Source organism: Cucurbita maxima, unplaced genomic scaffold, assembly GCF_002738345.1.
Source record: "Cucurbita maxima cultivar Rimu unplaced genomic scaffold, Cmax_1.0 Cma_Scf00010, whole genome shotgun sequence".
NCBI classification, from domain to species: Eukaryota; Viridiplantae; Streptophyta; class Magnoliopsida; order Cucurbitales; family Cucurbitaceae; genus Cucurbita; species Cucurbita maxima.
In genome coordinates, this window is record NW_019272026.1 from 2556132 (window position 1) to 2623192 (window position 67061).

Consider the following 67061-nt stretch of genomic DNA (forward strand, 5'->3'; position numbering starts at 1 on the left):
TTATATGTCCTATCACTGTCTTAACCTCATTTTATATCCCTGTCACGTGAATATCTTTAGACATTACATTTCAAAATTTTGACACGAGATAATATGTATTGAACTTTTGAATAATTAATGATTAATGTATCGTGGAGCATCTCTTTGATGTTTGAATGACACCAAGTTTGCCGAGCTTTCATATTTTATATGGACGGACTTGAAATAAGTATCGCATACCCAAATTCCCTTAGGAATCCCGACTTTCGAAGTTAAAGCTCGGGATCCTACCCGACCCTTCAACAAACCCATCTTTAACCCTCTTGTCTACTCATTGCCCGCATCTTGCTTATGTCTTTTCTTGGCTTTCACGCACACATTATCATGAATGTTGGATGATGCACTCAGGCGTATCATGACACTCATCTATCTTAACCTTCAAGTGGTCGAATGGGCACCACTTGAGGGTCACCGCTTTACTTGTAAGTCACAACCTATCCTCTCCATAGTATGATTTGATTTTTTTTTTTCGAAAATAAAACTACACGTATAAAATTAATTACCGTTCAAGATTTTCATTATTTTTTAAAATTAATAAAAATAATTTTGGGATTAATTGATCTAACGGCCCACAATCCATTACAGATTTAGAATTATTAAAGAAGTCAAATATTTAACAGAAATAATAAATTTTATAATATTTATTAAATTAAATACATTGTATTATTGGATAAACTAAAACTAATTCACATCCATATTTATTACCAACCAAATATTAATGAAAATAAAATAATTATCTTGCTGTCCTAACCCAACTTCATCCTTTGCTGGAAATTTAATTTTTTATTATTATTTAAAAAAAATAAAATATATTTCTTATATATTCTCATTTTCCTTTCAAGTTTCAAAAAATAGTTAGAGAAAAAAAAAAAAGCTTCAGAAACTGGTACGAATTTCTCTCTCTTCTTTATTTATTTTTTTTTTATTTTTTATTATTAATACATATTATTTTGAAGTAATTTAGTTAAATACTTAATCCATAAAAGTTATCCCTTAGGTTAAACATGATTAATTACTAATTACTATTTACTAATCATTCACTTTGCTCTATTTGTTTATTTATTTTTAATAATAATTTAGGTAATATTCGTTATATTTAATAGAAGAAAAGTTGGATATTGTTTATTTTGTTATTTCCTTTTATTTGAAATTTTGTGTTAGCCATGCAAAATATATTTTTAAAATAAAAATTTTAAATTATTATTATTATTATTATTAAAAGAAAATGATAGAAATTAAGACTTTTTGATTTGGAATCTGGATTTAGTACCTGATGGCTCTAGCGTTCTCTTGCGTCATGGTCACATTACGAAATTCAGATTTGGCCTCACAGACCAATATGAGTCTTTCCAGCATGTTTTGTTCTCACTCAGGTGTCACATTAACACTCCATAAGTGCGGAGTAATTAAAAAAAATGGAAAATTCAAAATATATCTATAAAGAAATATAGGCTAAATTTAATAAAAATACTAGGATATTTTGAAAGTTTAAAAAAAAAAAATACCCTTATAATTAAAAAAACTATTTTTTAACTTTTTAAAATGCTTTTAAATTTTTTTAAAAAAATTATAAATACTTTTATTTAAAAAAAATATGAATGAACTTTTAAAAGCATATTAACAAATTTAAAAATACTATATATGGTATTTAACAAATTTAAAATTTATTATTATTATTATTGGAAACTATTTCAGAAAATTTATTCCAAATTAAGAGCTGATATGGCAAATGAAGATGGTGATCCTATGGTGAGATTCACTAGGGAGACCATGCAACATGAAGTGGTAATTATCTCTACGCCCTTTATTTTTTTATATTCTAAACGATCCCGTCACGTTCAATATCACTTTCGACTCGTGCAAGTTAATTATTATCATTATTTCGATATTTTTATAACGGCTAATAGTTTAATGATATTGTTGTTTGAATTTGGAGGAGCATTTGGAGGAAGGAGAATCGTCTTCTACATCAGCTACAAATTTAGTTATCGATACGATAAAATCGAACGCATTTGAAACTGACCAAGTTGAAGCTCAATCGACAACTTTAGTACTTCCCTCGTAAGTGTATTTCTATCCCTACCTATCTCCAACTTAAAAACGCTATCAAATGAAATGATGAGTTACTTGTTCATGCATGCAACTAATACTTCATCTTTAACACACCATTGTCAAAACGCTATCAAATGAAATGGTGAGTATCATTTATGCATGTAATTAGTACTCAATCATTTAACACACTGTTATTAGAACGATATTTAATGAAATTGTGAGTATCATTTATGCATGTAACCAATACTCAATCATTAATGCACTGTTATCAAATGAAATGGTGAGTATCATTTATGCATGTAACTAATACTCAACCGTTAACACTGTTATCAAAACACTATCTAATGAAATGGTGAGTATCATTTATGCATGTAACTAATACTCAACCGTTAACACTGTTATCAAAACACTATCTAATGAAATGGTGAGTATCATTTGTGCACGTAACCAATACTCAATCGTTAACACACTGTTATCAAAACGCTATCAAATAAAATGGTGAGTATCGTTTATGCATGCAACTAATACTCATTGTTAACATACTATTATCAAAATGCTATCAAAACGCTACCACATGCATGACACGTGTATCTTGATAGTGTGCATGAAATGTAAGGTTAATTAGATTTATAGGTCTGAAGCAGGAAGGGGGAGTTTGATGAATGAGGATAATGCATACAATAATGGGGGCCAACAGGCAGGACTGGGTGCTGGGAGTTCATATTGGGGTATCAATGGGTATCAGTTTGCAGCAACCAATATGGGCTCTGAGCACTTCCCTTTGGCTGTGTCTGCTACTACTCCCACTGCCATCCACCTCTCCAACGCTCAGGTTAGTCCATGTTCCTTGTTCAACTCCTTTGTGTTCTTGATCTCTAGACTAAATGGATATATGAACTCGGCAGGAGGGTATGGCTGGTGGGAGCCATCAATACCCATCAGAGTTCTTACAAACGCCATCGAGTGAACAATGGTATCCACTCAACAAGATTGATATCCAACAACAACTCTCCTCAAATCCATTTAGGTATGTTTCAATTTGAAAATGTATTTAAAATAAAACAATATTGTGAGATCTCACAGATCAGAAACCAACCATTTTTTATAAGGGTGTGGAAATCTCTCCCTAATAGATGCGTGTTAAAAACCTTGAGAGAAAGCTCGAAAGGGAAAGTTCAAAGAGGACAATATCTTCTAGTGGTAGACTTGGGTTGTTACAAATAGTATCATCGCCCCTACTCGTGGGCTTGGGTTGTTACAAATACTGGTGGACTTGGGTTGTTACAAATAGTATCAGAGTCAGACACCGGGCGATGTGCCAACGTTTGTTGGCCCCCAAGAGGGTGGATTGGGAGATCTCAGATCAATTGGAAAGCGGAACGAAGCATTTCTTATAAAGGTGTGGAAACCTCTACTTAAAAGATACATTTTAAAAACTTTGAGAGAAGAACAATATCTGTTATAGGTGGGCTTGGATTGTTACAAATGGTATCAGAGCCAGAAACCAAGCGGTGTGCCAACAAAGACGCGGGCCCCCAAGGGAGTGGATTGTGTGATCTCACATCGGTTGAAAAGGGGGAACGACACATTCCTTATTAGGGTGTGAAGATCTCTCTCTAACATACACGTTTTAAAAAACCCTGGAAGGAAATCTTGAAATGAAAATTCAAAAAAGAACCATATCGTAGTTACAAGTACTCCAATTTTATCATCTTTTTATCTCATCCATTGTTTCAGGTCAGAAGAAATACAATTTCAAGGACTGCTAAACCAAGGACCATCAAATGGCACCTTTTACTCAAATGGTCTCTCAACCATCCAATTTCCTCAGGTTCGTCTCTCGATTAGCTTCATTGTTCAAGTCACGGACCAACACTTACTCATAGAATTCTACGAAACATTTTAGCTATGATTACTAGCTATGGTTCATGACCTTCAATTTTACTCGAAATCGAGTCATTCTCATAATATAAGCTTCTTCGACAACGTAAAACAACTAATCGAATAAATCGAGATCGCTCGAACCACAACTTTCAAAAGGGTTTCTTAATTTTCTCTAGAAGATAACATTTTCTTTGATATATATATATCTATCTTCATTGCAGACAAGATTGAATCTGCAAGATGGGCTGCCAACACCTTCCAATCTTCACCTCTCAAGGAATTGGATTTCTGAAGGCAATGGCTTGAGCAATGCTACCACCCCTCCAACTTCAAGGTACTTCCTATCTTAATTTTAGTTCAGATTTATTAAACCCAAGTTTAAACCTCTATTAGACACAATATCACTAAGGGCTCAAACCCTGTCTGTTTTAGCTTGTTACCTATAGCCGTTCAGCTTCATGGTTTTAAAATATTTCAATTACGATGAGGTTTCTAGACTCTTATATAAGGAATGATTTGTTTCCCTCTCGAACCAACGTGGAATCTCATACTTAGGGACTAAATTTGTAATTTAACTATTTTGATAGTCTTAGTTTGATAAAATTGAAGTTTCGAAACAGATCACCACAGAATAGAAACGCAGTTTATGACCCAACATATGAGTCGATGGGACTACCTGTAGATCCTCATTTACGCATGTTTCTGGCGAGACGTGATCCAACAGGTAATATCAACGTACCTGTTATTTTCTTACTACTTGGAATGTTTCGATTCGGTTTTATCTTTTATGTATCGAACGCCCTTTTATTAAAATTTAATGTGGATGCATTCTCGCTTCTTAAATTTGATTTTCAGGCGATGAGATATGAGAAGTGAGAAGCATCAACCCGCTACATTTTCCTTCAGAAGTTGAGTCCATCATTGGTATGAGTCAATAAGCTCGACTAATTTAGAGCGGAACATTAAGCATTAGAAATAATTACATGTGTATACTATAAGTGCATTGCATTGTTAACGCATGATTTAGTCTTTGAACAATTTATTAATCATGGAGCATTTGTAGTAGAAGTTATTAATCGTTAAGCATTTCTAAGAGAAATTATTGATCGTTAAGCATTTTTCGAAGAAGAATTGTTAGTATTTTTCTCTTCACACAGCTATCAGTTGTACGTTTCGTTTCGAAGTCAAGAACATTGTGATCAAAGTATTTTTTTAATACAGTGTTTTATTGTAAGTGAATATGTGAGATCTCATATTTATTGAAGAGGGGAATGAAGTATTTCTTATAAGGTTGTGGAAACATCTTCCTAATAGACGGGTTTTTAAAACCGTAAGGCTGACAATAATATGTAACGAGCTAAAACAGACAACATCTATTAGCAGTATGTTTGGGTTGTTACAGTTGATATCATAGCCTGACACCAAGTAGTGGGACAGTGAAGACGCTGGCCTTGAAGAGAAGTGAATTGTGAGGTCCCATATGGGTTAGAGAGAAGAACGAAACATTCCTTATAAGAGTGTGGAAACATCTCCCTAATAGATGCATCTTAAAACTGTGAGGATAACATTGATACGTCGAAGAATACATTTCACCTTTGATTTGATGGTCGAAGTGTGGCACCCACTTGTCGACAAAGAAAGTAGCTTGTTCTTGATTTGGACACCACAAAAACAAACACCAATATATCAAGATCGATCGCTCTCACACATCCACAAACAGAAATTACACAGACACAAATTTACGTAGTTCGGAGAGAAGAAATTTTTCTACATCCACGAGTGGTAGCCAATCATTATAACCAAAATGTTTACAAGTGTATTTCTCACTCTCATACTACAAAGTGTCCCAATTGCCTCTAGACAAATACAAAATAATAATGACTTCACATGACTCTACCTGACTTGACTTCATAGCTCAAAACAATGCTAGACAAGCCTTTATATAGGCATAACAATACTAATTCTCATAAATGAACTAAATAAATGAGAATGCTAATCCAAAAGGTTACAAACTAAAATAGAGTTAATAATCAAAATAAATAAGAATATTAATCATTTCGGTCTAATAACCAAAATGAATGAGAATTGTGACAATTCATCTTCATAACAATTACAACACTATTAAGTCACACATCTCTAACTAGCCTCAAGTCTAGCTCAACGGTAATGTATTGGAGTGGAAAGGAAAGTGGAAGCTCTATAGACATTGTACAAGCTGTTATAGACCTACGAGGCTACCTTTGTCATCCAAGGTTGTCGTGGTGGTCTTCTAGGTCTCAAGGATGGTTTGACAGTCTTGGAATAGATTCACGTCTCTAGGTTTCTCAGTTTCGACTTCCTGAGTCTGGATCGATTAGGAGCACTAGAGCCACACCCTTTGATTGTCACTCAAGATTCAATTGCGCTCAAACTACTAGAGACGTCCCATCCTAGGTCATAGTATAGCTAAACTGACGCTTTCACCCTAGTTTTAATTTGTTTCTACTACTTGTTCTCTACAGGGAGAAGTCACACATTCAATCATCTGTAACTAATATATAGTCACGCATGCTCAACGGGGTGAAAACATCCATCAAGCACCTAGAGCGCAGATACACAATTTTTCATCCACCATTTCAACATAATTATGTACAAGTAGTAGGAAAACAGTCCATCTGAACACGCATGAAAAAATTCAGTTATGCCAACAACTAGTTAGACTAATCTCATATTTATCCAATCGTCCTAGGTTTATATCATATCGAATCTATCAACCCAGGGTTTAGTCATACTAGCATGCATACATATCTAGATGATCCCTACAATACTTCCTAGAATCCATGTGGTTACTTACTTGGATGACACATGCCTTCCCGAGCTAGCTTTTTCGCGTGTTAGAAGCTACTAAAATTTATGAAATTTCTCTGGTAGGACCTAATTCAAGAAAAGAAAAATTAGGGTTAGTATTGAAATTGAAACAAAAAACTGACAAACGGAGGTCGAATGAAGCAAAAAGGAGTCACTCACGTACCGTTATGTGTCCACACACACAAGGAGGCTTCTCACAGGTGAATAAGCCACGCGCATAAGGTAGGTAAACTCGCGCTAGCCTTGAGACATGTGGTGGCCACTGGTTGGTGAAAATGACCTCGGCTATTCAAATTCGAAGGATATAAGAGTGTTTGATACATAAAAGATAAAATTGAAACTCTTAAAAGATCAAAGATGCGAAAGGGGCGTGGAGGCTCCTAGACACCTATCGTCTGCTAATGGCATACGTAATACCTTAATTTCTTTCGAAGTTGTTGTGGTGATCGTCTAGATCTCTAGGGTTGTTTGATGGTCTTCACAAAGGTTTACATCTTCAGTTAACGTGATTTTGACCTTCAAGTCTGGTTTGGTCAGGAGCAAGGGGTCTCACCCTTTATTCGTCACTCACGAATCCATATTGCTCTTCCTCTAAAGGTGTTCATCCTAAGTCATAGACTAGCCAAACAATTCCACACACCCTAGTCTAAGGTTGTTCTTACCCTTTTTTTTTTTTTTTTTTTGAAGTATTTTCTTCCTAGGTCCATGGAAGCATCCCAATCACTTTCTCCTTCTCTACAACAATTGGAGCTTCATCTTTAAGGCTTTAATAAATCCCGAAATCTCAAAATTAAAAACACACAATATATTCATACCTGTTGAACTCGAGTGTTACACAAAGTTGCGGTCCCACTAAATAATATTGAATTTTCACAAAGTATGCATCAAAGCTTTAACTTCATTGTGTGTAGCTTATTTTTTTGTGGAGTCTTGGTAGAATCTTCAAAAGGAGAACAGAGAAATGAAGGGTGATATGTCAAATTGATTGGAAGAACGTGAGTTGTTTCGATAGGATAGAGACCTAAGATGATAGAAAAAATAAATGCGTCCATGTCTTATCTTGTTTTGTACTTGGAAAGATTCTCTTTCTTTTGTCATGGCTCTATCTATTCATCTTTCTTTGATCATGACCTTTTCTTTGACCAAAATCCTTGGCAATGGATCCAATGCTCATATTTGATTGTAGCCTGTTCTTGTACTTCATCCAAATTTATGATCATTTATACCATAAACCTTAGTAAACAATGATTTACGATAGAAAATTTTGATTACATTCGACTAAATTGTATCAAATTTGGAAGTACAAAAACAAATATGAGCAAATAGTCAAGTCAATGGCGTACATAATTAGTTATATATAATAGAAGTTATACATAGGATGTGATTAGTTTGAAGGGGACTTCTCTCATAAATTGAACCATTCACTGACATTTCAACGTAGAAAGACCACACAAAAATAAAGATAATTTAGAGATCACAACACATATGAACATAAAATCCAAGAGGTTTCTATCCTTAGGACCCATAGAGCTGAATGAATATAGAAGTGAAACAAAATATAGAAGTGAAGAAGGAAGAATCAAAGAAGCATGGAAGCCTCGTTTGCATCCTATTGTTGTTTGTGTTTCATCCTCTTCCTTTCCCTCTTTCCCATCCAATCTGTCAGCCAATACCCATATTTAGGCACTGCAAACCAGACATCCGGGTGCTCAATCAACGATACCAATTCAACACCAAATGGATATTATTCATGTGATGTTCCTTATTCCTCATGTTCTTCCTATTTGATTGCAAAATCCAAGTCTCACAATCAAGACTTGGGTTTCTACGATAAATCAATCGGAAACACTAATTTGTTGATGAAGGCAGTTGGCTGTAGCTGTGGTGAGGATCATTTGTATAGGAATATCACGGAATATAATACCACGAGTGGTGATAGTTTTGAAACAATAGCCAATCATGTTTTTGATGGCTTCACAAGCTGTTCTATTGGTATTAATGCTTCCTCAACCGAAGGAATTAGTGTTGAAGTTTGGTTGCGATGCGCTTGTCCTACCCAGGATCAGAAGAATCTTGGGATTCAGTCATTGGCTGTGTATATGGTACAACCAAATGAGAGCATTTCATCAATAGCGAGGGATTTGTTGGTGGAGCAAGACAGCATTTTGGAAGCAAACATGCTTTCCAATACAACCCAACTCTACCCATTTACGCCTCTTTTGGTTCCGTTGAACACATCTGAGACTTTTAAAATCGACCCATCTAACTCAGACGCCTGTGTATCTCAGCATTTGGATCTTGTTGTTATTGTTGCTAGCATCATCTCCATTGCATTCGGTCCGTCTCTTTCTCTTGCCTTGTTTACAATTTTTGTATGATTATTACTATTTTATTTTTTATCATCTTTTATCATCCATCAAATATTCCTTGTCCAAATCGTCTTTGGAGTGCTAGCCCTCCACAATATTATAATATTGTCCATGTGGGACTACTCCCTGGCTCGAACGAAAGTTTGTTTGACACTTGAGAATTTTATTGACATGACTAAACTAAGAACATGACTCATGTTAGGAACAACGACCCTCCACAATGGTATGATATTGCTCTTATGCCTTTCCTTTTGGTTTCCCCAAAAGGCCTCGATGGAGATGGATTCCCTTACTTATAAAACTACGATCTTCTAGTTAAAGATGGTCATACTAACCATTTCTTTTAGGGTTGAAATGGCTAACTTTACAATATATTTAGGATGTCCATTTCTTTAGGAAGGTGAGGACCACTCAATTATTTAGTGGGTTGTTAAATGTGAGTTTGCTAACTTTATCTTTGCAAGGCTATAAAAGCCAACCAAGTTGTGCAATTGATTTCAGAGATTCATTTTGAGTTAGTTTGTGTGTGTTCACAACATTTGGTACTGCAATTTTGTTTTTTTGAAGAGTGAGCTCAAAGAGATTTAAAATATAGTAGTTGAAACCAATATCGTTCAATTGTCAATTCCTAAGTTTGATGGCCATTATGATCATTGGTCTATACTTACGGAAAAGGAGCCGATGGAATATTGGTCTTTGATGGAGATCGAAAGTCCTACCGCAGCAGAAGGAGTGGAGATTACCGAAGCACAATAAAGACAATTGCATACCAGAAGCTGAAAGACTTGAAGGTTAAAATTATTTGTTCAAAGTCATTGATCGAGCTATTTGAAAACGATCCTTAATAGAGATACTGTCAAACAAATTTGGGACTCTATGAAGCAAAAGTACCAGGGTTCACAAGAGTCAAAAGAGCACAACTCGAAGCTCTTAGAAAAGAGTTTGAAGTCTTACAAATGAAGGAGGGTGAGAGTGTTGGTGCATATTTTGCTTGAACTCTCACCATTACAAACAAGATGAAAATTTATGGCGAAAATATGAAACAAGCGGTGAATATTGAAAAAATCTTGAAATCAATGACCTCAAGATTTGACTATGATATATATTCAATTGAAGAGTCGAATAACTTAAACACTTTAACCATCAATGAATTACAAAGCAGCTTGTTGGTACATGAGCAAAGACTGAATGGACGTGTAGGTAATGAACAAGCATTAAAGGTGACATATGATACTAGATTCGGTGGAAGAGGAGGTGATCGAGCTCGTGAAGCTTTTCGAGGTAGAGGTAGAGAAAGAGGAAGAGGAAGAGGAAGAGGTAGACATTCATTCAACAAAACTACAGTTCAGTGTTATAAGTGTCATCAATTAGGACACTCAAGATATGAGTGAGGTGTTATAAGTGTCATCAATTAGGACACTCTAGATATGAGTGTCCTTAGTGGGAGAAGGGAGCAAATTATGCTGAGCTCAATCAATCAAGAAGGGAAGATGTTTGGTTCCTTGATTCGGGATGTACTAATCATATGTGTGCAAATAAGAAATGGTTCTCAGATCTTGATGAGGAATTTCGACAATATGTGAAGCTTGGAAATAATTTCAAGATGGCAGTGCTAGGGAAAGGTGACATTAGGTTGCAAGTTGCTAGAGTCACTCAGGTAATCACTAATGTTTTCTATATACCTGAGTTGAAAAACAACCTTTTAAGTCTTGGAAAATTGCAAGAAAGAAGTGTATCTATCTTGATACAACATGGAGAATGCAAAATTTATCATCCCAAGAAGGGCTTCCTTGCCAAAATCGGCTCCCTAGCCCACTGTGGTGACTCTTACGGCAGACGTGGCTTTCTCTCCGTCCATTGGAACTTCACCACCTGCTATAGCGCCGACTACTTCTCCACCGGCTCTGCCTACTGCTCCTTCGAAGTCACCAACGCAAACTCTAATTACAAAATATGCTCAAGATATTCTTACTCGTGCTCATTTCTCGATAGCAAATCAATCCACAAGGCTCATAACTCATTCCGTCTCCGCCCCTCTCTTCATTTCTTCGTCTAAAATACACCCAAAGTCCGCATTCTCAATTTCTGCCCTCTTCTTCCTCTCTTCTTTATAGCCACCATTGAACCTTCTCTCTTTGTCTCTTGCCATTTTCTCATAATAGGGTCACAATTCTGAGCCTCTACCTTGCCTCTCTATAGTCCACACCCTATGGTTGTTTCTCAACACCCGATTGCCGATAGTAATAAGAGGACACAAGATATTTACCTATAATAAAAGGGAAGTAACCTAAATATTTGTCTCTCATAAAAAGTCAAATATAATATCTATAATAAACCACCATAAAAGGATAAATATGATACAAGATATTTGACTATAGTAAACGGTCAAATATGAACCTAATAGGGTGTTGTCATCTTGGAAGATCTTCATCACTAAGAGCCATAGAGCAAAATGAATTGGATGTTGAACAACGTTGAGCTTGAGCCTTCCTCAATCCCTCTAGTTGTAAATACACTTGTTTCATTGTAGGCCTCTCTTTCCCATTTGCTCTTAAACATTTGGCCGTGAGGTTTGCCACCAAGTTAACACCCTCCATCGTTTCTTCATCTTTGGCTATTGCACTATCCACAATTCCAACAACCTCCTTACCATTTTCCAATGCAATGAAGTCCTCTAATAGATTTCGTTCCTCATTTCTTGCAAATATGGTAGGATGTTTCCCCGTTAAAAGCTCTACCATTACGACTCCAAAACTATATACATCACTCTTTTCAGTATACTGACTTGATCTAAAGTACTCAGGATCAATGTATCCAAGAGTTCCATGCACTCTCGTAGTCAAATGAGATTGATCACATGAAACAAATCTGGAAGTCCCAAAATCAGAAACCTTTGCACTATAATTATTATCCAAAAGAATGTTAAGAGACTTGATATCTCTATGAAAGATGGGAGTTGAAGCTGCAGAATGCATGTAAGAGATAGCTCCAGCGGTGGATCTCGAAAGCTGCAGAATGCATGTAAGAGTTGAAGCTGCAGAATGCATGCAAAACCTTCCCCTAGCCCATTTTAAAGCCGTAAGGGGAAGCTCGAAAGGTAGAATACAATATCGGTTAGCGGTGGATCTGAGTTATTACAGGATCAAATTCTTAACGAGTAATTTTTATCCATTTATTATTATTTTTAAATAGTTAATTTAAAATTTTTATTTTTCAATAATTTTTATTAAAAATTGTAAAGAAAATACTAATACATCAATACTAAAAATTAAATATTACCATTAAAATTTCAAAACTAACTATTTTTCATTTAGTTTTGTAATTTTTTTTAATATTATTGAAAATATATTTATATCAGATGAAACAGGACAGAAAATTGGGTTGGAATGAGGACGGGGAATATAATCTCGTTCCCAGCCTCATTTATCTAAATGAGATAAAATGTTCCTCACTTTCTCCCCTATTCCTCATCTAAGTGGGGAATCTCCTCGTTCGAGGTGGATAAAATAAAAATCTCTACTCACGATAGGAGGAAAAACTACATATCAAAGCCACAATTTATAATCAAGAATGGGTTATAATGGGTTCTCTGAAGTCACAAACTAAGGCATACAACAACTAATATCTCGAGATAATAAATTTTGGTAAGAAATGCGTAAAGACAAGGACATACAATACGAGTAGCTAGAGTTGTTTGTCGAACATGTCGTAAAATCAAGTCAATACAGTTTTCGCGTTCATGCTATTTTATGCTCTTAAACAATATGTAACCAATTAATTTAAAGATCTTTTGACATGTTGTTTGGAATCCAAATTTTTATACTCATGCATCTAAATTTATGGTGAACAATGAAAGTAAATTGTAAGCTGGTGGAGTCATAAATATGTTCTATATTATAAATAGCTGCAAGGGAAGATTTGTAATTTGTATATCAATTTCTTTACCTTTGATATCAACTGAGACAAGAATTATGGGATTTTTGGGTATCATCACCTTCTTCCCTCCACTTCTTGTTCTTATGATTATGATCCGTGTGAAGAATCGTGTTGTTGGCGAAGAACTTACGTTTGATGAGAACTACTTTATCACCTATAGCCAAGATCATTTTGTACGGTTACAGGGTGGATCAGAAGTTCAACTCTCTCTTGATCAGGCTTCAGGTCTCTATTGAAAGAAAATCTCTCGTTTTTCTTATAATTTATTTTAATCTCTCACGAAATATGTCAATAATGGATAATAGGGAACACGATTTTGTTGGATATTGACAAGAAAACATGTCAAGCAATTCAGTTTTAAAAGTTTCGATTAGGTTAACTTTGATTTTAAAAATTCAAAATGCATTAGAATGGTATGGTTAATTCTTTGAAAATCAATTTTACTACTTGTGCACGTATAATGATGCTCGAGTATATAAGTGATACATGAGTTAACCTAGATCTATCCTATAGATATGAAATTACAGTTAAAATATACTTTAAAATTTGATCGTTACTACGACCAGAAATAACTTTTTCTATAATATGCTATAAGAGAATAATGTGTGTAATTTTGATTGAACAAAATAAAGGAACTTGTTTCAAGTCGAAGCTCGAGTACGGTTCAGGATATTTTCCGATGAAATTAAAGCTTCCATCAAGAGCCTCTCCGGGAGTAGTCACAACTTTTTATGTAAGATCTTAGTTTTTTTTAGTCCATTCATTCTCTTTTTAATCTATGAACGTGTTTCGAAAGAGTTCATTTTGTGTCGTATTTTTCGAGATAATGTTATTAGTAGGGACCCAAAGGGACCTGCCTCAAACGGGGTGGAAAATAAGGGAGTTGATAGAGATTTCTTCCCGTAAGCAAAACGGGGTCAGGGATGGAGATTATATTCCTCGTCCTCATCTCGGCCTGTCTCACTTTCTATATATAAATATATCTATATCTATATGCATCAAAACTAAGGCACACAACTATATTATAAATTCAAAAGCTTCCCTTGTCTTCGTCCCGACTTTGAACATCTCGAGTTATCATGCATATTGAAATAATTATGATACGATGAAATACAGCTACATTCAAATCTAGACAACGATACAGGAGCTCACGATGAGCTTGATTTCGAGTTCTTGGGCACGGAAGGACCCGAACATATCCTACAAACTAACATTTTTGCCAACGACACTGGAGGAAGAGAGCAAAGACTTCGTTTATGGTTCGATCCAACCTTAACTTTTCATAGCTATTCAATCCTTTGGAACTCCCATCAAATTGTGTAAGTTCCCTCAAAACCCATCAACTATGAACACAAATTTAACAAAACCAATCATTTATTATACAAAAACCCTCCAACTATCGAGTATTTATGATGAAAATTTCAGGTTCTTTGTAGATGAAATCCCCATAAGAGTGTTTAAAAACCACACATCCATTGGGGGCAGATACCCATCGCAAGCAATGGTTGTGATGGGAAGCATTTGGAATGGCGAAGCGTGGGCATCAGGAGGCAAGAAAGTGGATTGGTCTCAGGCACCTTTTCAAGCAAATTATAAAGGCTTTGTCATTCTTGGCTGCCCATTTGGAAACCGCTGTGATTCGGAGGCCTTGGAATGGAACAGTGGTCGACAATGGCAGCTAAATCCTAGACAACAAGAACTGTACGAGGATGTGAAGAGAACATATGTGTACTATGATTATTGTTCTAATCCGACAGGACGTGAGCTGTATAAAGAGTGCCAGTTTGAATGATATAAGCTGGAAGAATGAAACTACTATGTAGTTTATAAGATAAAAATCATGGAAGAACGTTGTTTGATTTGTGTTTTGATGTTTGCGGGGTTATGATCACTAATATATGTTTGAATTCGGTCGGTTTGTGAGTTTTTCTAGTTCAAGATGAACGTTCTGGTGAGTTACGTATGTTTTCATCTTTGGACGGATCGACGTATTCTTTTCAAATGTTTCTACAAAAAAACACGAACCCTTTTATCGGCTTTGGTCGTACAATGAGGATAACAACTTACAAGCGGATAATAGGCTGAATTTGGCACGTTTTCTCGCTCGTTTCAACTTGTGGATAAGGATTGGATGATTTTATATAGGAGAAAATTTTAAGGATTATCTAAGATATTGAAGGTATGGCAGACGATACAGTGGAGGATTTGAACGACTGAACTTGGATTAAGAAAAACCAACTTGGATTACCAAACCCGACTCCTGAGACTCTGCGCTCAACGAACTTCAAAGAGGGGTCGAGTAACATCAAGCTTCTAAGGCTGAAAAGTGGCATCAATGCCTGCAACGGATCCTAAAAGCAAGAGAGTAAAGATCGAGACAGACAACCATCCTCGAGCGAGAATCAGGAGAAGAGTGGACAACTCTTTCCCAATGGCAGCAATCCAAAGTCGAGTTCTAAGAGTCCAAAGAGGAGAAGAGAGGGATGGAGCTATTCGAAAAAGTTGTAGTACAGAGAAGGGAGGCTTTGAAGAGGAGCGGTATCCGCTAATAGCAAGCCTATTCACTCAACCCTCTTTAAAGAGCTTTCCTTTTTTCATTTCCTTGAACGGTAGCCGTCCTAGAGACCGTCTTAGTGAATAGTGTGGATGTTCCTTATGCAGGGACAGCAGAAGTTCAATCCCTAAACTCCGCTAAATGTATCTATTTGGTCCTCAAACTTTTAAATACGTCTAATAGAGTCTAATAGATATCTAAACGTTCGAAAAAAGCAAGAGACAGAACAATAAACAGAAATAAACAGAGCCCAAATTGCAATAAATTCACAGGAGTGATAATTACACGGCCCAACCAAAAAAGATAGCAGCAGAAGCAGCAGTAGCATGATACAAAGCAAGCCCCTCTCATATCTCACACATTTACTCTTCTTCTACATGCAATGAGCTTCAGAAACAGAATCCCAACAAATGTACAACACTGCATATACCCTCTTCTATACCTTCACCAATTTATTTACTATGCCGAATAAACAAGAAAAAAAAAGCAAGAAAAACAACACGGCCAATGAACGAGCCAAACGACCAACCTAAACTCTTATCCAAAACGACGATTAGGGAAGATATGAATATGTCTTCACCCATGATAAGTTTGTTTCCAGATAGACCTGGCCTAAATTCTTTACTAAAAGAAAGTACTGAAGGAAAATAATTGCTATGCTTTCTTACCAAGATGAAACGATGACTAGAAGCGCTCGAGTAAACGGTTAGTTGCATTTTCCAAATACTGCAAGGACTTTCTTTCCGTATGGACTCGTCCTGAGTACGGGAATATGTGGCCTTATCGCTTCGACCAATTTAGTATGAAGATTACCCTGCATGGCAGACAAACAAACATTCATCTAATTACATTAGAGATCAGTTTTCCAAAAGCCTTCCTTTGCATTAGAAAAGTGCGAAAACAGTTGGACGATATAATATAAGAGAAATTTTGACATTTTACATTCGAGTTTCCGTAGCACCCAAGCATTAGGATCTTTGACTAGAAAGGTTGTTCAGGGTCAATGAGTCAGTCAGTCAAACAAAGCGTATCTTCTAAGAAAATTTTGCTAGTGTGATTCGAAAATGGGGCGAAGCAAAGAGTAATCCTTCCATGGTCCCCAACCATTTTAAGTTAAACGACACATGGGGTTAGGAGAATTGAATCTCTAACCTCTTCCCTGAAGGTATATGCTTGAACCAGTTGAACTATGCTAACCTACTCAGCAAAATTCCCTAAATTATAGTTGTCATGACGTTGAAACGTGGAATACATAGTTTTTATTTCATTAAGATGACTTTTATAGTAACGTTTCCAAATTTGAAAAGTTACGAGCACCGTTTGACAATAGAAGGCATCACACATTCTTCATATATGAACACAATTAACAAAAAGAAAAGGGAAATCTTGGCCCTAACCTCTGTATTACCCAATGCCGTTTGAATTACATAATTGCCATATGGGTCCTGCATGATTTTACCAAATTGTGGATCATTGATCAACTCATGCATAATCTTAGGAAGTTGTCCTCCATATGCAAATAGAAGGCATTTTTCGACGACGTTGCTACTATATTTCTGCATGGACAAGTCACCATAATTACCCTCTAGCTGTTTGTGTATAGCTTCCATAGCCCATCGCTGATTAAGCTTGAGGATGAATTGCACAACATAGTTCCTGCATATAATTTAATTTAGTCAGTTCATGTTCATAGTTCCAAATCAACTCCAACATTCATACTGAAGTTGAATATGAGTCAGAAAACAAAGCTAACATGATACTATGGCTACAAAGAGAATAATTCTTAATATTCATACTTATTTTAGATCAATCCAAAACTTTTTCTTGATCTGTTTCCAAATAAAATAAAAGACACACTACTTTGATCCTCCTAGTTTCAGTTTCGGTTCACTTAGCCTCTATACTTGCAAAATGTTCATTCTTATCTCATCCATGTACGTTTGATTTTGGTTAATTGTGGTCCTTGTACTTTCACGTGTTCATTTTAGTCCCTATAATTATAAAAAATGGTCATTTTCATCCTTATTTAGAAACTTTGAACATAAATTGTGTATACAATAGAGACCTTTTAATACAAATTTACGGCTACGTTTTACAAAATATAGTGAACGAAGTGTCATGCTAAAATTTCAGTCGAAAAAACTGAAATAAATATGATGGCACCAAAATGATCACTATTTAAGCGTTCTGAAAGTATAGAGACCATAATGAACCAAAATTGAAAGTACGGGACCAAAGTAGTACTTAAACCAAAAGAACACAAGATAGAGAGAGAAAAAGGAAAGGGAGAGAGCATAGAATTACCCATATTGATCTTGGGAAATAATCAGCGCATTTTGAGTGATCTCGCTTATTAAATTATCTCGTTCTAAGCTATTGGAACAACTGAGGCATTTTTGAAGTACACAACAACCGTGGCGATCAGTTGCAAGATCAACACAACTATTTCTTGCAGCATCAAATAGTAACTGCAGCGAAAGCAGTAACGGATGAGAACACGAGCAACAACATTAACATTGAAATCAACAAAAAGAAAAGAAAGAAAGAAAGAAATTCCCGTCCCGCATGCGATCGTTCTTATTACTACAAATTTTCTAGAACAGATTGTAGTTCAGATCATAAATTAGGTTCTAACCCACCACAGTTCAAAGAGCTATCAAAGACCACTTACTTGAAGACTATGCTTTTTCTTGAGTGGGAAAAAACCGAAGGGACAATTTGAATGAAAATAGCAAAAATCTCAAGAAAGATGCAAATAAAAACGATTACTTCGATGCATCACGCATGGAATTTATTTTATAGTTTCCTATGATCAAACAGATACTGATGGCCTCCGTGTTGTTCTAAACGACAAAACTACAGATGAAAAGGTGAGTATCTTCACACTTGAAACAGATAAATTTAAAGAAACAGATCCGGGAAATATAATCCTCACCTCGCGGCAACTAGGCATTAAATAATCAAGGCAATGTTGTGCCACATGGTTGCCGTTTATGTTCTTCATCAGAGTAACTATACCAGGCTTTAAAGCCGAGATAATCATGTCGACTTGCTCTTGTGTTTTAAGAGTCTCAATAACCTTCTGAATAGCACGAGTCCTGTGGTAAAGATAGAAGAATTTAGGATATACAATAACATCCAGATTTGACTCGTGAGGTATCGAAAAGGACAGGAAAAGAGCGTACCCATGCATGTCACATGAAATTAAAACAAGTTCGCCGTGGTTCTGTGTAATTCTATGTAGAATCTGCATCCGTTGATTTTCGTTACAAACTTCAAGCAGCTTCTGTACTAGATAATTTCCAAATGCATCTACCATGAGGTCAACAACATGATCGATGATTTCGTTGAAAATCTTCTCGATATCTTCATCTGTACCCTCCACAAATTTTCGTTGCAAGAAACGACAACCATGTTGGTCTTTAGCCATGAGAAATATTCTACCCCTGACTTCATCAACAGAGTTAAATCTTTCAGGAAACAACTTAAGATTTGCTGATTTCGAGTACATGGCAGATGAGTGATCACGATAAATGCATTCAGTCAAATTGTTGCGTCGAACACAGCTATTTGAACGAATAATTCTACTTTGGTTGACAAGATTGGCTGATTTATCAGCACCAATAGACATAAACCTCATAGAATCAACTGTGTTCAATCTAGGACTCCTTGCAAGGATCTTTCTAGGAAAGGAAAATTTCTCCATACCTTGAATTGTGTCCATATAGTGTGATGGAAATACAGGACTAAACTGATTTGAACCCCTCTGAAACGCATACGTCTTCCAAGATGGTTCATAATTAGATTGTTCGAGATGGTGAGCTATTGGAACCTCGTAATATGGCTGCTTACGATTCTGACATGAAATCCTACTTGCAATGTTCTCATGTGATTGAATTTGATGCTTATGAAGATGCTGCAGGTATGGGTACTGTTCATGCATCCTATACAACTTATCCTCCTCGGTGTAATTCCAACCAATTTGACAATGATTTATCTGTTGCGGATGTATGTAACGAACCGGAGGCCGCCCATCATGGAAAATTTGCTGCATTTGAGGCGTGATAGGGAACTGCAAATTTGGAGAAGACACATTAGCCATCTCGTGGGTTAACGGCATCGCAGGGGAGGACATCTCGAAATACTGTAGCTGACCAACCTGCCACTTATTGTACTGTTCAGGTATATGTCTGGAAGGAGAGTTTTGATGGCTAAATTTTGTCATATGAGGGTTATGAACACCATTACTCAAGTGATTAGAAGAACCCCAAGAAGCTAACACTGATGGATCCATAATGTGTAATTGTTTATTCAAATTCTCTGAGTAATGATCCTCCAACAGAACGGCATGACCCTGCTGCAACGACTTCCAAGCACGCCCCTTCACCTCATCGCCAAAGTTCAACTTTTCAAACGCAAGCGTCAAGGACGAGTCCCCTGGCATGGAATTTTGCCTAGATAATTGCTGGAATTTACTCATAGAGATATTTCCATCCATCAAATTCCCATTGCCATCGAAATTTCGAACCGAAGGCCCTTCATAGGAGCTCACCGGTACCGAAAACAAGCCTTGTTCTTCATTATGTGCATTACCAGATGCAACATTTGGAAACTCATCACCAATAAGCCTCGCTAGATCAGCAAATTCCAGTTCATTACCCATCTCCTCCATTGTTATATCTCACAAGCAAACCCCTCACCTAAAGAACAAATGATACAGTACCACAAACGTTCCTACTTCAGCTTATAAAGCAGCAAAAGGTACACAGTTCTTCAGTTTCAACGATCAGTTCATAATTCAAACAAATTCCCAATCTACATTGCAAAGAAAAGCAATCAAATCACTGTAATCCCACAACCCAGATAAGAACAACAAATTTAGAACAAAACCCAATAATCAGAATCCAATCAAAAATCACCAAACCCATAAAAATTATCACGATCGCTCACTAATAGAGTGTACCCTTCTTCATTACAATGAAAAAACAACATTCAGATAGATCAAAAACCCAAAAGTCATCTAGGAACACACACACAAATAGACAAAGAAAACTCCCAAAAACATGCTCGATCGTCAAAATCAAAAACAGGGTCATAAACTCACAGAACTCGATCAAACAAAATCAGAATCGCAAGAGCTCCAAGAACACAAAAAATGCAAAAGGATCAATCAAGACTAACCCAGTAAACGATGAGCAAAAGCAAAGGAGGAGACGAAAAGGGCGAAAGGGAGGAATGTGGAGGAAAAAGGAAAAGTTTTTTATGAAAGAAGTTGGAAATGAAAATGTGGGTTTTCCATGAATGATCGAATGGAATAGAAGAGGGATCGAAAGGGAAGGCAAAGCGGTGTAGGCGAAGAAGAAGAGAGAGAGGCGGCGTGAAGAAGAAGAGAAGGATTAAAGGAGGAGAAATTATAGGAAAAATAAAGAGAGATTTGGAAAATATCAATCAAAAGGAGATAGTAATCAAGTAACCTGCATGGATTTGGAGTGTTACGTTTTCCATTGTTTCTTCCCCCCCTTTTCTTTTTTCACTCTGTGTGTGAGGCTACACTGATGGGTTTTGTTTGTTTTGGGGGAATTGTTGGAGATATCAAAATCAAAACAAATTCTTTATTATTATTTCTTTTTTTTTTTTTTGTTTAACTTCTCTCTCTCTCTCTCTCTCTCCCTTTCCTTAAAATAATGTCTTTTTCAAATATTTTATATGAACAAAGATTTCATATTATTCTAATGTTTGACCAAACTTTATAACAATATATATTTATACTTTTTTGTTTTATAATATAGTTTGTTTGAATGTCCATTTTGCAATTTTTTTTTTTTTTTTTTGTAATGTCTACGAGATTGCTACAATTTTTTTGTTTTCAAATTGAGAATTTGCGATATTACTTGATAATAATTTGATTTATGATCTTTTTGAATGCTCGTATGGAAGTTTGTTGATGAAATTGGAGTTATTTTGTTGTCTTGATGCTTTAAATGGTGAGTAAATTTCTAGTTAAGTCAGTATATCTGTTATTTTATGGCAAAATATTTAAAGATGTACACAACCAATGATAAGGAGAGATTGTATTCCGTCTTATTCCACTTTTTATATATATATTTTTACTTTAAATTATTATTATTATATTTGCTATGTTTTCATTGATGGGAGAATCAAATGAAATTTGGTGTGGTGAAGGAAGAATCGTCCTATTTTTCAAGTGTTGACAGATCCAGTGGGTACGAATGACGGTGTCAGGGGTTCAAATCCCTCCTTGCCCACAACAGACCAAAACGGGACTTTTCCCTCTAGGGGTAGGAAAATCTTGATCGGGATAGCAGACCCAAAGCTATAGAACTTGGTTGTCGATCTTTCTCCACCCCGCCCATTCATTCTTTTTAAAAATAATAGATGACGTTTAAAATGTCAAATTCTCAATTTATTAAGAAGACTCAAATGCCCAAAATATTTTATTTATTAACTTTTTAAAATGAGCAAACGAAATAATCTTTTAAATTCTTTTTTATATAAATAAATAACACATTTTTCGCATCTTTCAAAAATGATCTTTGTTTCACATTCTTCGTTTTATTATTTTTTATTCTGATTTATTTTTTGGTGAGTTATTTGTTATTTTTTTAATTCCCTTTTCCGACATGTCGTATTCCAACACTGACAAAGCTATAAAACGACGTCGCTTAGACCTCCAACTTCACCTTTCTTATTCATTATTAAAGCAAACAACAAATTAAGCCATTTATTTCTCAGACAAAGAGTGTTCATGGTTTCTAATGGCTGCAAACACACTCCATTAAAGTTACCATTTTGACCTCCAACACCATCATTACTACCTTTCATCTCCTCCTTTTTCTCTGCCCTTTATAGGAAACATAGAATTTATTTTCGTTTTCATGCATATTCGAGGAGAAGAACAAATCACGAGCTTTCTAAACAACTCTATCCAGCTAGTTAAGTAGATAATGATTGATGGTTCAATTCTCCAACTACACATTTTTATTGAACTAAAAGAAAAAAAAGCTCTCGAACAAAGACAAGTAGTAGCAGATGACTCCTCCACAGACCCGATGATTTCGATCATATTTTGCGGTCTATACATTACCCCCGAAAAGAGCCGAAGCTTACCATCGTCATCTCGGTCGCCAATACAACAGCGAATCTACAAAGGAAAATACAGACATGTTACCATTTGTTGGAACGGATTGTGATGGATGATCGTCTTCAACTCCGATTGGTTTTCTTTCGAGATATGGAGACGAACCATGTTGCACAGTTGCAGCCATGGTTAATGGCCTAAGCTCCCTTAACAAACAAAAGAAAAAAGAGAGACAAAACTAGTCATGTCCTTTTAACAAACAACAAGAAATGCAGGTTAGAAGGCAGGCAATCTTCGTCGATGATAGCGGCCACTTAGCTCGCTTTTGTTAGCACGGCGAGGACTTTCTTCCCATACATGTTCGTCCTGAGCAACGGGACGTGCGGTCTGATAGCAGCCACAAGTTTAGCATGAACAGGACTCTGTTCATAATTCAATTCAGTAGAGATTGTATAAATCAAACAGTTCAACAACCAGTGAGTACTAACTTCATAGGAGTCAAAGGGGGAGTAATACTCACTTTGAAATTCCAAGAACGAGCAAGAACAGCTTGAACTGCATAGTTTCCATATGGGTTCAGCATAATTTGACTGAATCGTTCGTCGTTTATCAACTCGTCGATAATCTTAAAGAGATAATCTTCTCCAGTGTAAGCACATTTTTCAACAACATTACTGCTATATTTCTGGATAGACAAGTCTGCAAAATGGCCCTCTAGTCGTTTGAAGATACCAGGCGTCACCCAAGGAATGCTCGTAGGACAGCGCCCAAGCTCAAGGGAGAATTGCACGACATAGTTCCTGCATCATTGCAACGTAAAGTCGAGCACTTATCGACAATGTAGAGTGCAGAGAACAAAAATAAATTACCCGTACTGATCTTGGGAAAGGACCAAAGCATTACGTACGACCTCGCTTAACAAACGGTCTCGGTATCGAGCATCAGAAACAGAAAGGCACTTTTGAAGCACGCAACAACCGTGGCGATCAGTTGCAACCTCGACACAAGATTTTATTGCAGCATCAAAAAGAAACTGCAGAAGAATCCATTTTATTGCAAGATGACAAGCTAAATTGAGAGCAAAGTTTCAAGAAACAAATCTTACACCAATATAATCAGGCATCAAATACTGCAGGCAATGCTGTGCTACATGGTTACCATTAACATTCTTCATGAGTATCACTATACCAGTCTTCAATAAAGAGACAACCATGGAAAACTGCTCTTGCGTTTTGAGAGTCTCGATGAGCTTCTGAACGGCACGAGTCCTGTAGTTTGGAAACATGAATATTAAAGAAGAGAACTCGATCAAAGACAGACAGAGATAGAGCATACCCATGCATATTACACGAGATTCGAATCAGTTCACCGGGTCGGTTAATCTTATAAAGAATTTGAAGGCGTTGATCCTCGTCACAAACTCCAAGGAGTTTCTGTATCAAATAGTTTCCAAAAGGGTCTATCATGAGCTCAGAAACATGATGAATGATCTCACCGAAAATCATCTCGATATCTTCTTTAGTACCGTCAGTGAACATCCGTTGTAAGAAGCGACAACCATGTTGATCTTTAGCCATGAGATATATTTTACCTGTGGCTTCGTCAAGAGAGTTACATTTTGAAGGCAGTATCTCTATCGGATGATTTTCGTAACTCGATAACGTAGAAGATGCCCTTAAGTTGTCATGACAGATGCAATCTTTGGTTGTTGAAGGTAAACCATTCTGCCTAACAATACAACTTGGACAACCAAATCCATTTTGGCTGATATAATACTTAAGTTTCTCAGCATCAACTCCGATCGGAGCCTTCATACAATCAACTCCAATCGGTCCATGTGTCCTCATGGGGACCTTCCTAGGAGAGCTTTGATTGAAACTTTTTTCCTGGGAATCTAACGTATCTATGTTCGGTTTTGTAAATACAAGATTTGGTACGCCCGAACCTGCATAATGTGCAGACCTATTGCAGAATCCTTCATGTTTAAACTGCCCAAGATAGGGAGAAAAGGGAACCTCAATAAAACATTCCTGATTCGGACTCCGAAACCGCAACGACCCAAACGGTTTACCACAAGATTCAAATAGATTCGAATATTCCCGTTGCTGATTATGAAGATCATACAGGTATTGGTGCTGCCCTTGCATCCTGCAGCTTAGGAGCTGCTGTTCTTTGGTACAATTTGAACCTATTTCACCATGATTCATTTGTTGTGGGCGCATAAAATGAATTGGGGATAACCCACTGTGCAACATTTGTTCATGACGAGTGAATGGCATAGCAGCAGGAGTCTTCAATGGCGGAACCTGACCCGCCTCCCCATTCTTGTGGACATCAGAAACAGGTCTTGCTTCGACCGAGATCTGAGGGGGAAGACCCGGCATACGAATCTCATAATAGCCATTGTTCACACAATGTGAAGGTCTCAAAGGGGGATCACTCACCATTGATGGTTCAGTTTTGAGTGATTGTTTATTCAAATAGCTTTCAAATTGATCATCCATCAAATTGGGGTGATTCATCCAAGTCTTCCCTGTCCCCTCCCCCCCTAAACTTAGTTTCTCGACTGCAGATGTCAACGATCGGTCTCCAAATCGACCGATCAAGACCTTTCCATTCTCCAAACTCCCATTATTGTGGAGTTCATCCAAGGACAACCCATTACAAGAATCTGAAACCATTGAAGACATTCCTTTATGAACAGATTCTTCAGCATGTTCATTGTCACAAGCAACTATCAGATCCTCACTGAAAAGCTTCTCAAGTTCAAGCTTCAGTTTACTGCCCATTTTTCTATTTTGCAAGCCTTAAATGACCTATATCAGAACACTAACAAGCATTAGATGAAGAACACAAATAGAAACAAGCCATTCTAAACCTTAAATTCTACAAAAAAGTTTGGCAACACCGTTTAATCAACAATGACAGACCCATCAATCTCATCATTGAGACGATTTCCAAGTCAACAAGCCATTCTATAAACAAAACATTCAAACCCAAGAACACGATTATACAAAAAAAAAAAACAAAAACAGAATATCGATCAACAACATCATTAGATTTCCAGCTCGAGAATAAATCATCAAAAGAAAGCCTAAATCCAAGAACCCAACACAAGAAATCCCCCAAAAACATGGGTCATAAAAGATTACACAAACATAAGCAAACAAAATCCAAGAATCACACGGATTTCCAACGCCCGATGATGAAAAAGAAAATGAAAAACAGAGGATCGAGACTAACCCAGTTGATGAAATGAAAAGAAAACGACACCCACGTGAGAAAACGACGAATCAAAGGAAGAAACGACAATATACACGAAAATGAATGAAGAACAGTACGTTTGAGTGGGAAGAAGAGAATGTGGGGAATTGGGTTTATGATACAACAAAGAACAATGCAAAAGAAGAGTGGCAGAGCGCTGTAGGTAAGGTGAGAAAGAGAGGCGGCGTGAAGAAGAAGAAGAAGAAGAAGAAGAAGAAGAAGATGGAGATATAGAAATAGAAACAGAAATAGAGAGAGAGAGAGAGAGATTACAGGAAAGATCAAGAACCGAAAAATAATCAAAATCAAAATCAAAATCAAAATCAAAATCAAAAATGAAAAGGAAAAAAAAAAAAGAAAAAAGAAGAAAAAATTAGCGATTTAGTAACATGCATGGATTTGGAGTGTTACGTTTTTCATTCATTCTTCCTCTTTTTCTCACTCTTTCTGTATGCTTACTTTTTCCATTTTTTTTCTTTAATATATATTTTTGGGTTTGATTTGTTCTTTAGGCATTCAATTCACCTACTTCCAAATGCTTCTTCCAATCCTATAATATATCAATTTAATCAAATCGTATAATAATATAAATCCGTTCAACGTTTTAGAGCCTAAAAGGATCATCACGAGCTCAAATTCTTTAAACACAGCCTATATATTTTTTTATTAAGAAGTTTAAGGTTCCATTAAACTATATAATTTTAAACAAATTAATAAGAAAAATATATATTTTCTTGGAGAAATTAAAAATAAATCTATAATATTTTTATTTTAAAAAAAAAAAAAGAGAGAAAAAGTTGGGAAACGGTTAAAGAAAATGGAAAATAAAAATAAAAATAGAGAAAAGAGGGACGCGCTTTTCGCAACTATCGAAACTGATGGTTGTTTGGTTATTCCGTGTACCTTTTCTTCTGCTGTTGCTACTCACTTTTTTTTTTTTTTTTTTTTTTTTTTTTTTTTTTTTGTTTATAAATAAATAAATCATTTTTTTATTTACTTAATTATTTTTATTTCTCATATGTAATTTTTAGTCTTACAATTTTCTTTATTAAATAAATGAGATTATTTAACATTACCATCCTTTTTCATAAATTAAAAATATTTTTATGGACCCATTTTAAAATTTTATGGATATTTTTTAAATAAATTTTAAAGGGTAGAAACTTTTATAATTTAAACAAATATTTATAGTAGACAAGATGTAAAAAAATATCAGTTATTAGGGGTTTAAATCTAAATTTTGAATTTTGAGCATATATATGCACGCAACGTTGGTAGATCTATTACACTTTTACTTCCCACCTATAACTTTATATATAACGTCTGATGTCTAGCTTTGATACCGAATATAACAACTCTATATATAAGGTTTGGCTCTGATACCAACGATGACAATACCACTTTATATATATAAAATCCAGCATCTAACTCTGATACCAACTATTATAATGGCCCCAACACAAATCCACTAATAGATATTATCTCTTTGGACTTTGAATTTAAACCGGAGTTTTAGGTTTTTAAAATGCATATGGGTTTCCGAACCCTTGTAAAAAGAATGTTTCGTGACAATTCACCCGTCCCGAAACCAAATGATAGTTTTGAACATGGGAGAAAAGAGAGAGAAAGAAGTTAAAAGAGAAGAATATGCGCTGAATCATTAAAATTCCACAAAAGAAGATCCTGTCTCCATCATTCTAATGTTCTTTGAATGCTTCATGTTTTGTTCTAAGAAGGACTCTCTTTAGGACAAAGAAATGGCTGAATCTACAAAAATAAACAAGAAAAATGGCCTCTTTTCTTCCACCATTCATCGCTGCCTCCCTTCATTATTACTCTCTTCCTCTTTTGACTGCTACTCTCATCAGTACCCATACCCTGAATTGTCCATGGGATTGCCGGCAGCAACTGGTTCAGGCTCCTTGATCTCCACCACCACACAGTCCGACATCAAGAATGTCTTCGCCACTGAAGCTGCGTGTTCTAAGCAGCATCTAACCACCTGAACAAACATAAACACACATACACCATACTACTCTATTAATAAGATTTTTAAGGAGGTTGATGAGGTTTGGGAGGTGACGCTAGCAAATGTTGTCCGCTCTGGCCCGTTTCCCTCTCCAACCCCATGTGGGATCTCACAATCTACACCGCCTAGTGTCTGGCCATTTGTAACAGCTCAAGCCTAAGCCCAATGTTGTCCGCTCTGGCCCGTTTCCCTCTCCAACCCCATGTGGGATCTCACAATCCACACCGCCTAGTGTCTGGCCATTTGTAACCGCTCAAGCCTAAGCCCACTACTAACATATCCACACCGCCTAGTGTCTGGCCATTTGTAACAGCTCAAGCCTAAGCCCACTACTAACAGATATTATCTGCTTTGGCCCATCGCCATCAACCTCACGATTTTAAAACACTTCTACTAGGGAGAGGTTTTCACACCCCTTATATAAGGATGTTTCATTCTCCTCTCCAATCGTTGTGAGATCTTGCAATTCACCTCCTTTCGAGGCCGAGCATCTTTGTTGGCAAACCGTCCGGTGTTCGGCTTTGATACCAATTGTAACAGTCCAAGCTCACCACTAGCAAATATTGTCCACTTTAACTCGTTACGTATTAACGATTTTAAAACACGTATACTAGGGAGAGGTTTTCACACCCTTGTAAGGAATGTTCGTGGGATCTCACAACAAGGCATTGTTGCAACTAAGGTCCCTTTCTCGTTTTTTTACCCAAGAAAAACAAACAAACAAACATTATCGTATTTTAACGTGTCCAATGAAAAGGATCGGTCGATGCTCACCTTGGTTGGATCGATGATTCCAGCAGCCATCAAGTCTTCGTAATTCCCAGTTGCAGCATTGTATCCATATCTAAAGTTGTCACTGGACAACACCTGATAAAGAAACAAAAACCTCAACACTTTTGTACAACCACGACAACGAACGCCAGAGAGATAGAACGAACAGTTGCATTGTAATCATATATACCTTCTCGCTAACAACGCTACCGTTGACACCAGCGTTCTTTGCTATCAGCTTGAGGGGATAAGCTAATGCTCTCTTGACAATGTCTGCTCCAACCTGCCACCGAACCAGACATTTAAACAGAACCAACAGTACATGGTAAAGAACAGACATGACAAACTTATCAAGTACCACCCATTGTATACTGTGGCCTAGCTAATGGAACACAATTTCACTAGACAGGTTACCTTCTCTTCATCATTTTCAAAGGATTCCTTGATAGCGTCGACCTTCGATGCGAGTCTAAGGAGGGTGCAACCACCACCAACAACAATACCTTCCTCAACAGCTGCCTGCAAATCGTTTCAAATTTTCGACATTAACCCAAATCCATTCAACCATAAAAAGTAATGATCATTCCATGGTCGAAGCCGTTACTTTGTCGATTCTTAGCTAATACAGCCATTTTAGAAAGACGCAGCATATTAAACAGTACCTTCGTAGCGTTAAGAGCGTCTTCAACTCTCAGTTTCTTTTCCTTGAGTTCGGTCTCGGTTTGTGCTCCAACCTTCATGAATTGGCAAAACGTCACAAACATGTATATACACATGGTTCGTAGAACAAGCCGATACACTACGGAAACTAAATTTACCTGTATAACTGCTACACCACCAGAAAGTTTGGCAATTCTTTCGTTAAGTTTCTCTTTCTCGTAGTCCTGGTCTGCAGCCTACATAATTACGACCAAACCAGTATCCAGTTCAGTCGGCTCAAGCATGACGTGAAAAACTTCGAGCAAAAGCAATAAAATAAACTAAAAATATCACTACGTCTACCTCAATCAGAGTTTTAATCTGTGCAACACGCTTAGAAACTGCGTCTTGGGTGCTACCGTCGCCAACAATTGTTGTGGTATCTTTGGTAAGCACGACCTTGGATGCAGTTCCAAGTACCTCCTTTCCAGCTTTGTCTAAGGAAAGCCCGACCTCCTCTCTGATAACCGTGGCTGTATCACCCGAAAAAGAAAATCAATAACAACCCAGAAAAACATCGATAACTTACGCTTCCTTCATTAAAGGAATGAAGGAAGAAGAGAGAAGACCTCCAGTAAGAATAGCAATGTCGTCAAGGTACTGGCTCTTGCGCTCGCCAAACCCTGGAGCTTTAAGTGCAGCAATCTTCAAAGATCCTCTCAGTTTGTTTACTACAAGAGTTGCCAGAGCTTCTTGCTCGATATCCTCGGCCATTATCAAAACGGGATAGCCACCTCTGATAGCCTCTTCCAGTATGTTAATAAGATCCCTTGCATTAGTGATCTTTTTGTCAACAAGAAGCAGCTGTTCACATAGTACAGAAGGTTAGAAGACACAAAAACACGAAGACTTATGGCCAATCATGAAATGATTGGATGGAATACCACATATACCTTGCAATTATCGAATTCCACGGCCATTTTCTCACTATCGGTGACAAAATAAGGAGAGATATAACCCCTGTCAAACTGCATTCCTTCGACGACATAGAGACTGTTATCGGCACTCCTTCCCTCTTCAAGAGTCACCACACCCTTCCGTCCTACCTTGCTCATGGCTTCGGCTATCATGTTACCCACTTCGTAGTTATTTCCAGCACTAACTGCAGCCACATCAGCCAATTCACTGTCTTCAACCTGCAAAAGTATCACATTTTAATCTAACCATTCACGAATAAAATTGCTTGTTAAGAAACATTTCATCCAACCGTCAAATGACGGGAGTCGTTAAACCATGCACTTTTACCTCTTTCGACATTTGTTTGAGTTCAGAGACCAGAGCTTTGGCCGTTTTTTCAATGCCTCTTGTGATAAGAACAGGGTTTGCTCCAGCTGCCACAACCTAAAATATGTTCAGATGAGTTAATAAAAATCCATGAGGGAATGCTTAAACATAGCACTACTCTGAATCTGAATACCTTGACACCTTCAGCGATAAGACCCTGAGCCAAAACAACTGAAGTTGTCGTTCCATCTCCGGCTAAGTCGTTGGTCTTTGCAGCAGCTTGTCTGACTAGCTTAGCACCAATGTTCTCAACTGGATCCTCCAACTCAACCTAGCCGGCACAAGTAAATACCGTGGGTCAAGTTTTCTATCGGTAGCAACAAAAATGTTTAAAAATCGCAATGAAACAAACATAAATTTGAAGGTATTTCAGTGTAGAGAAATAAAGTGGAAGAGTTTGGAGTATAACGGCCCAAGCCCACCGCTAGTAGACATTGTCCTCTTTGGGGCTTTCCCTCAAGGTTTTTAAAACGCGTCTAGGGAGAGGTTTCCACACCCTAATAAAAAGTGCTTCGTCCTCCTCCCCAACCGATGTGAGATCTCATATGGAGTCTAAATGCATAGTTGGATACCTCTTTTGCAACGGTTACACCATCATTGACAATTTTCGGGGAGCCATACTTGCTCTCAAGAACCACATTTCTTCCTTTAGGACCAAGAGTAACTCCGACCAAGTCTGCAAGTTTGTTCACACCATTCTGAAACAACGAGGCGTCACGTTACAAGAACAATAATATAAACTAAAATAGCTTCATTGCAAGTGTATTCAAAGACAAAAAAAATACTGAACAAACGAGCAATAACTAGAGCTCACCTGTAATTTCTTAATAGCCGAACCATCATGGTTGAAGTGCAACTCTTTAGCCATGGCAGAGATCTTGGAAGAACGGTTTCTCCTAAGAACTACGCTCTGTCTTTTCGGGAGCGCAAATGAAGAAATGGACGTGCGAGAAGTCAACTTATCAGAAGACAATAGAAGCTTTTTATCCACGACACGGCTTCCAGGTGCAGCAAGGGTACCAACTGAAGACATGGCTGTGAAAGTAGAAGCCATCTACCCTATGTAAAACTGAAAACAGAAAGTAATCGGTATCGTTAACTAGTTCAAATCGAAACAACTTCATAACATCAATTGCAAACAAATAGAGCAAAGGTTGAAAACCCGAGTAGACAAATTACAAAACAAAATCATCAACACAGGAATTGACACACAATTCTCAAGCAGCATTTAAAAACGTACGAAAATCACAGAGACAAGGCAGAATTAAATCAGCAAGCATGAACAAAGAACAGCCTTGATTACACACAGGAGAGTGAAGAAAACCCAAAACCCATGTAGGGAAGATTGGATAGATTAACACCCAGAAACAAAATAACATGAACAACAAAAGAAATTAGAAGATTAAACAAAATAGAAATGAATCAGCAAGCATACACAAAAACAAGCTCTAAAGATGCATGCAACAAAGGGGAAGAAATCCAAAACCCAGAAATGAATTGAACAATTGGCACACAAATCTGTAAGAACAATTGAAACCCAGAAAGCTCAAGACACATCAAAAACAAAATCCAGCTAGAAATGCAGGCAAGAACTAACGTGTAAAGGGTATGAAAATCCAAGAGAATAAGGAAGCTTACAAGAAAACGGCGGAGGCGAAAAGGGGTTTTAGGGTTTAGAGGGAGAAGGGATTGGTTTGGATAAGAGGGTGAGAGGCGAGCGCTGTGAGTGAGGCGAAACTGCGTTAATACACACAGTAGGTGGATTTGGAGGCAACAAGAAAAGTAGGTTTCTTTATAGAAAATTCCAAAAGGATGGATAGGAAAATGAGAGCTAAACGAACCCAACAATCTTGTAGCCTCCTGAACTTTCCACCAATTGTTAGCCGTTGGATTTGGCTTCTCCCTCCATTAAGAGCCCCTCCTTCATTGTCCTATTTTGGAACACTCTAGAACCTTTCCTCTTTCCCCATTTTCTTTTTCTTTTTTTTTTTAATCATCAACGTTTGAGATGCCCACGGATGTTTTTATCTACTAAATTATGTGATATAATCGGAATCTCGAATGGGGCATCTAAAACTCTCAAGATGCCCACCCTCTCTCGTAGGGATATACTATGATCTCCCGACTTGCACGTTTTTGTAGCGAAATCGATCAAGAAATGTTCATTGATAAAGCCGACGCTTTATCTTGGTGGTTGTGTCCATTAATGTTCTTAGCGAAGCAAGGTTTCGAAGAAAGCAGCAAAGATGTAAGACAAGTGAAGCTTAGACATGCGAGCAAAACCCAACCTTTAAAACTTGGACTTAGACTCGAACTCAAGAGGTTCAAACTCGAGCTCGAGGTGTGTTAAACGAGGGAAGAGCTGTTTGAACTCGGGGCGGTCGAAGTTTGGGCCTGATCTGAGCGACATAACATTTACAAATACATTTTGTATTACAAGCAGTGAGAATGTATTAGCAAGGTTAAAAGTTAAAACATAATTTGATCATAAAACAAAACTTCCACATCTAAAGGTAGCTGAAGCTCCCATGTCCTGTCTTAGTCAAGTAGTCTCATTGGCAACAGGTAAGGAGGTTGTTTCAGATGATATTACTGCCTCATCACTTACTTCCTGTAACGGCTCCAACGAGTCGACGATGTCTCGCATCAACGGCCTTGCTTTCGGGTTCTTGTTCAGGCAATGGTAAGCCAGCATTGCTGCCCTCTGAAATCCTTTGACGGGATATTCTCCTCCGAGTCTTGGGTCGACAATGGTCATCAGCTTTTTCTTCTCTTTTAGGAGAGGAAGAGCCCAATCTGTAAGGTTTTGCTCTCGAGCTGGTCGTAGTTTGTCCAGTGACTTTCTTCCTGTGAGTAGTTCGAGAAGAACAACTCCATAGCTATAAACATCACTTCGAGGGGTCAAGTGTCCTGAGCAGAAAAGAGAAATGCATAATACGTTGCCACCAGAGTAACTCGATCATTCGACCAGAAAACAAAATAAAGGCCAAGAACTCGTACCTGTCAATATGTATTCCGGTGCAGCATATCCATACGTTCCCATTATACGAGTAGAGACGTGAGATTTGTCGCCCACTGGTCCATCTTTTGCGAGACCAAAGTCCGAAAGCTTCGGATTATAGTCCTGTCGTTGAACTAAACCAATCAGAACCAAACCATTGATGTACACGTGAACTATAGACTACTCAAAAAATCTATATGTTTCGACTTCGGTAAACAGAGAAACAAGAACAAAACGAACCGAATCAAGCAGAATATTCGATGTCTTAAAATCACGATAGATAACAGGCTTTTCTGCGTCGTGAAGAAACGCTAGTCCTTTTGCAGCACCAAAGGCAATTTTCATTCTAATGGACCAAGGCAAAGGAAGCAACACTCCTGCAGTCATGGAATGTCAATATAGCATACCACAACGATTCTTCGAAAGATAGATCGAGTTCAGACAGTACAAAATTCTATAATAGTAAAACCGAGTTCATTGTTAGAATCAACGTTCTTATGACGCATCGAAAGGGTTTGAAACCGATACATGAAGTGTTCGTTCGATAATATGCAATGTTCAAAACTAAAAACCACAATCCTGACAAAGAAGTTAAAGGTCGACAAAGAAAAACTCGGAGTTTACTTGGCTGCTTACTTGAAAACAAATTGTTTTCGACGCTCCCCCGAGCCATGTACTCGTAAATAAGTACTCGATGCTCGTCTTCGCAGCAGTATCCAATCAACTTAACCAAATTTGGATGAGAAAGCTGCCCCAGAAATATGACTTCTGCCTAGAAAACAATAGCTATCTTGATTAGAGATAGCACATGGAATCAAATATGAGCAACAAAATAGGAAGAACAGATAGCTACCAGCCATTCCCTGTGGCCTTGATAGCTATTAAACCCATCATGAACCTTAACGGCCACTGGAAGTGGAACAATTCCTTCTCTCAAATCCTCAGTAATGAACCCTTTATAAACACTTCCGAACCCGCCTCCGCCCAGCACACGGTCCTGTCGAAAATTTTCGGTGATTAACTTCAGCTCGTCGAATGTAAATGCAATGAGCGGATTAGTGGCCGAGTCACGACGTAAATCTTCTACTTCTTTCGGGTTAGAGGGCAAATTGTGTTCATTGTTCCTTTGATAAGGTGATGTGCTATCAACTTTTGGAGACTCTGAAGAACATGATATCATTTCTCAGAAACCAAACACCAAAAAGTATGATTTGGATGAACAAAAGGTGATATTACAAAGCAAAAGCCAATAGAAACTAAGATTAAGTGACAATAGGTTAAGAAATTCTAACATAAAAGTGAAATTTGACTATGAACCATTAAGCAGTGATAAGAACCAACCCACTATGTCCACTCCCACTGTTGCACAACATTATCTCCACTTTCTGAGTGGATAAACAGATTTTTCCTCTCATTACATCTTTTTTTCAGATCAAAGCAAATAAACGAGCAGATTTCTTCACAAATCTCTTGAGATTTTGCTAAGAACAAATGGTTTTCATGGTAAATGAAGAACAGAGAGAACAAAAACCAGAAGAACCATGGATAATCAACAGAACAAAACAGAAGAAAACAGAGTTTCATCATCATAATCAAAGAGAGAGCATAACCAAAAGAGTATCAAAATCCATAAGTTCATATCAGAGTGTTACCTGATTTTGCATTAGACGAGACCCTATTAACCGTGGGTACCCATCGATACCAGCAGTTCCCCATTGAAGCAACTCAAAAAGAGGAAAAAAAGGGCAAACGCGCTCACACCCTCAGCGACCCACCATCGCCAAAACAAGAACCAACCCAAATCATCAAACAAAGAGAGGAAATCATAAACCAAAAAACCAAAAGAGTAAAGAAGAAAATGACAGAAATGGCTTGAAAAGGAAGAAAAGGGAGAAATGGCGGATTATTGTTGTTGTTGTTCTTGATGTGGGGTTGTTGGGTTTTTGGCTATGGCGGAAAATGGAAAGAACCCATCAAAATTTCAAAGGAATTCTTCCTTTCTGTACTGTTTTTGATTCAGAAAAGCTTTATTGTTAGTGCGCATGAACACAGTGTTCCCACCATTCTTCCTCTCCCCATCGCTGTCTTTCGCTTATGCTTCCTCCATTTGATTATTAAATATATTTCTGGATTCAAGTACTACCTTACCAACTATCGAAGTGTTGAATTGGTTAAAAATTGATATCAATTACAAGAACATTAAAAATTTAATCCAAACAAAGGGAGAAAAACACTAAAAACGTTGGAATTATTGGGAAGATGTAGAATCAAATCATTGGAGAATGAAGAAATAAAATGTTGAGTTCTTGAAAATATGAATAGAAATGGAGAGAACACTAGAGATGAATGGAGAGAAGATGAACGTGCAAGGTTAGAGCTAAAGAATACGGGTTTTCATTGTTCTTTTGTTGGATTTTTGTGCATAAATGAAAGGAGGCTAAGCGGTGTAATTTTAATATATATTTTTTTAATTATTAAACAAAAGGTTCGGGTCTCGTCGATCCCGACTTTAGTCGTTACTAGTTTTTAGCTTCATAATTATTATCGAGTTTGTTTATTTTGTTATCGTTGGTAAATAAAAAAGGTTCAAGTTTTGTCTTGGTCTCGATCTCGATTAGGGGTCCATTCAACCCAACGACCCGGACCAACTCAACACGAACTATGAGGGTTGGGTTGGATTAGCTTTTTGGGTTGGTTTGGATTCATTTTTCTGAACTCGAACCAACTCCGGTTTCGAATTCATGGGACAAAAATCTCCGGTTGACCCGAGCCAAATAATAATATATAAAATATACTAAGAAATTTACATTAATGATAGGTTTGCGAGAGTGGTATTTTCTCCTAGTTTTAGTTGAAATTAGGGGTGTATATGGTCCACGTTAGATTGGGTTGAGGGATTTTTTTTTATCCAACCCAAAAGTTCGGGTCGGTTAGTTTCGTAATCCAACCCAACTCGAAAATTATACGAAATACCTGCAAATCCATCAATAATGTAAACTTCTGAGTATATTTTATCTATTTTTTATTTGGCTCGAGTCAACTCGAGGGTTTTGTCCCATGCACTCGAAACCGAACTAAGTTAGTTCAAGTTAGATTCAAAAAAATGAATCTAAACCAACTCGAAAAGCTAATCCAACCCAATCTAGGCCTTATAATTCGGGTTGGGTTGGTCCAAGTTGTCTGGTTGAATGTACACCCTACTCTCATTCAAATGGACATTTAGTTTTTTAATTTTTAAAATATTTAATAAGTGTTCCAATTTTAAATTTTGTCTCTGAATATTATAATATATATATATATTAAAGTTAAAATAACTAAAATTATATTTAAAAAAAAAATAGGAATACATCTTTAATTCCTGAAATTAAAGAAATTTAATATTCAAACAATATATTTTAGACATTAAAAAATGTGACATATTAAATTAAACTCAATTTTAAATTTTTTATTAACTAAATCTTTAAAATATTATTTAAATTTGTTCTTAATTTTAGTAAATCTTAAACTTTTTAACGTATCTATAAAATATTATTTCATTAATACATTTAACATGTTATTATAATTATAATAAATTTTATCCCATTCATTAACAAAATTCATTTATTCCTATATCTAGAAAAAACAATAACTTAATTATACATTAAATCGAGCTAAAAATCAATAAATTTATTATAATTTTGTTTAAATAATTAATATATATATATATATATATATATATATATATTTATTCAGCCCTACATAATAAAAATTATTATTCACATACCAAATTTTTAAATTTAAATAATAAAACTTTATTATTATTATTATTTGTGCTTAGTATTTGGTCATTGACCAATTAAATAAATTTAAAAATTAATTAATTATATATTTTTAATTTTGTGTGTGAATTTAAAAAATTGAAAATAAAAGTACAGGTGGGTCTATGAGTAGTTGTATTCATTTTGCACCCTTGTTTGTTTCTTGAGAAAATACAAGAAAGTGAGAGTGGAAATGACTACATCTTTGACTTTGACCTTCAACAATCATTTTATTAATTTTATTTTTATTTAAGCGTCGGGATAAATAAAAATAAACGCCAACAAAAACAATGGAACAAAAAATTATGTTTGTTGGATGATGAAAGTCCCACATCGGCTAATTTAGGGAATGATCATGGGTTTATAAGTGAGGAATACTAACTCCATTGGTATGAGGCATTTTGGGAAGCCCAAAGCAAAGCCATGAGAGCTTACACTCAAAGTGGACAATATCATACCATTGTGGAGAGTCGTGTTCGTCTAACATGGTATCAGAGTCATGCCCTAAAACTTAGCCGTGTCAATAGATTGGCAAATCCTCGAATGTCGAACAAAGGACTCCAAAAAGAAAAAAGGAGTCAAGCCTCCTCGAAGGTACGAAGGCAGTAAAAAATGACTAAGACTCCAAAGGAGGCGTGCTTTGTTCGAGGGGAGGTGTTGGATGATGAAAGTCCCACATCGGCTAATTTAGGGAATGATCATGGGTTTATCCTATGATCATGGGTTTATAAGTGAGGAATACTAACTCCATTGGTCATGAGAGGCCAGTCCCACATCGGCTAATTTAGGGAATGATCATGGGTTTATCCTATGATCATGGGTTTATAGTCCCACATCGGCTAATTTAGGGAATGATCATGGGTTTATCCTATGATCATGGGTTTATAAGTGAGGAATACTAACTCCATTGGTCATGAGAGGCCTTTTGGGAAGCCCAAAGCAAAGTCATGAGAGCTTACACTCAAAGTGGACAATATCATACCATTGTGGAGAGTCGTGTTCGTCTAACAATGTTGACGGTATAATATGTCGATTATAAGTTATACCAACATTAGTAGCGTGCATATGACTCGAGAATTTGACTTAAATAATCGAGTAAGTTTTAATTTTTTTTTAAAACTCGAAAATAGAATTACAATTAATTCTGCTCTAATCTTAACATTATGAAAATTAATAATGGTTTTGTATTTGTTTTCTATTGGTGAAGCGTTACTTGTGAATGTGACTCTTCTACCTAATGTCAATATAATTAGAAGTTATGACATCACTATGAGTGTTTATATGTCTCGGGAATTTGACTGATCTGGACAACCTAGTCCAACCATTAAATTTGATTTTTTTTTTCTTCGATTGGGGTTAAGTTGATGTTTTAATTAATTTTTTTTTTCTTTTGAGAATTCGAAAATTGAGATTAACGTAATTACTGACTCTCTATTTATATGAATATTTCACCCTAAAAATCTTAATTTAATGTATAAATTTGTGTTTTTTTTATTTTAATAAATTAATGTTTTTTAGTTGAATTCTAATAATTGGAAAATTGAAAATATAGGAATTAAAACAAATAAAATTTAGAGATAAAAATATAATATTTATAAAAAATAGATTAAATGATATAACATATGAAAAGGAAAATCTAACTAAGTCAAACACTTGCGAAAAAAAGTCAAATTTAAAGACATATTTTATTTTGTCAATTTGTTTAAAAAAAACAGTTGTAAAATTAGAGTTTGCTTCTAAAAATATCTGTGTTTTTTAATAAATAAATAATTGGTCCACACAGTTGTCCACGTACCAGTAGAAGATTCAAGAGCTATAGCGGAGTTCTTCCATTCATTCTATCCTATTCACTGGTATTTATAATTGATACGAAATTTTTTTTGTACTTTCTTTTGTCCCGTGGTTCAAGTCTCGCCTCTCATAATGAAAGAGCTGGTTGGTCATATCTTAAATAAACCGTTTGCATGGGCTCGCTGCGCACTTGTATGGTCTGGAGAAGCTTACTTGTCTTATAGTTTAGGTGCTTTACTCAAGCAAGCAAGAAGGATGAATATGACTAACCTCTTGTTCCGTTAGTGTTCGTTATTATCAGTGATTGTTTACCTCTGCCTGATTTCTTTCTTGCTTTTTTTCTTTCTTCTTCTGCAGCACCCTGTTCAAATCATCAATTCTATAAGTTCTTGGTTGACCGGCGATTACTAGTGATTCCGGCTTCATACAGGCGAGTTGCAGCCTACAGTCCGAACTAAGGACGGGTTTTTGGAGTTAGCTCACTCTCGCGGGATCACGACCCTTTGTCCCGGACATTGTAGCACGTGTGTCGCCCACGGCATAAGGGGCATGATGACTTGATGTCATCCTCACCTTCCTCCGGCTTATCACCGAAAATCTGCTCAGGGTTCCAACCTCAACGGTTGGCAACTAAACACAAGGGTTGCGCTCGTTGCAGGGCCAAGCAAGACGGACAATGGGTGGGAGAAATGGAGGTTTGGGCTCTAGAAGGATTTGGTGTTGCTCATATTTTACAAGAGATGCTTACTTATTCTTAAATAGAAATTTCGGAAGCTTTTTCCATATGAAATATTAAAAAGTTAGATTATACATTTCGATGGAGATGATCTTTCAATGTTATTTGTTTAGAAATTTCTGTCCTGCTCGGGGTTTTAGGCTCGGATGCAGACTTCTCTAAGAAAGTGATAAGTTTTCAATATAAGAAAACGTGAACCGTGCAAAACTCTACTAACGAAAAACTATTTTACAAGTGAATTGCTCCAAACTCAACACGAAAGTGTACTGTTTTGCATGATTTTGGAAATTCAAATCACTATCTCCCTTCTCGAGTATGAACGCGTTTTACATTAAATTGAAATAAGTGTTGTATGAATTCTTCGAGATCAAATAGAGTATATTTCTTTTAGGTCCTTACAGGCCTCTTTCAATGTTATTTGTCTAGAAACATCTGTCGTACCCGGGTTTTTAGGTATGGACGCAGACTTTTTTTAAGAGAACGATAAGGTTTCAACATGAGAAAACACGAACCGTGCAAAACCCTATTGATGAAAAACTATTTTACAAGTGAATTGCTCTAAACACAACACGAGTACGGTTTTGAAAATTCAAATCTCTATCTCCGTCTATGGAGTCGGACAATGACTTTGTTGAGGTGAGGTGAGGTCTGAATTGGAGAGGCTTAATGGCCAAGTCTCGAAATCCAGGACAGGGAAAACCCTATCCGGGATAAGGACAGCCTGTCCTTTATTGGAACACGTTTTTGGCTTCCAGAATTGGGATTAGTGGGAAATCCTATCCCAGATAGGGACATCCCTGTCCTTTCCCAATTAGGTTTTCCTCCGCTAAGTGGCAACAACTCCACCACGTTCTTCTTTTCCATCCCGACCCTTATTCTCACCCGTTCTCACATCACCCACCAATCAAACCCTCGCTTGACTTCCTCTAGTCTTCCACTTTGTATCCCTATACCACTAAGAACCCGCCACGTGGGGAATCCATCCAATGGAAAGCTAAGAGAAATCACCCGCGGGTGAGGGTTTAGGTTCGAAAGAACTGAAGCCATGGTGTGTGCTATTTGAATCACCGTTTTGGACATTCAAAACCCTCTTTTTTTGTTCCCGAAACCCAGAAGAAACCCTCTGGCGGCTGCGAGACCCGTTGGTTCCTCTTCGCCCCCATCTCTATCCTTTTTACTCATCTCTCTCTCTTTATTTAGGGTTTTTTTTCCCTTTGATTTTCATCTCTTTAAACCCTTAAATCCCCTCCTACCCAGTTCTTCGTTCTGGGATTTTAGGGTTGTTTTCTGTTCATTTTTATATCAGTCCGTCAGCCACTTTTGTTTGCTCTATATCCCCTTCGTTTGCTTTTGTCTCAGCTCACCGAGATCTACTTCCATGGCTACCGTTGCTTCACCTCCTTCTACGGATCGTATCCTTACTCTCGTATTTCATATGGGTTTTCTGTTTTGTAAATTTTTGTGACTACCCTTTTTCTTCTTTACTCGAATTGGATCTCTGTTTTTGGTTCTTGTTGGTTTTGATTTGTAGATCTGTGGTGAGATTTTGTTCTTCTGTTGATTATGGATGTGCTTGTGTGGGTTTGCAGTTGTGGTGGTTTTCTTTTACTGGGTTTGGGTTTTTTGTCTGTTGGGATTAGAGATTATTGGGGAGTTAATTTTTGTTAGGAAGGTTTTGTATTTGGGTCTGTTTGATCTATTGTGTATTTGCTGAAAGTATGTCATGGGTTTGCTTTTTTGTTGATTCAATCTTCGTTTACGTTTAAATGATGGAGGTTTCTGTGCTGTTTTATGATTGGATCTGATAGATTTTCGCATATTTCTCGATGATTTCCTTCTCGCGTGTGTTAGTATCGAATTTAATATCGGATTTGAACGTTAAAATTATGTTTTTCTTCTTGTTTTGAACGTCTTTTGGAGATTCTGGACTGTATTGATTTTGTGGCCACAAAGTTTGTGTATCCTTTACTTCTGATTTTTACAAAAGCTGCAGATTTGCTGCAGAAGTTATCATTGGATGCTCAGGCCAAACCTGTTGAGATTCCAGAGCCAACGAAAAAGGTACTTCCTAGATTTGGAGCTGAAGTTCTGTGTTCTTGTAGATGTCTTGCAAGAAAATTGAAGTGTTCATAGAAATTTCCTGTTTCAAATTCTGTCTTTCGTGTCAAATCTATCAACTTAGGTGGAGTTGGTGAGATTTAATGAGCTGATTCTTGAAAATTTTGTTTGTGCAGCAATCCGCTAATCAATATGGCTCCATTGATTCTGGCAATTCTGCTATTAGTCAGATTCCAAATGAACGGTCTGTGACTCCATTTTTACAGGACTTCATGGATCCAAGCATGTGCTATCTTCCTAATGGATATCCATCTTATTACTATGGAGGTATGTTGATATGGATGCTAGAATTTGAGTACTCAAGGGAGTTTCGAATGATATCCATCTGTTTTTTGCTTTGTGATATTTAACTTTTTGAAGGTTGTATTGTAGGTTTTGATGGGACTGTTAATGACTGGGATGATTATTCAAGATATACGAATTCAGATGGGGTTGAAATGACTTCTGTAAGTTTTTGCAGCTACTACGACAATGAATTTCTTCGACAACGTCTTTTGTTATCAAATTGTGACTTCTGCTATGTTCTTCAGGGAGTTTATGGGGATAATGGATCTCTTATGTATCACCATGGGTATGGATATGGACCCTATGGTCCTTATTCACCTGCGGCGTCTCCGGTTCCCTCTATGGGGAATGACGGTCAGCTGTATGGACCTCAGCACTATCAATATCCTCCATATTTTCAGCCTCTTACTCCAACCAGTGGGCCTTATAATCCTAGTCCCACAGTTCCTCCAACCCAGGGAGACATTTCTACCTCTGCAGCCACTGAGCAGAAGCCGGTTCCAGTTGAAACGGCTAATCCAAATGGTAATGGCTTGACAAATGGTGGGGGAACAAAGGGAAACAATGTTGCAGCTCCCTTAAAATCTACTTATCAAAATTCAACATTTGGTTCGAATGCGTATGCAAGGAGTGCTATGCCAGGACATATTCCTACGTCGGGTTATCAGGATCCCAGATATGGTTTTGACGGGTTGAGGTCTCCTTTCCCATGGTCGGACGGTCCACTGTACTCAGATGGACAGTCCAGGCTTGTCAACAACTCTAATATCACCTCTTCTATCTCAAATGCGAACAACATACAGTCTTCAAGGAATCCAAGTTTCCGTCCTGGCTCTCACTATGTTGTAAGCATTATGGGCATTATATTTCTACTTTTATCTCTTTTACAGTATTAAATGCTCATCATCTAATATATTTCGTTCTTCAGGGTTATCCTGATCCTAGACCCATGTCAGGAATGAATACCACCCAGGGTTACTTGAATAGGATGTACCCCAATAAGTTGTACGGTCAATTTGGAAACACGGTCAGATCTGGTGTTGGGTTTGCCTCACATGGTTATGATTCACGATCAAATGGACGTGTGTGGCTTGCAGTGGATAACAAATACAAGCCCAGAGGACGAAATGGTGGTTATTATGGATACGGAAATGAGAACATGGATGGTTTGAACGAGCTGAATAGGGGACCCAGAGCCAAGGGTAGCAAGAACCAGAAGGGATTCGTGCCTGTTCTAGCGGTGAAGGGACAGCTTCTACCGCCTATGAATGCAACCGAAGAGGAAGAAAAAGATAAGGTGTCTACTCCAGACCGAGACCAATACAACAAAACAGATTTTCCCGAGGAATATGTTGAGGCCAAATTCTTTGTTATTAAGTCGTACAGCGAAGATGACGTGCATAAAAGCATCAAGTATAATGTTTGGGCTAGCACACCTAATGGAAACAAGAAACTTGATGCTGCATACCAGGAAGCTCAAGAGAAGGCTGGCGGTTGCCCTGTTTTTCTTTTCTTTTCGGTGTGTATTTGTCCGAGATAGTTAATCGTTACTTCCTTTTCGGGTCTTTTTCTTGCGTTTGATATTGTGTTCGTTTTTTTTATAGGTCAATACCAGTGGGCAATTTGTTGGCCTTGCTGAGATGGTAGGACCGGTGGACTTTCAGAAGAACTTGGAGTACTGGCAACAAGACAAATGGAACGGCTGTTTCCCTGTTAAGTGGCATATTGTGAAGGATGTTCCCAACAGTCTATTAAAACACATTATTCTTGAGAACAATGAGAACAAGCCTGTTACCAATAGCAGGGACACACAGGAGGTAGCTATTCTCGTATACTTAATTCGATTCGTTGTTAATCTTATTCGTTACGGTACTGAAGAACACGTTCGTTTGTAGATCAAGCTGGAGCCTGGACTTAAGATGGTAAAGATCTTCAAGGAGCACGCGAGCAAAACATGTATTTTGGACGATTTTGGTTTCTACGAAACCCGACAAAAGACTATCCAAGAGAAGAAAGCCAAGCAACAGCAGTTCAAGAAACAGGTAAGAACATGTCTCAACTCGGTATCGAGAAACTCTTTTGCCTCTGTTCATGGCGTTTAACAGTTCTAGCAATGCAGGTTTGGGAAGGAAAGCCTATTGATGAGAAGAAGGAAGTTTCGGATGTAGTAGTGGACGTGAAAATACCAAAGCCAGTTGAAGCCTCAGACGATTTAGTAAAGGAGGAGACAAAGATCTCTGAGAATGGATCAGTGACGACAACAACAGCAGCATCAGAGAAGAGAAGTGGCGTAGCAAATGGATACTAAGTGCACGGGGTCAGTCGAGCCGAGCCTTCTTCTTCTTCCTTCCTCCTCCCTGCAGTTTATAATGGAGCTTCTTGTCGTCGGAACAAGGAGCTTTGTCAGAAGTTTTGCTGCTTTGGATATATAAAAAAAAAAAAAAAAAAAAAAACAAGCTACTGGCTAGTTCTTCTCTCCATACTTATTTTGGCTACAATTAAGGAATATGTGTTCTTGCTTTGCTAGTCTCCAGAATGAATCCACAATACTACTACTGATGATAATGATTTTTAGATTTTTAGAAAAATCAGTGGTGGTGAGAGCTGAGTTATTATGATGACGACGATGACGATGAACGATGCTGCCTCGTTTCGTTACACATCTGGTCTTCTTTTTCGAGTCTGTTGTGGCGTTTTAACCGGGTTTTGGTTTCTAGAGGATCTTAGCTTTTTTCTTCCCTTCTTTAGTTTTTTTTTTCCCCATATCTATTAAGATCTATCAAGTTCTTCTTCCCTTCCCTTCCTCCTTTGTTCTAAGCTGGTTTTTGTTCTTCACTGTTCTTAGTTTTTTACTTCTGGGTTTGTCAATTTCCTGTCTTGTACATCTCTAGATCTGGCAACAAAGTTGTTTGGTTTGCTGCTGCTGCTGTTGCTGCTGCCGCCATCTGTATCAGTAAAAGAGCTAGATGGAAAGCAAGTTTGGAAATAGTTTCATATAATCCTTCCTTTCTTCAATCAAATCAGATCAAATCCTTTTCTCTTAGATTTTTATTTTCTTGTTCTCTCCTTTTCTGTCTGGTTTGGCTTTAAACTATGAACATGGCAGCCGCCGCAGCAGCGACTTCAACAATGTAGCAGCTAACAAGTACTCGTATTTTATGTAGTTTATGTAGTTGAATTACGAATTTTAAAAAACTCAAAATGACTATACTTTGTGAAGTTTCATTTAGATCAATTTGAACTGCAAACTTAACTGTCGCTTTTAAAACTCAAATTGATCTACAAACTGATCCTCCTATTGGTGTCGTGTTCTTGTTTGTTCCATCTTCGTAACTGGATCCTCGATTAGCCAAAACTGTAAAGATCGAATCAATAATCACCCTTACTCTAAAAAATTGTAAATTAGATACATTTTAAAATAATATAAGGGATGAATAAACCTAAAGCCATATTTAATTCTTTTTATAATTAAATATTTTCTTAGTTAAAATACATGTTTTAAGGAGTTAGAATTATATTTATATTGATTATTGAATATTAATTTATAAATATTTATGTCTGTTATTATTACTCAATAAAGATTATTTAAAGTAGTTTGAATGTATGAAATCATTTTAATTGAATATATCTAATATCAGCTTAAATACTTCAAAATATAGGTTAGTTATAATAAATTTTAATTATTTAATTGTATTAAATAATTTATGATTTTTTTAATATTTTGTATAGTTTAAAGAAAATGACATAGATGAGGGCAGGGATGTACATTTAACCCGACAACTTGGACCAATTTAACCCGAACTAAATAAAAATATATAAAATATATTAAAAAAATTAACCATAATGGTAGGTTTGCCAAAGTGGTACTTCGTCCTAACCTAAATTACTCACAAGCAAGTTGAACTATGTGAAAAATTTTCGGTTGGATTACCCAACCAACCCGAACCCAAACAACTCCGACCATGTACACCAAAAGAGAAAGAGGGGTATTTTGGGCATTTACAAGCACATTTTACCACTAATGGTTTTAAATATTTTTTATTTTGGGTTAGTTTCAACAAATTTCCAATTTATTCATACCATTAATGAAAAGGACAAAATAGACATTTGACTATGTGGGACCCACAATAATAATAAGTGAATTTTGGAAATTAAGAGAGTAAAAAAAAAAATTATTACATTTTTAATTTTTTTAGTAATTTGATCATCTTTCTATTGATTATTTAATATTCAACGGCTTTTATAAGTTAATAATTATGAATTTCAAAGACGCAAGGGACAGAGTTTCGTCGTGTCAGCAGCTGTTACATTGGATAATCTCGTGACCCCTCTTTTTTTTTAATTTTTTCTTACAAATTTTTTTGTTGAGTGTTCGATTCGGTATTATCTGTTTGAAGCTTTTCCAGTTCATTGGTAGGCATAAAAACGTGTGAAATCAAGTCACAATTCGTTCATCTCTTCCAAAATGGTATCGATTTTGAGGAGATCGCCGAAACTGTTGAGCTCCATTTGTAGGCGGCAATTTTCTGCTTCCTCTGATGGAAATCTTACGAGCCATGGAGGAAAATCTATGAATCTGTATTCTGCTATCAATCAAGCGCTTCATATTGCCCTTGAAACTGATCCTCGGTGTGTTTCTTTAATACGCTTTTTCGTTTTTTGGTTTGTGATCGCCTGTAGTTTTGATAAAATCTTCTGTGATTCTGTGTTGCTTTTTTCGCAAATGGTTGTGGTTTTTTCTTTGATGAGTTTGCTGGGTTTTTCGACTTTCTGCTGTTTGGTTTCTGTTTTGCTTGAGATTTTTGAGTTGTTAGCTAGTGAGAGCTTGCATGGAAATGAAAGTGAAGGAAATTTGATGAAATCTTAAGAGCTTTATTTGGATTTGATCGGACGATTCTTCCACAGATTGATGAATCTTGCAGAACTGTTAATTTCTGAGCGTGTTCTTTCTGTTCTTCATGTGATTAAATCTTGGGGCAACAGTGACCTATCAGTTTGGCATTATCTTGCCATCTTGTTTGGTAGGAAGAAACCTATCAGTTGTTTTGGTAAGTTTTTGGTAGGAAGAAACCAAAGATATTTCAGAGGAGGTCGAGAGATTTCAGATATTGTTCTTCGTTCTAGGGCGTCCTGTTCGAGTTCTTCTATATAAACATATATGTGTTTCATGAATCGGAATTGAGCTATTTTCTTATCACCCTTTGTTAACTGTTTAATGTTCTGGTAGCAATTTTGTTGTTTAAGAACAATATACTTCTACATTCAGTTCTTATGTGTTTGGAGAAGACGTGGGCTTCGGTGGGGTCTTCCGTTGCACAACTGGATTAGTGGATCGATATGGAAAAGATCGAGTTTTCAATACCCCTCTTTGTGAGCAGGTAGCCTACTGGTCGACTTTGAAATTTTGGAGGTCGATATGATAGTACAGCCATTGTTCTTCCTAGTAATATCATGTGATCAATATTCTATTATCGAGTATATGTGAAAAGCTTCATTTTAACTCATTTTTAATACAGGGAATTGTTGGCTTTGGCATTGGTCTTGCAGCAATGGTAATTTTGAGGAATTTGCATACTTAGCCATGTGATGGAATTTCTTTGTTTCTCACATCTTTTCCCTCTTCTAACACGGAAGTCGTTTCACGTGGTAGGGAAATAGGGCCATAGCAGAAATTCAGTTTGCAGATTACATTTATCCAGCTTTTGATCAGGTAAGCTTTCAACTTCGTTGTAATTCTTCCTCCTGCCATCTTGTTTGGCATTATCTTGAGAAAAGTTTTGGCCTTCGTAGATAGTTAATGAAGCTGCAAAGTTCAGATATCGTAGCGGAAATCAGTTCAATTGTGGTGGTAGATTTCCCCATCTCTTTGCATACAGCCAACTTCTTTCATGTTTACTTTCTTGTTATTGGCCCTTCATGTCACGCTTATTTACGAATCCTCTCAGGTTTAACAATTAGAGCACCATATGGAGCTGTTGGTCATGGTGGTCATTATCACTCACAATCACCTGAAGCTTTCTTCTGTCATGTTCCTGGAATCAAAGTTTGTTTCCATCTTCTGCTAATTTGTCTTGATAAGTTTTAGGTCTTTTCAGTACTTTGTGACAAATATGTAACAATCCAAGCTCACCGCTAGCAGATATTGTCCTCTTTGGCCTGTTATGTATTGTCGTCAGCCTCACGGTTTTAAAATGTGTCTACTAGGGAGAGGTTTCCATACCGTTATACGGAATGTTTCGTTCCCCTCTCCAACCGATGTGGGATCTCACAATCCACCTCCTTGGAGGCCCAATGTTCTCGCTGGCACACTGCCCGATGTCTAGCTATGATACCATTTGTAACAGTTCAAGATCATCGCTTGCAGATATTGTCTTTTTGGCCCGTTATGTATCGGCGTTAGCGTCATTTATAGATTAAGGAGCCTTCATTTATGACCCATATGTTGGCAGCCAATGTATTGGCAGAGGGTCTTCTGACGAGCAAAGAATAGAGTTTTTATGATCCAAAAGTTAGCATCCCTATCTGACCGTAAAACCAGCAGTCATTTTGAAGAAGTTCAGAACTGGAGGAAAGGGGGACAGAATTTCACCTCTCTTACCTCTAGTTTGTAGACCATGCCATCTTTTCTTGCAGCCGTGTAGTCTCAATCATTTCTTGTAGAATAACTTAACTTAGGACGTGTCTCTGTTATTTTGCTATTATATTAACTTCATTGCATGAATTATTACTTTTTTGGAAAACCATAATTTTATCGTTTTCATGCTAAACAGGTTGTCATCCCTCGAAGTCCATACCAAGCCAAGGGATTGCTACTTTCATGCATCCGTGATCAAAACCCTGTTGTATTTTTTGAGCCCAAGGTATGAAAACTTTTCTAAGTTGTTTGGATCGATGTTTGTCCAGAAGTTGGGATGAAAATATTTTGCGCGTTCGTCTTCAGTTGCTTTACCGTTTGGCTGTTGAAGAAGTTCCTGAGGATGACTTCATGTTGCCTCTATCAGAAGCAGAGGTTTGATCTCATCTCTTTTCATGTTCTAATTATTTATGAATAATTCCATAGTGCATTAATAACGCAATGTTTGATAAACCTGAAAATGTGATATTCAGGTGATCCGAGAAGGCAGCGATATTACATTGGTTGGTTGGGGAGCGCAGCTTTCTGTTATGGAACAGGCCTGTATTGATGCTGAAAAAGTAAATCTCTTTACTTTTTTTCTGGTATCTGTATTTTATGACAATGAAATTTTATATGCATCTGAATGGCAGGCTGAATTTCTTTCACTATTTTACTTACCGGTGTAAAAGGAAACCTTTCCATCTCGCTCTCCTTAGCTTTCAACTTATGTTCTCCCATCCGTTCATGCGTCGTTATTTTTTACTTTTATTTAGTAATTGGGTTGGGTCTCTATCCCGTGCATTATGTACCCTTGGCCCACTCTACTAATTTCCAGGGAGGCTTCATGTAACAGCCCAAGTCCAAGCCTACCGCTAGCCGATATTGTCCTCTTTGGGCTTTCCCTTTTGAGTTTTCCCTCATGGTTTTTAAAATGGTCTGCTAAGGAGAAGCTTCCACACCCTTATAAAGAATGATTCCTTCTCTCCAACGATGTGGGATCTCACTATCCACCCCTCTTCGGGGCCAGCGGTCCTCGTTGGCACTCGTTCCCTCTCCAATCGATATAGAATCACACACTTCAAGTTCATATATAGTTAAAATGATATTAAAATGGTGAAGCTTAATTACTGTAGGATGAAAGCTATGCAACATTCAATCTGAAACTTTGAAGAATGTGTGTAAACTGTTTACTTCTTAGATTTCAGTCTGTGAAGTTGCTAGGATCCGAGAACATAATCAACTAATGATCTCGGTTTGCTCGATATATATTGCAGGATGGAATCTCCTGTGAACTGATAGATCTGAGAACTCTAATGCCATGGGATAAGGAAACTGTGGAGGCCTCAGTTAAGAAGACTGGGAGACTTCTTGTAAGTTATATTTTCTTTTCTTTATAACAAGCTTCCTGAGAAGTGAGTACTTTAACTGAAACAGATATAGATTTATTACTAATCTCCATTTCTATCTGTAGATTAGCCATGAAGCTCCGGTTACTGGAGGCTTTGGTGCTGAAATATCCGCTTCCATTGTTGAACGCTGCTTCTTACGGGTGAGTGCGGATTTTCAGCATATTTCTATTGGTAAAAGTACATTTTTAAAAAGATTAGGAATCAAAACAGAGAGATGAATTTACTCCCTCGCTGATTAGAGAGCGGCAGGTAACTATCCCGCCCTCCACCTGAACAGACAAAGCATGGAATATAATCTCTCCCTCCCCTATGTAAATACTCCAACATTCCATTCGTGGCCCTCCCGTTGTAACAACCCAAGTCTACCGCTAGCAAATATTGTCCTCTTTGGATTTTCCTTTTCGGGCTTCCTCTCAAGGTTTTTAAAACGTGTCTACTAGGGGGAGGTTTCCACACCCTTATAAAGAACGCTTCGTTCCTCTCTCCAACCAATCCGGGATCTCAAAATTCACCCTCCTTCAGAGATCAGCGTCCTCACTGGTACTCGTTTTCTCTCTTCAATTGATATGGGATCTCACTATCCATCCCCTTTGGGGCCTAGCGTTCTCGTTGGCACACCGCCCGGTGTCCACCCCCTTCGGGGCTAGCGTCCTCGTTGACACACTGCCCGATGTCTGCTCTGGTATCATTTGTAACAGCTCAAGCCCATCACTAGCAGATATTGTTCTCTGAGTTTTTCCTTTCAAGCTTTCCCTCAAAGATTTAAAATGTGTCTGCTAAGGAGAGGTTTCCACACTCTTATAAAGAATGTTTCGTTCCTCTCTCCAACCGATGTGGAATCTCACAATCCACCACTTTTTGGGACTCAACGTTTTCACTAACACTTATTCACCTCTCCAATCAATGTGGGATCTCATAGTAACAAGCCTGGCTTGGGTGAATTTCCCTTTGTACTCGTCCTAGCGTACTGGATGGTAATCGGTGGCCTAACATCACATTTCTCTTTTGAGTAGGCTAAGACCTTTTATCACACACCCCCAATCCAAGGAACCTTAAATTCTAGTTTGAAATTTGGAAGGTGAAGGCTTGTCCAAAGAACATGAACAATGGCTTGTAGAAAGCAACTAGTTTTATGGATATACTATGATTTCTTACTTTTGTTTGAGTACTCTATACAAGTATAGCAGATAAAATGAGTATCTCTCTCTCTTGTAGTTGGAGGCCCCTGTTTCCAGAGTTTGTGGATTGGACACTCCATTCCCTCTTGTGTTTGAACCTTTCTACATGCCTACTAAGAACAAAGTAAGAGACTACCTTCCATCTTCTTGTAAAAGATTTGGCAAAATGTTCATTCCTAACCAATACATTACCTTTCTCTCTGGCTGGTGTAGATATTGGATGCCATCAAAGCAACTGTAAAGTATTAGATCAAAAAATGGCTGCTTTAAAGCAGACAACAAGAAATGTTCTTCATTCCATCAGTCTCTATCGATGAACTAGACGATGTAGCCTTGATGATGTCCCATTGTTGGTGGTGGCTGTAAGGGCCTTCTCATGTTGAATAAGATAATTTGAGTCCATGATGTCTAGATATCAAGATCCATGGCAGTAAAAAGTTATTATATTTATGAGAGATATATTTACCTTTAGAAATAAATAAATGCTTCAAGAAAATGCAAACTTACTCTTTTTTTTTTTTTTTTAACCTTTACATGTACCCATCCGTTACTTATTCATTGAAATGATTAATGAGTTAAATTTAGTGCCAAAAAATTCATTTATCATTTGTTAATCCATTTATTAATCCAATAAAAGTATTTTTCCACCACCTCATTATAATTTTAATCCATTTATTTGACTGGTCGGGAACACGTGGATCGATTTAAGCCCGACAAGGAACACGTAGATCCAAAAAACCAAAAAACGTGGCTTGAGAACAATTTCTTCTTAATAGCAGAGAAAGAGAGTCCAATCTCTAAAATAGAGCTTAGTCTCTCCATAGTAATATATACTACGACTCTCCATAGTATATACGACGACTCTGACTTGAGAAGAGAAAATGATGCTCGATATGTTGTGTGGGCTGGAGAGAGAAGCTCTCAAAGCTGGGCACGACATCAACAATTACAAACTAACTAATCTTCGTTGTAATGGACGAGGGCAACCCTCCCCAACTCGAATCATTTCTAATAATTTCTTATAATTTATAATTTATGAAGTAGAACTACTTTACAGTTTACATGACCTTGTGTAAAGCATATTATAAATTGCATAATTGTCTGGTGTGAGTTAATGGAGAAAAACATTCTTCTATACACAATCCCCCCCTTTGATCAAACAATATCAAAACTTCAAGGAAAAAAAAAGAAAGTTCAACAACTTCCCTCCACTTTTTATCACACAGATGAACAGGACACTAAAAGAAAAGACATGCATGTAATGCTCATCACTAGGCCCCTCCATTTTATGCCAAAAACCAAAGGTCTTCTTCCATATCCTCAAACAGGAAGCAATCTCACCATAAATACACTTTTTTCCGGCTAGCTAGCTTCTGTCTGTGTGCCAGTCCGTTTGTTCTCTAAGCATGAAGGAAAATTGACTTCCTGGATGCCTAGTCCGAAGCCAAGAATCTGCAAATAGATGTTCGGTAAGACGAAATGACAACCAGAAAAGCTGCAAACATATGTTCGTAAAGACGAAACGACGAGCAATAAGCTTGCTTGTTTTATTTTAGAGTGAGTTCAGATTTATTCATTTCTCCCAGCACAAAATTCAGGCTCAGACCCAAATGTGAAGAAATCCAGTCCAAGAGAATATATGGGAGTAAAAAACAAAAATTGAACTCTTGAGAGTTTTAGTTGAAGCATCTTACCATTGCTGGTTTTTCCTGAACTCTGTAAGCACTGGGTATATGTTCTCAAATGCTGTGTATGTCTCCTCTCTCACCTGAAGGAATCAAAATACAGATATTCACAGATCAAAGATGACTGGTTGAGTGACAGTCACTATCCACAGAGGGTAATGCATTCCTGTAATTTCTGTTCATCTAATCCTTGTCTCAAGATTGGTCAAAAGTGACCATAAGTCATACTAAAATCATTTTGACCGCTAATTGAATCTTTGATAATTGATGCATACAATAAAGCACTTTATTGAAATCAGAGGACCAGTAACACATCCGAGTCAAGGAACTTGGAGACCTCCCTACTGAATAACTCACGCCCGAACTCAAATAACTAAACCATCACGTGTTCACCCTCCATTACTCCTCTATTCATGACCATCTCCGGCTAACAAACTCCTTAGCTGATTACTAATATATCATCTGTAATCTAATAGTATTTATCAACGATTTTTTATCATCTTACCAAGAATTTAATTATTGGCAAGCTTCAATCTATTTGGAAGTACATTTTTGCTGAATTTAGGGTTCAGACTAGAAAATACGAATATAAGATAACAGGGGCTGATCGAAGAGTTTCTCCGTAAGATGGGGCTTGAGCTATTTTATGGAGTCTTTGAGGGGGGAAACAATGGAACTTGGTTCTTTGATATAAAATTAAATTAAAAAAAAAATAAAAAAAACAACACTGATTTTAACAAGAACGGGAAATGGCAGTTGAATTTTTACCTTAGCCCCAGTGAGAACTATTTTTCCAGAAACGAAAATGAGAAGCACAATCTTTGGTTGTTTCATCCGATAAATCAATCCAGGAAATAACTCTGGTTCGTACTGAAAAGAAATGGAGAGCAAAGAATAAATAACGAAGTTACATCTCACATATCTAAGAAGTTCAACATCAAAATATAATGGTTAACCTGAAAAAAACATATGGTAAAATTTCAACCTTGTTGGCACATGAAAAATCATTAATGGACTAGTTCCCCACAAAAAGTCCATATCAAAGAATCACTCAAAATATTGGACAAACCATAGTCAAGCACAAAAATATACATACATTCAGGTCATGCCCCCAAAAGAATATATCAGAAGAGGTAAAGATTTCTAGCAGAAAAATGCTAGCAAACTGTGGACCTTAGGAATCTGACAAAGATAAAGATCTAAAGCTTACACTTGAAAAGGCACCGTGTGAATATGCAAGACCCTCGAGTCTTATGGGAAACTTAACATCACATGAGCCAACAATATTCTGAATCTTAAAATCCTGCACCAGATTAAAAACGCATAAGCATATATTACAGCAATAACAAACACCAAATAAATGAGAAAAGCAATAGAAAAGGCCATCAGCTAAAAGCATCATGAGGTAAAGCTAATTCATTGTTCAATTTGAATGCGAATGAGATCATGGATCTAAGAGTCTGCCTGACGGCATTTGCAGTTCCATGCACGCAAAAAAATTGGTCAGATGAAGAATTTGTATGAAAATGTGATAAATAATTTTAGTTTCCCTCTCTAAATTGTGTATATCTTATTTTTCCTCTCTTTTGTCTTCTTCCGTTCTTACTGAAAGATACTTTCTATTTGTTTAAATAAAAAAAAAAAAAAAAAGATCTGAAAGAGTTTCCAGTGGACCCTACACATGAGGGGAAGAGAAGCACGTTACCTTGAACTTGGCAGGAAATCCAAGTTTTTGGATTATACGGGCATACTGGAGAGAGGAAACAAGGTCCAATATCAGATAAAGAATAGCTTCATATTAAATAGAAGGGCGTTGTTTCATGAGATGGAAAGATTTTAGATTAATAAGAAAATCAATAAACTGAACATCAACTGATCGTGATTGGTGGTTCCCTATGATGATTTAATCTCAGATGACATATCAACGCCTAAATATGTAAATATCCACACATATTTCTTGCTACAATAAGATGCACACTAAAAATTACTTTTAACTATCAACTATTCTCCACACCTAAAACCTAACAACTAACTAATAAGATATATCTCAGCTCATATCTCTAATTTTTTGCCCATGTTTTGAGGTTTTCGGTGAAAATATTTCCTAAATTAGAGACATTATTTCTGGAATACTTATAAAATGAAATCTGTGAGATTTAAACTTCAAAATTCAATTTAAATCACTGAATCAGGGATTGAAGACTGATGTTAAACAACTAGTCAGACCTTTGAAAAATTAATGAACCAAATGATAATATTTTAAGATAAAAATCGAGTAGACCTTCTCAAGCTGTGTGATTCTATCATCGATATCCCAACAGCCAATGAGTAGAGAGGTGATTTCACAACCTCTACACACTAAGAGTACTGGAAAGAAATTAAGTACCTTTCTTGCAGCTAATTTTGATTGTTGTTCGCTCTTAGCTCCAGTACAGACCTACACCACATCATACATCCAAATAGCTAAAACAAGATACTCTTCAAGTGCAACAGCCAATTTACAAGAAAAAACATTCATCCTTATAACTATACTGGCACTTTAAGCACACGAGAACTCTCACTCAACCTAAATTCAATTCAAACAAATTTCATCAAGTTTCAAAACAAATTATTTGAACAATGAACCTGTTTAATAGGGATTCACGCAAAGAATATCGACAGGATAAATTATAAATATTGGTTTGGGTTTCTTTTTTTTTTTTTTTTTTTTTGAGTCGGGTTGAGGTTTGAATTTTTGACCTTGATAATGCCTTAATAGTATGTGGGTTTGAAGGTATTATTATATTATGTAATAAAATATAGATCATGATATGGATTTCCCCCTATGATTTCTTTCAGATGGGTTTTTACAATTATTCTTAATAAGACAAGTAATGGGTTGTACATGAGTCATGTTAATTTTTTTTTCCTTTTTATTTTCTCATAGACTTTTTATCAGGTCAACTTGTCTTTCAGATGTGACCCAACATGCCTATTTTTTTTATATAAAAAATAAGAAAATAGGATACCATTTTTGTGTGTCTGACAGAAACAAGGTCAAAGGTTTCTTCATGACAAACATAGAAATAAAGTAAATCACTGGAAGCTACTGGAATATGGCAGGCAAGCTCCCGCTGTTTGTAAATTAGATAGACAAAAACTTACCATCTTTCCAGATGCAAATATCAGTGCTGTGGTTTTTGGCTCCCTTATTCTCATGATAACAGCAGCAAAACGCTGTTTCATAGAAACAACAATTGAAAATCTTAAAAATTCAGATTCAAATGTAAGAGGAAACAACAAAGCTCCACCCTGAAAATGGGATTCTTGATGTCCCTGATGAATTGCGAAAATATCTGCGATGGTATATTTTTTTTTCTTTTACGAAGAATGCATAGGCTTACAATAAACATCACTTGCCTTGGGATTGTATTCAGCATTGCGAGCTTGCAGAGCAATGGCCTTCAGATCCAACTTGCAGTCCAGATTGACTGTTGACACAATGTTCCTAGAAACAGTATAATACAATATACGTGCATTAAGAAAAATAAACTATATATACATACCTGGAGTTCCTAAATATGTAATGCCAGAACAAATAGACATTGATGCCTACATCTTACTTCACAAAAGGCAGTATGAACCAGCAAATAAAGAACCCAGAGTTGTTTCTATTAAAATCTTCTTCAAGAGGTTGTCTACTTCAGTCTAAATTTCATTTTAAAACTGATTTCTATTCGGTAGAAGTTTCAGTTCGAAACTGGAAAGGATGGCTGAGAAGGGTTCTACATCTTATGTTGAAATTAATTTAATTGCACTTGCAATAGTCCTTCAAAATATTTTCAATTTTGAGAACATTTTGAACTTTGAGAATAAATCTCAAGGTTTTTAAGGAAAAAAGTGAGAATATGCATACACAATACACACATATTTATGATACAATAACAATACTTTATGTTAAATTGTTATCCAATCCAACTTATCAATTACCTAAATGATTTTACATATTAATAAAAAAATGAAAACAAATTTAAAGTTAATAATGCATATGCAAAGCATTTACAATGTATTTCACTCTCAAAGTATTCAAATTGTACCAAGCATGTTTATGACTTTAAACTGATACGTGACATATTTCAACTATGATTAACAAGTGCACAAATGTCAGAATGTCTAACAAGGACACATTGCCCAAACCAAAATGTTCGCACTCCCTAGCTTACACGAGTCTTTATCAAAAATTTATTGAGCAAGAATAATGCTTTTACTTGGTTATCAGTCATCACATCTTACGGTTATATATGAATTTTTTGTCAGGAAAGGAGAAGCTTATCCGAATTATTCTATGCTCACAAAGACCATGCGCAGACCATTTTAGACCATAAACCTTGACAAATTCTTAGCTGTCAGTCTATATATATATCAGAATTGACTTTCTCTGTTAATGTATAGACGAAATCTTGATGTTCCCGAGTCTCAATAAATTTTTGGTGGATGTAACAGATCCTTAGAACTTCGATTCAACTCTCTTATTACCAAATCTACAGCTGTGTTCCCTGTGTGTGTGTGTGTGTGTGTGTGCACGCAAGAGAAAGAGAGAGACATGGGGGGAGAAGGAGATTGGGTGTATTTTCGTCCCATTCAATATTGATTATTTCAAAGCTCGAGAGTTGAAAAAAACACACCTACGTAAAAATTAAAGGCTCATTTGTAGGTTAGGCGAAAAGTTAAACTATTCTCTTTTCCGGAGTAACCCAATTTCTGGATGTAAATCACTAAACTCGTCCATGATACCAAGTTATCGTAGTAAATTGCAAAAAGGAAAAAACCCAACACTTAATACTAATGAAGCGCTTTAATTTGGCCTACAAAAAAGAGCTATCATACAAAATCAGAAGGCACAAGTGGTTGGAAAAGTTAGAACTCACTGAAGAGTAGGTACAATCCCAGAAGGATGCTTTTTAAGATCAACGGGTTGGGCTCCTTCCAAGCCTTGATCTGCCATTCCTTATAAGAAATCTCTGCACAACGAAACTCTGCTCTTTAAATTCTTGCTCCAAAATAATTATTAAAATTTTTTTTTTTTACTAAACCACCGCTCTTCACACTTCTTCAATGCCCCAAGCCCAAAATCAGGCCAAAATACCCATGAATTATAAATAGTAATCCATACATCATGTACAGAAATCACGGACCCACTTATCAAATTGACGAACAAAGTCAAACGAAATACGGGGATCATAGAAAACCACTCCATTCTGATCAATCATTAAGAGGGTATACACAAACCCATCCTCTCGCAAGCAAATCTAAGAAAAACATGCCCTAGGTGCCAGCTGAGGAAGGCAAGACATAAACCCAACAAAAAGCTCAATCAAAACCCAAAAGCTAGCCCATCAACACACCCGATCTGTTGATCACAAGACCGAACAAACAATCAAATTAAAAAGAACACAAACAAAAACCAGACCTCTTGCAAATGGGAAACCCTAGAATTGAGCAAAGAATTTCCAGTCGATCGGACCAGAAATTTAGTGGGAAATTTGCGAATTGATGGAGGAAGCGGGAAGAGTTTGAAAGGCGAGGTATTTTATATCTGGGTATGTGAGAGAGACGATGGAGAAAGCCTTATAAATGGAGAGAGTTTTGAGTTTTGGTTTCCAAAGTAGAGAACGAGAGGAGAGGAATGCGTTTATGCGATGGGAATCAAAGCTTTGTGCGCTTCTGGGATTTATCTCTTGAGGCGCCTTTTTTATCTCCTTCCGCTTTTGCCCTTTGGAGTTTGTGGGATTGTGACCTGGACTTGGGGGTGGTTTTGGAATTTCGATGGTTCGATTGCTGCTCTCACCGAACGGTTCTGTTTGGCGCGTCAATGCCCAATAGGACTTACCCACGTGTCCCTCCAATTTTTTTATTTAGGATATAATTTATAATTGGATCCAGTTATATATATATATACATAATATCTTTTCTTTTTTTCTAAAATGCGAAAACACAATAAAATTTAAAAAATATATATATATAGCATAAAAGTAATATGGAATTCACACATGTGGAGTGTGGTCAGCTACCCGAACCGAGGTGAATCTTTATCTTTGAGCACGAAATGTACGAAGGACTCGAGCTTATTAACATGTAAGTAGGTCCAACGAAGAGGGTCCAAAAGATATTTGAATCTATCTCGACTCAAAGTAAAAGCTTAGATAAACTAAATCTAATTGACCATTCGCGCGTTATTATTAATGTTAATATTAATATTAATAATAATAATTACACAAATATTAATGATTTTTTTTTAAGGCTGAATAATATTTTTTTTTGAATAGTTTTAAAAATTTAAGAGTATTTTTAAAATAAAATATAAATGGATTTCATCTAAAATTAATAAAAAAAAAATATAATTTATTTATTTTTTAAAAAAATTATTGAAATTTTTTTGGAGTTAATATATATATATATATATATTATTATTATTTTTTTTTTTTTGAAATAGTGGAAATGTTTATTAATTAAAAAATAGTAACACAATTTCATAATTTAACCTAGATTTAACTTTATAGACTACTGTATTTGATCAGATTTAATTGGGGGAGAAAAAAAGGCTAAGTAAGGAAGTGAACCCTTTCAATCGCAATTCATAAACTGGTCGGAGTTTCCACGGCGGTGCTGGTGGAGGAGAGAGTTGAAGGCGAAACACCGTTCGTCGGGATCGGAGAGAAAATGGGCGCCGGAGAGGAGAAGCAACCGGAGGCATCGCTCGAGAATAATATAAGCGCAGTATCTTCCATATCGGCAATTGCAGAGGACCTGCAGCGTTCGGTTGTTCAATCGAAGGATTCTGCTATTCGCTCTGCTCGTTCTCTCCAAGAGGCCTCTTCCTCACATATCCGTTCGTTTCAGGTTGCGTCCTTAGTAACTTTTATAATCCGTTGTCATTTCGTATACTGACATTTATTTCTGTTATACTTTCATTAGATATCTGTAGAGTTTAGAGTTTATGTTCTGCCTGGCTTAAGTTGGATAGAAATCAATTCTGTTGTGAAATGTTCGTCCTACTGAAAACCTGTTATCTTTCGTAAGAAGACTTTATTTCAGCTGGCATTAATGGAAGTTTCAGGAGAATACCTTGTTTGATCATAATTCTGTGGAAGTTTCCACTTTATGTGGCAGTTGTGAGAAAGGGACGTTTGCTTAATCTATTAGAGAGACCGATCGATAACTACAGGGAATTGGATAAATCGTTGAAACAAAATTAAGATGGAATGGAGAAGCAAATTATTGTACTAGTTGATTGGTTGTGTAATGAGAACTGAAAGGCTTTGAGATTATAAATTAGCTCAGATTTTTTTTTCCCCCTAAACTTCAACAGTCCCGCTTACTTTCTCACCGAATTTCTGGTAAGTGATAAGGGGACAATGAAAAAAATTTAAGTGCTGTTTTGAGATATGAACTCTGAAGATACCTATTTATTTCCGAGGCTATTGTTAAATCAAAATTTAGTAGGGAAAAAAAAATTCCTCGCTTTTCTGTGCTTCTGATCCTGATCTTAGTCCTAACCTTTTTGGTTCTGCTGAAATCTGATCATAGTTGCATTAGTTTGCTGCTTTCTCTGCAATGCGCGTGATATTCACCCTAAAACACACACCCCCTAACTTTTAACAAAGAATTTTGGTGCTTACAATTGGAAGGTCAAAAGTTCCTAGTGGAAATGTTGGTTGATGCAATTATGAGATCAAATGAATTATCTCATTTTTGAAGACCAATGAGAACCAAGATGTTCATCAAATTAAATAATTTTTACAGATTCAATTTGAGGAATGAAGTGGATGTCCTATCAAGATAAGAAGTGCACCGGTGAATGAAGGAGTAACAAAAATCTAACAGTTAATTCATGGTGTTTTGGTACTTATAAGGGTTTGGATGATCAATTTTTTGCTCAGTTCTGTATTTTGCAATTAACGTTATCAATACTGATTGTGCAAATGGTAAATTTATATTTTTTAGTACTTGTTCGTTTCTTCTCATCGTATAATACATTTTTGAGGTGAATATAATCATCTTTCAGGATTTTGTACCCCAAGCAGCATCACAGTTTAAAACTCACGAGGATGCTTTTTTCCGCAAAGTTAAAGGTCTCTTTTTATGTTTCTTATTCTACCAGTATCTGCATGCTTTAGAACTTCAGCTAAGTCAATATTAGCTTGACAGGAGTATTGCCCTCGTCCTTCTTGTTAAAATTAGTTAGGAAGTGAATTAGAACTGTGTACTATAACAATAGGATCCTTAGAGGAGTGGAGCAATTTGCGAGTGAGGTGTGGTCCTTTACTAGATTTTATACCTCGTTTTGGGTTTCCATCTGTAAAGAGTTTTGTGATTATCGCTTAGGTCTCATTTTGTTTAACTGGAGCCCTTTCATAAGGCAGTTGCGCTTTTTTTTGGGGTTTTCTTTATTCCCCGTGTATTCTTTAATTTATTCTCAATGAAAGCTTGGTTTTTATAATTTAATAAAAAAAAACGTGTAATGTTTTCTAACTTTGTGACCTAGCTAGGTTTTGATTTTCTTCACTGTGTTCTTTATCGGATTCTTTTTGTAATTATTTTTATCTCTGAGATTAATACGAATAGGTGCAAGTTGTTGTAAGACTAATATAGTTGGTGGATTATTTTGTAAACTTTTCATGAAACTGATAAAAAATTTGTTTCCTTCATCCCCCAAAAGTTTTCTGATATAATTCTGAGGCAGGGATATCCCGAGAAGATAAATTTATTCTAATCTTCCAGTGTCACAGTAGGAATTTTTATTTTGGTTTTTGTAATTAACCCAGCTTGCGTTGATCTTTCATTAGCTCCTAACGGGAGGGCCTTTTTTAAAATTATTTTACTTTTAGTAAGAAAATAAATCTTTTCATGGAAAGTGAGGAGAAGTTTTTATTTTACTTTCACAATCCTGTTTACTTATGTTATGTTATCACTGTGTAGATGAGTTTATGATAGCAAGGGAACACCCAGCTGCTACGATTGGAGTTGCTCTTTCAGCTGCCCTTCTTGTTATGCGAGGTATGGAGTAATATTTTCCTCAACATCAAAGCTGGTTATTAGTTTATTTTAAGTACAGATTTCAATGATCTCACTTCTGACCCTGTTGTGTTTTGGGATTTTTATATTCTTTGGAGACTGTGCAAGCTTCTTCCACATCAATTCTTGTTTATCTATCAAGGAAGTTTTTTAGTCTCATGTCATTTTTTTCATGTTTCAAACTGCGTAGATTGTTCTATTCAGCATCAATTGGATAAATACGTTTAGATGAGTTTGTTGAAATTAACTCATCAAAATGATATCAGATTGAACTTGTTTGTTTGCATAATCAGAAGAGAGTTACGTAATATAGGCTTGAACAGGGGAAGATGCTGATAAAAAAGAACCACGAGAACTTAGCCTACTCGCTAAGCTTGTGGTGTCCCATATGGTTTGGGATCAAGTTCTCAAGAATCTTGTGCATGTGTGACAACGTGGTCAAGAGCTTCCCTATTACCAACAGGACTCAGAGATCATTCAGGATGGTGTTGTGCTGTTTGCTGTTTTAGTTCATTTGGAAGCCCGTGGTTCTTCATTGCTACCTAAACGCTGTTTTTTTCTCTGGTTTTTTCTCCTCTAAAATCAAATTTGTTATCGGTGAATGATCTATTCTCTTTGGAAGGATGCATGAGCACTACTATGAGGGGGTATTTCCTTCTTCCCTAATCTTTACACCTGTCTCTCACTAAAATGCCCACTGTTGGAATATTGGAAAGGCCAAGGTTGTCCACTTGGAAACGCCTCCTCTTGGAGAGCACTGACTTGAACCAAACTTTTTCAGGGGTTCACTATGGTGTTTTACTTGTCCAAACTTTCTCCTTTTTTGTAATTTTTCTCTCTTCTATCAATGCCGAATGATCAAATCAAACACATACACCACCACTATTATTGCCAATTGAAGAGCCTTCATGTAATTTTCTTGGTTTTGTTTGAGAGCTAGCTGTTTTATTCTCCCTTCTATTCTTTTCATCATAACCAATTAATTTGGTTTTTTTGAAATGAAAACAAAAATTTCCCTTTTGGGTTTGAAAAGTTTGAACTGCAGAACTCCCTTTAGAAGTATCCAAAGATCTCCCATACGATCAAGAAAATCGAGAATTATAAAGTCTTTTGGAAAATACAAGGAAGCACCCCACTTAGAAAAAAAAGACTTACCATCTATCTCATTCTCCACAAACAAGGAAAGAAAGAAAGAAAGAAAGAAAGTGTAATCAAGTTTTTCTTTTTGCTTATTTATGCAGCGTTAGTCACACTTTTTACTAGCATCTGCCTTGGGGAAAATTTTCCTAGATATTATTGTTAGTTGCCTGCCTGGAATTGCATTGATAATCCTTATGTTCTACCCTCTCCTTTGTTTTGTTTTTCCTTCTTTTTTTGTGTATGTAAAGTTAGCCTTGATTTTTAAGGATTGCTCTTTTCTGTAGGGCCAAGAAGATTTCTGTTTCGTCATACGTTGGGTCGATTTCAAACTGAGGAGGTTCTTGCCTTATTTATTTTCTTAACTATTCCATCTTGGTTTATGATTGAATTGTTGATGAATCCATTCTCATTGTATGTATGCCAATTGGAATTTGGAACAACCTGAGTTTTGACATTACTCTGGATTAGTTCATTATTTTCCTTGTTGATTATTGCTGATTGTTTTATTATTTTTTCCCCCTTTGAGCAGGCAATTTTTTCAAAGGCTGAGAAGCACGTGAAGGAGTTGAACCTTTCAGTGGACTTGATGAAGAAGGAGAGCAAAAAACTACTTGAGAGGGCTGCTCTAGCTGAAAAGGATATGAAATACGGCTACAACGAGCTGATGTATAAGCATTGTAGTAGTCAAAACATTAAAAAGTTCAATACTACTAGATTCTCTGCATCTGACTATTTTAATATGCAGGAATGCTGGAAGTCAAATTCAACATCTTTCAAGGTCAATTTACAAGGCTGAAGCCCAAGCTGCAGGTATGTTTATTGATGTATGAAACTCTATAGTTGTCTTAGTTTCTACGTTATAGTTATGCTTAAGAGACTTTATTTGGTTATGAACATTTTCTTTCTTTTCACATTCTTGTTAATTTGATAGTCTGACCATTTTAGATTGTAGACATAAGTCGCATAACATTGAATTATATATTGAGATACTTCCCTATCGTTATAAATATCTTGACGGATTTGTTCAGTTGGGGCAATGGAAGTACAGTTCTTCTGAGATAATATTCTAGATCTCATGATGCTGCAGCTTATTGATATATCATTGGTATTGATTTTAGGAACTAAATACCACCTTTCTTAAATCTTCATCTTTAGTACGAAAAGTTGTGGCTCTTTTGCAGTAGTTGTACTGTTCATGGGGTGGACAGCCACCGCATCATTCACTACTTTATCACTAGGCTTTGGAATGTAAAAGCTCTGGAGAATGAGAGGTTTAGGGTTTCATTCACTACTTTATCACTAGGCTTTGGAATGCAAATGCTCTGGGGAATGGGAGGTTTGTTGGCTTGTTGTCTTTGGAGGTTCATGGGCTTGTCTTTAGGAGAACAAGTAGGCATTGATTTCAGCCAAAAGTCCTATATTCTTGTGCATGACCTTCAAAGGTGTTTCCCCTGGGGAGGAAAGCATATTTCGATTTCCATTTCTGGAGTGTGTTTCTAATGCGCTCAATAATAGGTGCCAACAAAGGAAGCCTTCTTGGCTTGCCATCAAGAGGTAGCCCAAGGCAAGAGCTTGGCCAAGTACCCTTGTGACACTCAAGATCTGGCAGTACTGCAAGGAACTTTCTTTTCCCTATCTGTGAGCTTTGTCTCCAGTTATCCAAAATTAGGGAAAGGCTATGCCTCTCTGAAGTTTTCAAATCCCTCACCAGTGAGCTCTCAGAAACCCCTTTTATCCATATGTGAGCTTGGCCATTTAACACAGAATCACAACAACAAAGAATATAATCTAGATCTTTAGTCACACTCTCACAAAGAATGCAAATATGTGGCCTGACCAAAAAGGTTGAAAACCTCAAGATGTGATCTAGAGTTCTAAGTAGAAACTGTCAAACAAAGATCTCAATCTTCTTTAAAATTTTAACCTTCTACGACAAGGAGAAAGAAGACATCAACTGCATATCCATGGGAGATATTCCCTTAAACTATGAGAAAGGCCAGTTCTACCTCAGATTAATATCCCGTTTTGCTTTCAATTGTTTATCCTTCTTGAGAACAATGACTTAAATTTCTAAATAATTGGTTGCAGCACCCTTTCATTATATTTGATTCTAAAGCTTGGTGGAATAATTTTTTGGGCTCTTAACTTCTTTTAAAGAAGAGTCTAATGAAAGACTTGTAGATCCTTGTGATAAATAAGTGTGTTTAGGGATGTTTTCTCAAGAAAAAGATTGAAGGAAACCTTTGAAATTCAAGCTTGCAAACTAAGAAAAAGAGGAGTTATTCAAGCTTGTTTTGTTATTTGGAGAGCTTCGTATTGGTAAACATATTTTCTTTTTTCAGTTTTTGACCACCTTAAATTGATTTTCAATTCAAAAGGAGGGTTCTTATAACCTGGTTACAAGGTTCTGGTTTTAAAACCAAAACCTATCAAAGGGACTGAGAGCAATGAACTACTGTTGTATGATACAAAAAGCTGTACTTTACTCAATTCATCAATCTTCAACAGGAATCTTTTGTTCTTAATACTATAACTTGTACTGTTGGGGCATCTGCTTGGTAGCTGGCATGACTAGTTCCAGTTATTTTGTTCTTGATTACTCTGTTTAGTTAGTTCTGAAAAGAATAATATAAATATTATCAACTAGTATTTAAATTGTAAATTATTTTTAACATTGTATGATTACATTCACAACTGATAGTATCATGTGAACTAAAATAAATATTTATATTTCCATCCTGTTTCCGTATGGCATCTGTAATGGTTGAGACTTGAGAGTAAGAGTACACGTTAAACATCATGATTGCATATAATTTCTGAAGTCTTCATATTTTTTCGATTTCTGCAGATTTGATGGAAGGGCTGCGGGAAATTTCTGGGAGGGACGCATTAAAACTTCGAGCAGAGGTCAGCCTGCTATACTATTCATTCCCCTTCAATTGATAATTGAATTTTATGTTTAGTTTAAGTTAAATTACAAGTTTAGTGAAGGATGTGCCATTAGGTTTCTAACCAATTTAACATGATTAGCTCTATAGACGTGACTTTTTTGAACATGTCTAAATTTTGTAAATTTGATTACCAATAAGTTCCTTTAATGATCACAAACAAGTAAAAAACTTATTTGACACAAAATAAGAATTCAAAGACATATTTGACACAAGTTTAGGTACCTCTACTATGCACAATCACGAAATTTTGGAATCTATTTGTATCATCCGCAATTAAGCCTATGGATCCTTAGAATTGGTGTAGTCGTTTAATATCTCCCGTAGCATCGTTTTAGATCATGGATCGAGCTAAGTATCACTTCTTCTACCCATCTTGTATATTGTCCTTTTTGTTCTTTCTTGGAATACCAATTTGTTAGTAACCGAGATTTGACGAAAAAAGTTCTTCATACTTGTAGGTGGCTTCGATGGCA

General features: G+C 36.6%; 11 protein-coding genes across 20 annotated transcripts in view; 5 read left to right on the top strand and 6 right to left on the bottom strand.

Moving 5' to 3' along the window:
• The first annotated feature begins 8411 nt into the window (after positions 1-8411).
• LOC111485017 (protein LYK5-like) lies at positions 8412-9200 on the top strand. Its single transcript, XM_023131708.1, has one exon. It carries the CDS (start codon positions 8412-8414, stop codon positions 9198-9200), a length of 789 nt encoding a protein of 262 aa, XP_022987476.1.
• A 2402-nt stretch (positions 9201-11602) lies between these two features.
• Positions 11603-12238, bottom strand: LOC111485018 (wall-associated receptor kinase-like 1). The gene has a single exon (XM_023131709.1). The coding sequence runs from the start codon at positions 12236-12238 to the stop codon at positions 11603-11605; it is 636 nt and encodes a 211-aa protein (XP_022987477.1).
• A 924-nt stretch (positions 12239-13162) lies between these two features.
• Positions 13163-14919, top strand: LOC111484959 (xyloglucan endotransglucosylase/hydrolase protein 2-like). The gene is made up of 4 exons (XM_023131629.1): positions 13163-13352; positions 13760-13860; positions 14244-14446; positions 14553-14919. Exons 1-4 carry the CDS (start codon positions 13163-13165, stop codon positions 14917-14919), a joined length of 861 nt encoding a protein of 286 aa, XP_022987397.1.
• Positions 14920-15911: 992 nt separating this feature from the next.
• On the bottom strand, positions 15912-26458 carry LOC111484953 (pumilio homolog 12-like). Of its 8 annotated transcripts, none has more exons than XM_023131620.1 (7): positions 20863-21071; positions 19841-20496; positions 18867-19753; positions 18617-18779; positions 17986-18149; positions 17079-17337; positions 15912-16495 (listed from the first exon to the last, which is right to left on the bottom strand). In XM_023131620.1, the coding sequence occupies exons 2-7, from the start codon at positions 20351-20353 to the stop codon at positions 16388-16390; spliced, it is 2094 nt and encodes a 697-aa protein (XP_022987388.1). In that variant the 5' UTR covers positions 20354-20496; positions 20863-21071; the 3' UTR covers positions 15912-16387. The 8 variants fall into 8 exon arrangements, with proteins under 8 accessions (XP_022987388.1, XP_022987389.1, XP_022987382.1 ...); XM_023131621.1 differs by having other exon boundaries at positions 15928-16495; positions 18867-19131; positions 19390-20496; XM_023131614.1 differs by having other exon boundaries at positions 15928-16495; positions 18867-20496.
• On the bottom strand, positions 22611-26374 carry LOC111484955 (putative pumilio homolog 8, chloroplastic). The gene is made up of 6 exons (XM_023131622.1): positions 26024-26374; positions 24116-25596; positions 23886-24048; positions 23650-23813; positions 23301-23580; positions 22611-23202 (listed from the first exon to the last, which is right to left on the bottom strand). The coding sequence occupies exons 2-6, from the start codon at positions 25567-25569 to the stop codon at positions 23095-23097; spliced, it is 2169 nt and encodes a 722-aa protein (XP_022987390.1). The 5' UTR covers positions 25570-25596; positions 26024-26374; the 3' UTR covers positions 22611-23094.
• A 1218-nt stretch (positions 26459-27676) lies between the features above and the next one.
• Positions 27677-32620, bottom strand: LOC111484957 (ruBisCO large subunit-binding protein subunit beta, chloroplastic-like). 2 transcript variants are annotated; one of them, XM_023131626.1, is made up of 14 exons: positions 32466-32620; positions 31642-31896; positions 31400-31525; positions 30961-31098; positions 30789-30884; positions 30437-30679; positions 30113-30347; positions 29847-30016; positions 29663-29740; positions 29507-29578; positions 29259-29363; positions 29035-29127; positions 28848-28940; positions 27677-28046 (listed from the first exon to the last, which is right to left on the bottom strand). In XM_023131626.1, the coding sequence occupies exons 2-14, from the start codon at positions 31879-31881 to the stop codon at positions 27909-27911; spliced, it is 1827 nt and encodes a 608-aa protein (XP_022987394.1). In that variant the 5' UTR covers positions 31882-31896; positions 32466-32620; the 3' UTR covers positions 27677-27908. The 2 variants fall into 2 exon arrangements, with proteins under 2 accessions (XP_022987394.1, XP_022987392.1); XM_023131624.1 differs by having other exon boundaries at positions 31642-31886; positions 32466-32615.
• A 608-nt stretch (positions 32621-33228) lies between these two features.
• LOC111484958 (probable serine/threonine-protein kinase PBL16) lies at positions 33229-36174 on the bottom strand. 2 transcript variants are annotated; one of them, XM_023131627.1, is made up of 6 exons: positions 35481-36174; positions 34682-34989; positions 34453-34600; positions 34069-34205; positions 33828-33951; positions 33229-33737 (listed from the first exon to the last, which is right to left on the bottom strand). In XM_023131627.1, the coding sequence occupies exons 1-6, from the start codon at positions 35542-35544 to the stop codon at positions 33370-33372; spliced, it is 1149 nt and encodes a 382-aa protein (XP_022987395.1). In that variant the 5' UTR covers positions 35545-36174; the 3' UTR covers positions 33229-33369. The 2 variants fall into 2 exon arrangements, with proteins under 2 accessions (XP_022987395.1, XP_022987396.1); XM_023131628.1 differs by having other exon boundaries at positions 34465-34600; positions 35481-36169.
• Positions 36175-41225: 5051 nt separating this feature from the next.
• LOC111484956 lies at positions 41226-45554 on the top strand. The gene is made up of 9 exons (XM_023131623.1): positions 41226-41564; positions 42140-42213; positions 42387-42537; positions 42643-42716; positions 42801-43400; positions 43484-44074; positions 44160-44372; positions 44451-44597; positions 44675-45554. The coding sequence occupies exons 1-9, from the start codon at positions 41531-41533 to the stop codon at positions 44861-44863; spliced, it is 2073 nt and encodes a 690-aa protein (XP_022987391.1). The 5' UTR covers positions 41226-41530; the 3' UTR covers positions 44864-45554.
• A 1265-nt stretch (positions 45555-46819) lies between these two features.
• LOC111484908 (2-oxoisovalerate dehydrogenase subunit beta 1, mitochondrial) lies at positions 46820-52214 on the top strand. Its single transcript, XM_023131552.1, has 13 exons — positions 46820-47184; positions 47822-47933; positions 48072-48107; positions 48206-48265; positions 48346-48403; positions 48501-48598; positions 49326-49415; positions 49496-49564; positions 49663-49749; positions 50446-50541; positions 50643-50720; positions 51796-51882; positions 51972-52214. Exons 1-13 carry the CDS (start codon positions 47021-47023, stop codon positions 52005-52007), a joined length of 1071 nt encoding a protein of 356 aa, XP_022987320.1. The 5' UTR covers positions 46820-47020; the 3' UTR covers positions 52008-52214.
• Positions 52215-52808: 594 nt separating this feature from the next.
• LOC111484910 (TATA-box-binding protein) lies at positions 52809-59142 on the bottom strand. The gene is made up of 10 exons (XM_023131553.1): positions 58893-59142; positions 58351-58443; positions 56843-56930; positions 56588-56659; positions 55830-55880; positions 55149-55193; positions 54654-54746; positions 54212-54313; positions 53453-53526; positions 52809-53210 (listed from the first exon to the last, which is right to left on the bottom strand). Coding segments are annotated over exons 2-10 (603 nt in total). The 5' UTR covers positions 58428-58443; positions 58893-59142; the 3' UTR covers positions 52809-53209.
• Positions 59143-59983: 841 nt separating this feature from the next.
• Positions 59984-67061, top strand: part of LOC111485561 — a 7435-nt gene continuing 357 nt past the window's right edge. Inside the window, exons 1-8 of the mRNA XM_023132484.1 lie at positions 59984-60322; positions 61488-61554; positions 62402-62479; positions 63922-63974; positions 64167-64303; positions 64383-64447; positions 66486-66544; positions 67047-67061. The exon at positions 67047-67061 is cut by the window's right edge and continues 357 nt beyond it. Coding sequence (XP_022988252.1) covers positions 60143-60322; positions 61488-61554; positions 62402-62479; positions 63922-63974; positions 64167-64303; positions 64383-64447; positions 66486-66544; positions 67047-67061 — 654 coding nt within the window. The 5' untranslated portion in view covers positions 59984-60142. The remainder of the gene's footprint in view (positions 60323-61487; positions 61555-62401; positions 62480-63921; positions 63975-64166; positions 64304-64382; positions 64448-66485; positions 66545-67046) is intronic.

Excerpts from the sequence above, each read along its gene's own strand:
- LOC111485017 (XM_023131708.1), top strand. The coding sequence starts at position 8,412 with ATGGAAGCCTCGTTTGCATCCTATTGTTGTTTGTGTTTCATCCTCTTC.
- LOC111485018 (XM_023131709.1), bottom strand. The coding sequence starts at position 12,238 with ATGCATTCTGCAGCTTCAACTCTTACATGCATTCTGCAGCTTTCGAGA.
- LOC111484959 (XM_023131629.1), top strand. The coding sequence starts at position 13,163 with ATGGGATTTTTGGGTATCATCACCTTCTTCCCTCCACTTCTTGTTCTT. Across the intron at positions 13,353-13,759 it reads CTCTCTTGATCAGGCTTCAG|GAACTTGTTTCAAGTCGAAG; the intron begins GTCTCTATTGAA and ends AACAAAATAAAG. Across the intron at positions 14,447-14,552 it reads TGGAACTCCCATCAAATTGT|GTTCTTTGTAGATGAAATCC; the intron begins GTAAGTTCCCTC and ends TGAAAATTTCAG.
- LOC111484953 (XM_023131614.1), bottom strand. The coding sequence starts at position 20,353 with ATGGAGGAGATGGGTAATGAACTGGAATTTGCTGATCTAGCGAGGCTT. Across the intron at positions 18,780-18,866 it reads ATTTCATGTGACATGCATGG|GACTCGTGCTATTCAGAAGG; the intron begins GTACGCTCTTTT and ends TCTTTACCACAG. Across the intron at positions 16,496-17,078 it reads CGGCATTGGGTAATACAGAG|GGTAATCTTCATACTAAATT; the intron begins GTTAGGGCCAAG and ends TCTGCCATGCAG.
- LOC111484955 (XM_023131622.1), bottom strand. The coding sequence starts at position 25,569 with ATGGGCAGTAAACTGAAGCTTGAACTTGAGAAGCTTTTCAGTGAGGAT. Across the intron at positions 24,049-24,115 it reads ATCTCGTGTAATATGCATGG|GACTCGTGCCGTTCAGAAGC; the intron begins GTATGCTCTATC and ends TCCAAACTACAG. Across the intron at positions 23,581-23,649 it reads CTTTCCCAAGATCAGTACGG|GAACTATGTCGTGCAATTCT; the intron begins GTAATTTATTTT and ends GCAATGATGCAG.
- LOC111484957 (XM_023131626.1), bottom strand. The coding sequence starts at position 31,881 with ATGGCTTCTACTTTCACAGCCATGTCTTCAGTTGGTACCCTTGCTGCA. Across the intron at positions 31,099-31,399 it reads GTGTAACCGTTGCAAAAGAG|GTTGAGTTGGAGGATCCAGT; the intron begins GTATCCAACTAT and ends TGTGCCGGCTAG. Across the intron at positions 29,364-29,506 it reads ACGCTCTTAACGCTACGAAG|GCAGCTGTTGAGGAAGGTAT; the intron begins GTACTGTTTAAT and ends AACGATTTGCAG.
- LOC111484958 (XM_023131627.1), bottom strand. The coding sequence starts at position 35,544 with ATGGGGAACTGCTGGTATCGATGGGTACCCACGGTTAATAGGGTCTCG. Across the intron at positions 34,601-34,681 it reads AAGGCCACAGGGAATGGCTG|GCAGAAGTCATATTTCTGGG; the intron begins GTAGCTATCTGT and ends ATTGTTTTCTAG. Across the intron at positions 34,206-34,452 it reads GTTTTCAAGTAAGCAGCCAA|GAGTGTTGCTTCCTTTGCCT; the intron begins GTAAACTCCGAG and ends CCATGACTGCAG.
- LOC111484956 (XM_023131623.1), top strand. The coding sequence starts at position 41,531 with ATGGCTACCGTTGCTTCACCTCCTTCTACGGATC. Across the intron at positions 44,373-44,450 it reads ATAGCAGGGACACACAGGAG|ATCAAGCTGGAGCCTGGACT; the intron begins GTAGCTATTCTC and ends GTTCGTTTGTAG. Across the intron at positions 44,598-44,674 it reads AACAGCAGTTCAAGAAACAG|GTTTGGGAAGGAAAGCCTAT; the intron begins GTAAGAACATGT and ends CTAGCAATGCAG.
- LOC111484908 (XM_023131552.1), top strand. The coding sequence starts at position 47,021 with ATGGTATCGATTTTGAGGAGATCGCCGAAACTGTTGAGCTCCATTTGT. Across the intron at positions 47,185-47,821 it reads GCCCTTGAAACTGATCCTCG|TTCTTATGTGTTTGGAGAAG; the intron begins GTGTGTTTCTTT and ends TTCTACATTCAG. Across the intron at positions 51,883-51,971 it reads ACATGCCTACTAAGAACAAA|ATATTGGATGCCATCAAAGC; the intron begins GTAAGAGACTAC and ends TGGCTGGTGTAG.
- LOC111484910 (XM_023131553.1), bottom strand. The coding sequence starts at position 58,427 with ATGGCAGATCAAGGCTTGGAAGGAGCCCAACCCGTTGATCTTAAAAAG. Across the intron at positions 55,194-55,829 it reads CAAAATTAGCTGCAAGAAAG|TATGCCCGTATAATCCAAAA; the intron begins GTACTTAATTTC and ends TCCTCTCTCCAG. Across the intron at positions 54,314-54,653 it reads CACACGGTGCCTTTTCAAGT|TACGAACCAGAGTTATTTCC; the intron begins GTAAGCTTTAGA and ends ATTTCTTTTCAG.